The sequence below is a fragment of the Polyodon spathula genome, chromosome 2 (genome assembly GCF_017654505.1).
Source record: "Polyodon spathula isolate WHYD16114869_AA chromosome 2, ASM1765450v1, whole genome shotgun sequence".
In the NCBI taxonomy this organism is placed as follows: domain Eukaryota; kingdom Metazoa; phylum Chordata; class Actinopteri; order Acipenseriformes; family Polyodontidae; genus Polyodon; species Polyodon spathula.
This window is the reverse complement of record NC_054535.1, coordinates 65,027,206-65,099,294: the sequence shown is the minus strand read 5'-3', so window position 1 is coordinate 65,099,294 and position 72,089 is coordinate 65,027,206. Positions and strand designations below refer to the sequence as shown.

The following is a 72,089-nucleotide window of genomic DNA, read 5'->3' as shown; positions in this document are numbered from 1 at the left end:
GTCGGCATCGCCGCCCTCAGTCAGTGACCACTTCTGTTTCCTGTCTTCGGTTGCTAGGTCCGTCGGCCCTGAGCTCGTGTCGGCATCGCCGCCCTCAGTCAGTGACCACTTTCTGTATCCTGTCTTCAGTTGCTGGGTCCTTCGCCCCTGGGCTTGTGTCAGCATCGCCACCCTCAGTCAGTGATCGCTTTCCATCCTAGCTTCCATGTTCAGCTTCACTGGTCTGCTACTAGAGTGGGCCTCGCCTGCTCTTCTATCCTAGGTCCGGTCCTTTCTAGCCGGCACTCTGTCCTACTAATTGCTCCCTTCTGCTTCTTCTGCCCTATCTCTACCCCTATCTCTACCCCCAGCTCAAGCCTCGTGAATTGTCTATTTAAAGACGATGGTTTTAGGCCTGAGTTTAACGTGGTGGTTCCAGTGATAAATGATGAAATACAAAGTAAAGGGTTTGCCTGAAAAAAGGGTGGTGTGTAAGTGCATTGTAATGTCATTTTAAATCTTCACAAAACACACATTAACATTTAAAGCTAAAGTCTATTTTTTTAAAAAAGGCACATGGTTATTAGAAACTGACATTCAGCTAAAAGTGGTATATATACATGTTTAAACAAGTTTCTCTGCATTAGAGGGAATTGCTCAGCAGTGGTATAATTATCAAAAGGTATAAAAGAACAGGTTTGACCGCACACCCAAAGGATTCTTCTTTATCCTTTAAGATTTTAAATGTGAGCAGTTCATTAATAGAAAGGTGAAACACTCCATATTCCAAAACAAGATGAGTTTTGCTGTTTAAAAATCATCAGTGTAACAACGCATTTCATGTCGACACACGTTGTTATATATTAGATTTGTATTGTGTCTTTTACACTACTTTGCAAAAGTTTTAGGCAGGTGTGAAAAAATGCTGTAAAGTAAGAATGCTTTCAAAAATAGACATGTTAATAAATTATATTTATCAATTAACAAAATGCAAAGTGAGTCAACAGAAGAAAAATCTAAATCAAAGCCATATTTGATGTGACCACCCTTTGCCTTCAAAACAGCATCAGTTCTTTTAGGTACACTTAGACAAAGTCAGGGATTTTGTAGGCATAGTCAGGTGTTTGATTAAACAATTATACCAAACAGGTGCTAATGATCATCAATTCAATATTTAGGTTGAAACACAGTCATTAACTGAAACAGAAACAGCTGTGTAGGAGTAATAAAACTGGGTGAGGACCAGCCAAACTCAGCTAACAAGGTGAGGTTGCTGAAGACAGTTTACTGTCAAAAGTCATACACCATGGCAAGACTGAGCACAGCAACAAGACACAAGTAGTAATACTGCATCCGCAAGGTCTCTCCCAGGCAGAAATTTCAAGGCAGTCAGGGGTTTCCAGATGTGCTGTCCAAGCTCTTTTGAAGAAGCACAAAGAAACGGGCAACTTTGAGGACTGTAGACGCAGTGGTTGGCCAAGGAAACTTACTGGAGCAGATGAAAGACACATTATGCTTACTTCCCTTTGCAATCGGAAGATGTCCAGCAATGCCATCAGCTCAGAATTGGCAGAAAACAGTGGGACCCTGGTACACCCATCTACTGTCCGGAGAAGTCTTGTCAGAAGTGGCCTTCATGGAAGACTTGCGGCCAAAAAGCCATACCTCCAACTTGGAAACAAGGCCAAGCGACTCAACTATGCACGAAAACACAGGAACTGGGGTGCAGAAAAATGGCAGCAGGTGCTCTGGACTGATGAGTCAAAATTTGAAATATTTGGCTGTAGCAGAAGGCATTTGTTTCCCGAAGGGCTGGAGAGCAGTACACGAATCAATGTCTGCAGGCAATAGTGAATTTCTGCAAATGAAGTTGGGGATTTGATCAGAATTAATGGTCTCCTCAATGCTGAGAAGTACAGGCAGATACTTATCCATCATGCAGTACCATTAGGGAGGCAGCTGATTGGCCCCAAATTTATTCTGCTGCATGACAACGACCCCAAACATACAGTGAAAGTCATAAAGAACTATCTTCAGCGTAAAGAAGAACAAGGAGTCCTGGAAGTGATGGTATGGCCCCCAGAGAGCCCTGATCTCAACATCATCGAGTCTGTCTGGGATTACATGAAGAGAGAGAAGCAACTGAGGCTGCCTAAGTCCACAGAAGAACTGTGGTTAGTTCTCCAAGATGTTTGAGCCAACCTACCTGCCGAGTACCTTCAAAAACTGTGTGCAAGTGTACCTAGAAGAACTGATGCTGCTTTGAAGGCAAAGGGTGGTCAATTCCCACAAAATTGGTCTAGAGTTAAAGGGTATTTTACACCAGATCTCAATCAATCTATAAGATGTAGTGAATATATTGTAGATATATCCATCATTCACTTGCAATACCATACATACTACTTTTTTATAGCATGAAATATATATATATATTTATATATATATATATATATATATATATATATATATATATATATTCTCAATAACAAACATATAAAAAATACACTTTTATTAAAACAAAACAATACACACAATACAGTACACAATTCAAAATATACAATACAAAACAATATATACAAATAAAACAAAGGTGTAAGGGTGGGTATTGGAACGGAAGGATATAATTTCAGCAGGTGTGGTTTAATTCCATGCTGGAGTTTTTTTTTAAGAATATATCATTACCAATGTCATTCATATGGACAGCACTCCACCTAAAAAGCCCAACCTAATTTAATTTCAGGATGCAATGGACAGCACTCCACCTAAAAAGCCCAACCTAATTTAATTTCAGGATGCTGAATTGAATCCACTTACGAAATCCAAAATTACATTGTTCACCCAGTTACGTTTTTTTTTTTTTTTTTTTTTTTTTTTTGGTGATGCCTTTACATCTTTCCAAAGGCATGGCTGAGTAATGCACGAGAACATTATTTTTGTATTTGGAAATAGCTCATACAAATTTGTTAAATCTTTTTTCATGCAGAGTACTGCAGAGTGCTGAAGCCCATTGCCACTGCAATACATCGCCTTCAGGGTCAGAAAACCTGCTACTACAGGAATCTCATCCCCACTCTTTTTGCTGTGAGGTCAAAATTAGAAGTATTGCAGGTCACCAAACTACGCCACTGTTCCCATTTACTGCAAGCAATCATATCTGGATTTCAGAAACGATTCTGGGTCCCGCTTTAGAGGTCAGGGCCTATTGAAGCAATATCTCGCGCACTGGTTGACAGATCCTATACGCTTGGCGTATGAACAGACGAACTCCCCCTTCCTGGGGGACATTATGGCCCATTCTACCAGGGGCCAGGCAACTTCATGGGCTTTCCTTCATGGCACCTCCTTGGATGAGCTATGCAATGCTGCTACATGGGCAGGTAGTCAGATGTTTGCGCGTTTCTACTGCCTTGATGTTGCAAACCGAGCAAAACTCTCTTTGGGCTCTATGGTGTTGCATGTGACATGCCCTTAGATGTCATGAAGGCTCTGAGGCTATCGCCGTGAGGCTGTATGGTCAGTAATCTGGAGCCACGACAGCTTTTTATTTTTGTATTTGGAAATAGCTAATACAAATTTGTTAAACTTTTTTTCATGCAGAGTACTGCAGAGTGCTGAAGCCCATTGCCACTGCAATAGATCGCCTTCAGGGTCAGAAAACCTGCTACTACAGGGATCTCATCCCCACCCTTTTTGCTGTGAGGTCAAAATTAGAAGTATTGCAGGTCACCAAACTACGCCACTGTTCCCATTTACCGCAAGCAATTATATCTGGATTCCAGAAACTATTCTGCAGTTTTCTGGAACTGAAGACTGATGTTAATGAGTCAGTTTTGGCAAAAATTACACGATTCCACCAGCTAATGCTTCAGGCTACTGAAGAGCTGGTCTTGTATCAGAATCTTCTAGTGGCAGACCCTTGAAGCAGTAAAAGATGACTTCTTTGTTTTTATGAATAGCAAAGATGTTTCCCAGATAAGTACTCCCTCAACAACAAGCAACAAAGCTGAGTTGGATATCCTTCATTTTTTTGAAGACCCAAGGAAGGATATGGCATCTTTAGAGCAATACCCTTTTATAAAGAAGCTGTTTATATGCTTTAATAGCATTCTTCCTTCCTCTGCTCCTGCTGAGTGTCTCTTCCCTTTTGTTGGCTTGATTTTCAGCCCCCAAAGAAATCGACTGTCGGATGACCTCTTCCAAAAACTTTCTGGTATTGAAAATTGTTATTTATTTTAAAACTGCATCTTGACAGCAAAATAAAGGTGCTTGGAACAATTATTGTCTCTAAAGAGTCCTTTATCAAAATGCTAAAAACCACACATATTTCCTAAAGCATTCCAAAATGTTCAGGTTCAGGCCTTATTATCTAAAATATAATTTTTGGGGGGGTGATGAACTATATATACACTACCGGTCAAAACTTTTAGAACACCTCAATTTTTCCAGTTTTTATTGAAATTTACACAGTTTAATGTCTCAATGTATTCTGAAATTAAAGCATCTTTTCGCCTACTAGACAGCGTACAAAAACCCTGTGTGATGAACTGAAGATTTCAATTTCATTTTGATTCATCAGTCTATAAGACCTTCTTCCAGTCTTCAGTAGTCCACTGGCGGTGCTTCATGGCCCAGGCAAGCCTCTTTTTCTTAATTTGCCATCTTAGCAATGGCTTTCTTACTGCCACTCGACCTGTTAAAAATGCAGCTTTTCACAGTTGAAACTGAGACTTGCTTACTTCAACCAGTGTTAAGCTGTGCTTGAAGCTGTTGTCCTGTGTGCTGCCTATCACCAAGCTGTTGACACTCAGAAACTTGTCTTCTGATTCTGTTGTGGCTTTAGGTCTACCAGAGCTTTTTTCCTGTCAGTTTCCTTGAGTTTCCAAGTGCCTTTTGATGGTGTAGGAAACTGAATTCACTGGCACCTTGGCTTTCTTTGCAATTTCTCTAAAGGAAAGACCTACACTTTTAAGGATTATAATGGTCTGTCAGTCTTCCTTTGTTAATTGCCTTTTTCTCGCTATTATGAAAGCAATATACTACATCTGGCAGTACAATACTGTCCAAATAATGCTTAAGAGGGTGTAGTAACACAATCTGTTCCAACACTGCTTTTATACAGACAGAGGGTTTGAAAGTAATCAACAAAAGTTGGGACACCTGTTGGAATTGTTAGCATCAACTTTCAAGGCTTAATTTACTTCCATTGCTGCAGAACAGCTGTAAGTTGTTAACCCATTACTTGTTCCCTGAAAAATGCCTTTTTGTATAACTCTGAAATGTACATTATTTTTCAGTTTTTGGTAACCTAAACTTTTTTTTTAACCTCTGGCAGTTTACCGCTTACCTTTGTACCATTTCAGGTGCTTAAATTTCAATAAAAACTTGAAAAATGGGGGTGTTCTAAAACTTTTGACCGGTAGTGTATATATATTGTAAAAGACTCCCGCCACTCACACGGTTCATTGCCCCTTTTAATTTAGACCCAGGACACCAGAAATGGAGATTAAATGCTTACGCTCTATTTTTAATACACAAAATACAAACAAAACAAAACACCTAGCTCCTATTCAGAGCACTAACTGACACACCAGAACCTAACTAACACAGGACGGCTAAGCCGTTTACCTGTCACACACACAAATTGCCGTACTTTAGTTTTGACTGCTCGGAAACAGAGCACACCTTCTGTCTCCTTCTACTCCAGAGCAGATTAACTGCCTCTCTTAAATACCCTGCACCTGGGTTTAATTTAACAATAGCTACCAGGTGCAGGGGATAATTAATAATAAAACAATTAACAAAATGTGCATACGCACATGTTTTCTGTAGGGAGGATATTAACCCCCTCCCTGCTACAAAATAGAATTACAATATATATACATACACACACACACTGAGTGTACAAAACATAAAGAGCACCTTCCTATTATTGAGTTGCACCCCCTTTTGCCCTCAGAACAGCCTCAATTTGTCAGGTCATGAACTGTACAAGGTGTCAAAAGCGTTCCACAGGGATGCTGGCCCATGTTGACTCCAATGCTTCCCACAGTTGTGTCAAGTTAGCTGGTAATAGATCTCTACTCCGAATAGTTTGTCCCAGCTCATCCCACAGATGCTCAATTGGATTGAGATCTGGTGACTGTGCAGGCCACTGCAGTAAGCTGAATTCACTGTCATGTTCGTGGAACCATTCCTGGACAATCCTAGCATTGGGGCATGGGGCATTATCCTGCTGAAAAAATCCATTAGCACATGGATACACTGCTGCCATGAAGGGATGCACCTGACTGGCAATGATGTTCAGATATCTTGTGGCATTCCAATGTTGCTCCACTTTTATCAAGGGGCCAACGTGTACCATGAAAACACACCCCACACCATCACACCACCACCAGCCTGCAATGTTGACACAGGGCATGATGGATGCATGTACTCATGTGGTTTTCTCCATACCCTAGTCCTCCCATCAGCGTGAAACAGCAGGAACCAGGATTCACCAGAATAGGAAATGTTTTTCCAATCCTCCAGTGTCCAGTGTTTTCGTTCATTAGCCCACTGCAACCGCAGTTTCTTGTGTTTTGCTGAAAGAAGTGGAACTCTGTTAGGTTGTCGGCTGCCATGCCCCATTCGTGTCAAGCTATGATGAGTTGTGCATTCTTTTATGGGTCTTTCAGCAACAGTGTTGTACTGGATTGTCAGTTGACTAACTGTAGCCCGTCTGTTGCTTTGCACAATACATGTCAGCCTCCTTTGGCCTCTTTCATCAATGAGCCATTTTCGATCACTGGCCTGATCAAAACCCCATTCAAAGGCACTTAAATCTTTTGTCTTGCCCATTTACCCTCTGAATTGCACACATACACAATCCATGTCTCAATTGTGTCAAGTCTTAAAAATCCTTTTTAACTTGTCTCCCTTTCACCTTGTCAATCTATTTCATGGAAAGAGCAGGTGTTCCTAATGTTTTGTACACTAAGTGTATACATATGCTTGAAACAGGGAAACTATCTATACAAATTAAGCGTTTGATTCCAAGATAAGTGTGTGATACTTGACTGGCATTTCAAAACTGGCTGATAGCTTTCAGCACTGTCTTATGACCGCAGTATATAATTGCGCATCAAAATAAATCGCAAGACAAATGCATAATGTTTTCTGATACAGTATGTCAACACATACAAATTATACATGCATGTATTTCTCTTTCACTGTATTATTTGTACAAAGAAAATTAATATAAATATCTGCTGCAATTACATATTTAAAATGGCAACGCTGGTGAGAGTTTACCATGTCTTTGTAAACTGGAAATTAAACTTAACACCTATTAATAAATAATAGATAATGGGCCTGATCTTCGAAAGGTTTGCGCACAACGAAGAAGGGTATGTGCATCGCAAATGGTCGTTGTGCCGGAATTGTGCCAAGTTGCCATATTCAAAACGTCCTTTTGTGCATCACAATCCATTCTGCGCTGTGCACAAATAAAATGTATGCATCGCACAATAAGGGGGGAGTGGCCAACAATATGCGTGATCCTGGTATATTTGAATGTATGTGCCAAGCACAAAACCAGGTTTGTGACGCACAGAATAAGGATTGTAAAAGGACTGCGTTAACTCCCCGCTCACTACCATTCCAGCACTGACTAAAAACAGGCAACAATGGGAAGCATGGGTAGCATGCAACGTGTCTGTCTCCATTTGGATGTGAATGATGCAAGGCACAACCAGGAACAGCAACCCTGACATAGGCGAAGATATGCTAAATGGGTGTACCGGCCTCGGCACACATATGAGGAGCTCAGCAATGAGCAAATTGTGTCCAGGTATCGTCTCGATTCATCTATGCCACATTCTGCATGATGACCTGGCCAAAACAAACCTGCGCAGTCATGCCTTGTCTGAGCAATTGGTAGTGTCTGTCTGTATGTGTATCCTGGCTAGCAGGACCTTCCAGAAGGTAGCAGGTGATACAATGGGGATCACCCATCAGCCATGTTGCACCACCGCGACCGGTCATTAATCGCGTTGCTGTGACGTGCTGAGGAACATATTAAATTCCCCAGTACCAGAGCAAACAGGGAGGGTCTGTGTAACACGAGTGGTTTAAAATGTAGATTTGTATTTAGGCACGAGGATTGCACAGCACTTCACGTGCAGGTAAAATGTAATGATATGTAAGCACGGGAAATTCATGTGCAGTTGTACCGAGACTCCAATTGAATGATTGATTAGCAATCGAGCCTCGGTACAGCTGCATAAAAGCAACATCTTTTCACTAACTCGGGGTTGTGTGTTCGGTGAGTGGAGAATGGGTGGGGAGAAGAAGAAAACAAAAAGAGAAGTAAAAGGAAATAATTAATTTAACTCACCATGTTTGTCTGTTCGTCCGCTCTTTGTTAGAGCCACACCAGTCCCCTGCAATAGAGGGAGAGCCACACCAGTCTACATGCTGCTCCCATCTTTGTCACAAGGAGACTACACGCTGCTCCCACCTACAACACTTCCACCACCAGCAGCAGAGCAGCAAGAGCTGCCTTTGCCTCCGCCACCTCCACCACCAGAGGGTGAATACCTGCTGGTTCCACCTCCACCAACATGGGAGAACTGCTTGCCGCTCCTACCTCAGCTGCAACTGAGATCGTCACCACCCGGGGATGTCTGCCTCACTCCATCCAAGGATGCCTGCCTCGATCCTCCATAGAGTACAATGCAGCCATCATACCGGAAGTAGTGTTATATTTTCTTTGTATTTAGTATTAGAAACAATAATTTCGGTTTTATAGTTTTGAATGTACATATACCCATTTACACCTGTACACAGGTATATGTACATACCTGTTTCTTTTGAAATGTGTATTTTGTTAATTTTTTTCACTGTTTGTAGTCGTGCTGTATATGCGCTCATTTTAAAAATAAAGCTTTTTATGTTTAATTTTCCATTTAAATACTGTGCTTCTGCGATGCAAATGTTGGATATGATGTTCATGAGTAAAAAATTTCAGTATTGTCAGAGGGGCGGCACGGTGGCGTGGTGGTTTACAGTGCTGCCTCAGAGCGCCAGGGTCCTGGAGTTTGCATATGCTCCCCATGTCTGCGTGGATTTTCTCCAGGTACTCCTCTTTCCTCTCACAGTCCAAAGAAATGCTGTTCAGGTTGATTGGTTATTCTAAATTGCCCTCTGCGTGTGCATGTGTGGTGCCCCGCAATGGACTGGCATCCCATCCAGGGTGTAGTCTGCCAGGTCCCACCTGCAATGGGGTGACACCAGCATGCCCCATCCGAGGCCGTGTAGTGCTGGCCTTGCACACCCTGTTCTGTCGTCCGGTGAGGTCTGGGCTCACCTAATTACCCTGTAAAGGATTAATGGATGGATGGAATTGTATCCGATAGTAGGTCTTTAAAAAGGCGTTCTAGGTAGAATTTTTAATTAAGATTTTTTATAACTGGTAATATTATATAATGGTTCATTTTATGAAGTGAAAATACTTGCACTTTTTTTTTTTTCACTGACACATTTTTTATAACCGCACTAATAATAATAATAATAATAATAATAATAATAATAATAATAATAATAATAATAATAAATAATAATAATAATAAAATCTTTTTTTCACAATCTTTTGTTCTCTGTTTATTCAAATAAAAGTATACAGTTTTAAAAACTCTGTTTTGTACACATTTTATAGAGAAGATTGTTTTTATGGAGGACTTTATAGAACATTAATTTTGGAGCGCTTATGTGGAAGGATACATGAAATAATATGAGAACCTAAATAAATTTAGTAAAACATCGACTGTTTGGGTAATGGGGCCCGAGACACTCCACATGCCAAAACAATAGGAGTTTTGTTGTTAAAAAATCATCAGTGTAACAACGCGTTTCGACACGGAAAGTTCAGCTATAATCCCTGGTATAGCAGCTACTGGGTAAATCACTACATCTGTGGCACTATTGTATCACTGGGCCTATTGAAATAATGGTAATTTAAAAAAAATAAAAAAAAAAAAAATAAAAAACATCTGTCAGAATACCTGGCAGTCATGGAATTGTAAGGAATTTTGTAATAATTTTTGAACCTGGGAGTGGTATTTTGGGTTTTTGAATTCAGGACTGTAAGGAAATGTAATAGTCCTTGCTCATATTGTTAGAATATTTGGAATATTTGGTACTTTCAATGGAGATATATTGCACGTTAGTGGAGTATCTTGGAATGCAGGGTCTGCCTCAGTAAATTGCAGATTGACTAAAAGGAGAGCAAATTTGACCATTTATGGGCATTTGTAAAGAGGGTTCTGGTTGTGGTTGCATGGGGGGATGGGAGAATCTCAGAGATAACAAGATGCAAAGGAATGTTTTTCAAGCTTGGCAAATTGCCATGTATACAGGTATAATGAGGAGGGGGTCATAAATGGCATTAAAAGGGTGTGTTTTGGAATCTACAAAACTAGTGAAAACCTTGTTCGGGGCGCAGTTCTATCAATCTCACTGCAGTCAAGTGACGCGGTTCTGTTCAATCCAATTCTCTATTCTACACTATACTAATAAACATATATATGTGACACCACTAATACTGTTTATCAGTTTAATTTTTTCTCTACAGAATATACCACTGAATGCATCACTTTTGAACTGTTTGCACCGATGACAACCAATAAATGGGTAGAAATAGAAGCTCCATCGGCTCATATTTGCAAGTCTCCGAAAGCGAAGAAAATAAAAAGTTAAACCGTCACGCTGAGGTACAGAACTCTAACATTGATGTGCTAGATAAAAACTAGAAATGAAATGAACTTTGTATTGAAGGCAAATGCCCAGCCTACGGTTTTGTGGCTTTTATTTAAACCTTTTGATTTGGCCCTTGAGCCGGTTATTTTGTTCCTGTTTATTGTGTGCAAGACATGTTTTTATTTAACCTTTTATTTTTGCTCTGTGAGCAGTAGTGTTTTGTTTTGTACTTTTATTTTGTGTTTATTAAAATGCGCAGCCGAGCTTAAACTGCAGCTCCCTTGCCTCTGAGTCTCCTTCCCTGCTAATATTATCTGGGCTTGCAATGCTACCCTGTCACAGGCTGTTAAATGCTTTAATGACTGGCTGTCTAAAAGAAAAATACATATTGAATTTACACAACTAACAAAAGAAGAGCTAAATAATATCCTTAGAGATTTTTATGGCACAGTCTGAAACTGTAAAGGCGAGCATTGTGGAATCAGCAGCTATACTGGGCTCCCTGATGGATTGAACAGACATTTAAATGACCCTCCGTTAAGTTTATCCTGGTGTCTAATGAACGACACAGAATTCACAAGTTCAAACAACGTGTTTGTGGGTACAATTAAAAAATTTAGACAAGAAGGCCGGGATAAAACACCACATCATCGTGCAAAAACAGAAAGAGATTTTCAAATAATCAAACATTCTGAAGCCCTGAGCCCTGACACAGCTGTTGGTCTGTTGGTAAAGATTCATGTTTGAAGAGCCCAGAAAATGCTTGTGTCCAGTAGCATCACTACAGAAGTAGCTGTCAAAACTTCCAGAAAATCTTCCTGCCTTTTATCTTCACCCTAACAAAGGAGAACATCTATCTTGTTTATGTCAGTGTTAGGTCTGTGGTACAGGGACTATGTGTATTGCTCAGATCCACCCCTTTTTTTCCAGCTTCTCTCCACACCTATCGGTCTCACTTGGCCATTGAAAGGTTTTCTTTGCTTTTTCCTGAGAAAAAATGACTAGAGACCTGGGCTTGATGTCTTTTTGATGATATTGGACTGAGTCCGACATCGGACCGGAAAAGGAAAGGGAAAATTGTAATGTCGGACCTGGTTAACACAGAAACTTACCAACGCTGGATTGCAAGTGAGAGAAATTATGTCCATCAGTTGTCACAGATCGAAGAGATCCCTACAGAGTTATTGGAAACTCTGATTATTAGAAAATCGAAAGCACTGGAGCAACATCCATAGCATCGTCTAACAAAAAATAAGATCAGATGAAAGCAAACCACCTTCCTGCACTTCAGTGCCCCCTTCTGCAACAATTTACAGTCTCTAAGAATTATACAGTTAATGGCAACATTCAGATTAATGTCTATGAACACAAAATTGCAACTGAAATAAATAGTTCATAGGAACTATTTTCTGTTGCAGAAGGCTATCCTTCAAATCTCTTAATAAATCTTGGGAAAGTATTTCTCTTGTATTTATTTATATTTATGTTAGCAAATCCATTTTATAAAAGCATTAAGGTACTTGAGGGCATGGGTTACCGTGTATATTGTAAGCTGGTGCTCTGTGATCAGGTTTGGAAGTGGAGCTGTGCAGGATTGAGAGCCAATTAAAGAGTCACAGTTCTGTGTCTTCTCTCATGTAGGAAGTGTTTTGACGGGGGTATGCCTGGAGGAAAGTTGAATTCGGACGGCGCGCACTAGAGCTTTGTACACTGGGCCAGAGCAAGCCGAGAGGTCTGTGATACACCGAAGGAAAGTGAAAGAGAAGGACTAAAGAATAGGTTTACCTAGAGCTGGTCTGGTACTGTCCAAGTTGGCAACAGGTGGTAAGTTTAATAATAGACAGAGGGAACAATAGGGTCCCACAGTGAGTTATATAAAGCACAGAACAATGACTTAATCTGGGTTTCCAGGATTAGGGAAAGCACCAAGCCGCGGTTTATTTTTCACACCTTTATTTTGTAGTTTTATTTTCCCTTTTTCTTTTGAATTTTGTTTTTGAATATTATTTTGGAGTACCTGTGTGTGCCAGAAGCCTTGACTACCTTGTGGAAAAATAAAGCCCTACACCTGAGGGACGTTTCAAATATACCCCGTCTTCTATGGCTCAGTGAATTACCCATACCCTCTCACAGTACACAAATATAGATCTCATTTCAGTTTAAGGAACTTGTATTTTGCAGACTAGAGTAACATTTCTGGCAATACATTAACTTTTCCATCATACCAATGAGCCATTGTATGGAATGCGCAGAACAGACACAGTGCCTTGGCCAGACAAACCCCACAACAATCATCTTGACAGGTAGCTTTACTGTATGGGGTCAATAGTTTGAGCTGTAGTTTAAAAGAGCCATACAGTGCCATAAAAAAAAGAAGGAATCTTTTAGCAGCCCTGAAGATGTTAGGAGCTGCCTGATATCCTGCTGCAGTACGGCATTGTGATGGAGAGCGAATGAATCCGAATCAAAAATCTCCCTCTCGACCAGTGAGGGCACTGTACAACAGGAGCTGTGGGCTTCCTACTGAATGGTTGGGCAGTTCAGCCCGGGGACAGTCGGGAGCCGGCCATTCAGGAAGAGGGCGGCGTTACGGTAGATGGAGTCATCGCCCTAGTACGGTGAGCGAAGTTTCAGTCATGAATTGGAGGAGACGTGATTGAACTAGCTTTTGGAGGGGGCGGGGCTTAGGGTACTTTAGGGGGACATGACGCCGTAATCGTCTCCTTTGTTGTGATTAATGGGAGGACACAAGGACGGAATCTTGAATGAAGTCTGGGTTAATTGAGGAGTATTGTGTTTGTTTTGCCAGACGGCTGATACGAAGCTGGAGCTGCAGCGAGAAGCCCGGACCTGAACGTGCACGAGCACCAGCACTCAGAGCACCGCACCTGCACCAGAGCACCCAGTTTGGAGACGTGTTTTTGTGTTTATTATTTCGGGACTGCAACCCCTTTGTTTTGTAGCGGGTAATACCCATTGCTGGGTAGAACCAGCTTTATTATTTTGGGTCCAGTTTTCACTGGCAATACCCATTGCTGGGTAGAGCCAGCTTTATTATTTGAAACCTGGTTTAGAAAGGGCATTAAAAGAAACCTGACCGGTAGACTTTGTGTTTGTCCTTTGTTGGAGCACCTCAACTCACCTATACACCGGAGCACTACAAATCACTTTGCCACAATTGGTGTCAGAAACGGGAGCCATGGACATGGCTGCACTAACCACGCTGCTACAGGCACTGGAGCACAGATGGGCAACAGAGGAGAGACAGAGGGAGGAGAGATACACGGCGCTGATTGAGAGGGTCGAGAAACGCACCCCGAACTCCAGCAGTACCCGTGATGGCGCACGTACCCGTGGCAGACAGAGCAGGGGAAACGATTGGTGATATTTCTCCCCTGCAAGCCGACCTGTTTAATTCTCTTTTTCGTCCTAGGAAAACAAAGAAAGAGAGACGGATAGAAAAATGAGAAGGTGCATCTCTGAAACGAGGCTGGGGACTGGTGGGAGAGAACGCAGATGGTATCAAACGCCACTCAAAGGGAGTCGGAACGCAGTGTGACCGAGGGGGCGATGTTACTGGGCCATCCAGGGCAGATGCTACTCCAGCCCCTCTCAATGTACCGGACATGTGGGGCTCAAGCGCGGACCTAGTGTGGGACCAGAAAAACGACCCCACACTGGTGCACGCTTGGGAACAGGTCCGGTCTGTTAAGGTAAGGACGTTGAAGGCGCTGGGGCGCTGGTATATCCGCACTTCATTATCAATTATCAATTACTGTATAGGGTAAACCCTGCCACGGGCACAGGACAGCCTGTAATGCAATTGATGGTTCCCCCGTCGTGTCGGCCTGAGGTCATGAGGCTGGCGCATGACATCCCCTTTGCAGGACACTTGGGAGCCGACAAGACGAGGGAACACATATTGGCTCGATTTTATTGGGTAGGACTTCATAATGAAGTGTCGAAATATGTAGCCACATGCCCAGACTGCCAGCGAATAGCGCCGGGTCGAGTGCGCCCTGCTCCTTTGGTCCCACTGCCAATTATTTCCACTCCCTTTGAGCGCATTGCAATGGACATAGTTGGCCCTTTGCTACCTTCTGACTCTGGGTATACGCATATATTAGTAGTGGTGGATTATGCAACGCGATCCCCAGAGGCAGTTCCATTGAGGTCCGCTAGTGCCGCTGCAATAGCTAAAGAACTAGTACAGATTATGTCGAGAGCAGGGATCCCCAAAGAAATACTGACTGACCATGGGACTAACTTTCTGTCTCAAACGCTACAGCAGGTGTATAAAATATTAAAAATACGTCCCATAAGGACGTCCGTTTATCATCCACAATCGGACGGTTTGGTGGAACGTTTTAATCAAACATTAAAACAGATGCTGAGACGATTTGTGAATCAAGAGCAAAAATATTGGGCATCGCTTCTCCCCTACCTCCTTTTTGCAGTGAGAGAGGTGCCGCAGAGTTCAACAGGGTTCTCCCCCTTTGAGCTCCTGTACGGCCGACAACCTCGCGGTATCCTAGATCTGTTGAGAGAGGGGTGGGAGGAGCACAAAGGCTCGTCCAAAAACGTAGTGCAGCATGTGCTCCTACTCCGTGATCGCCTGGATTTGGTCAGTCGTTTGGCCCAGGACAATCTAAAATCGGCACAGCACCGACAACAGCAGCATTACAACAAAAATGCACGGATTCGGACCTTTCGGCCAGGAGACAAGGTAATGCTGCTTCTTCCCACATCGGAATCGAAGCTATATGCTAAATGGTAGGGGCCATATGAGATGATTCGGGCTATAGGGAAAGTTAATTATGAAATTCGGCAGCCCGATCGCCTTAATGAACGGGAAATTTACCATGTCAATTTATTAAAGCCCTGGCAGGCAAGGGATGCCTTATTTATAGCCCCAGGTGAGGTAGAGGATGATTTTGGACCCTGTGTAGAGGCTCCTAGCATACAGAACATTCCAATGGGGGAACAGTTACTCCCAGATCAGCAGAGAGATCTGCGTAGGTTAATTGAGGAGTTCAGGGATGTTTTTTCTGATGTGCCCGGCAGAACTAATCTCATTGAATATGACATTATCTCTCCCCCAGGTGTCACGGTTCGAGAGAGTCCTTACCGGATCCCAGAAAGTCGACGAAGTGGCGTTCATAAAGAGGTGTGGGCGATGCTCGAGCTTGGGGTGATTGAGCCTTCCAGGAGCGAGTGGTGCAGTCCGATTGTGATAGTCACCAAAAAGGACGGCACCAACCGCTTCTGCGTTGATTTCCGCAAGGTGAACGCTATTGCCAAGTTCGATGCATATCCTATGCCTCGGGTCGACGAGCTTCTACACAGACTGGGAACGGTGAGGTTCATCTCGACTTTGGACCTGACGAAGGGATACTGGCAGATCCCATTAACCCGCAGATCACGTGAGAAAACGACTTTTTCTACCCCTTATGGTTTGTTTCATTTCACAACCATGCCGTTTGGGCTACATGGTGCGCCCGCTGCCTTTCAGAGACTAATGGACCAGGTTTTACGCCCACATCATGAATACGCAGCAGCGTATATTGATGATGTGGTGAATTACAGCTCCACCTGGCGGAAGCATTTGGCTAGGGTCGCAGCCATCTTGCAGTCTCTGAGGGTAGCCCGGCTGACAGCTAACTTGGGTAAATATGCCTTTGCCAAAGAAGAAACACAATATTTGGGATTTATTATGGGACATGGGCAGGTGAAACCCATCGCCACCAAAGTCCAGGCTTTGTTGGACGCAGCAATCCCGAAAACCAAGTCCCAGGTGAGGTCTCTCTTGGGGTTAGCCGGTTATTACCATCGACTCATCCCCGAGTACGCCACAGTGGTAAACCCTCTAGTGAACCTCACTAAAAAGAGCGCACCAAATTTAATTAAATGGACAGGGGAATGTCAGGGGGCCTTTGATACCATTAAGCAACGACTCTGCCGAGCCCCCGCCCTGATCACACCAGATTTTGATAAGGAATTCCTCCTCCACACCGACGCTTCTGATGTTGGTCTGGGGGCGGTCTTGTTCCAGCAGGTCGACGGAGTAGAACACCCCATCCTCTACATAAGCAAGAAAATGCTCCCTCGGGAGCCCAACTACTCCGTCATAGAAAAGGAATGTCTGGCCATTAAATGGGCCACTCAGACCTTACGTTATTACCTCTTGGGTCATTCATTCAATCTCGTCACTGACCACGCCCCACTCAGATGGTTAAGCACGATGAAGGATAGCAACGCCCGACTAACTCGGTGGTATCTGGCGCTGCAACCCTTCATGTATTTCATGACACACGGTGCAGGGAAAGATCATCAAAATGCGGATTACTTTTCCCGGGAGGGGGGTGTAATGGGTAAGGTAGATTCAGCCAAGTGTTCCTTCGGCTCCACTCTGAGCGGTACCAAAAGTCTGAAACTGTGAACAAAAAATGTAAATACCTCTTATACACAATGAGATATAACTTGTCAAACTAAGGTAAAATTGTTGTTGTTCTTCCTCTTCCATTTACTTTTTTAAGAGTGTGTAGCGACTTTTCAAACAGGAAACCTAAATAACTGGACATCCACATGACATTGGTCAATGTCAAAATAAACAAGGGAACGCAATTTTTGTTTTAAAACAGCACATCGCAGAAAAAATAAAATAAATACTGTGGTTTGAACTTTCAACATGACTTCCTTGAAGAGCACATGGCCTTAGCCCACTGCGCAGCTGTTGAAATGTGTTGATTTTTTAAGCTTCCACCCATGCCTGACCAGCTTTTGCTGAAATCCTGAAGGTTCTGCTCGAATATAGAAATGCTGTATTTCCTGTTTGAAAATATCTTGTTTCCTGTTTGGTAGATACCATAAAATTGAATTGTACACAAGAGTGGCATGTAGCGTCCTTGTCTAAATCTCTGATCTCCTCTAAATTGTAGTTCCTTGTTTAATTAAAAACAAATAAATTAATAATTTATTAGAAATAAATAAATAAATAATTTAAAAAATGCATAGATAAATAAATATATTTATAAATTGTGTTTAACTCTGTTGATTTTTTTATTTTATTTTTTAGTATCAGTTTAGCACTCTACTGTAAATTCAACCTATTCTCATAAATTGCTTGCCTTTTATTCAAAATCAATATGCACTATAAAATGATATTCTCATAGTCAATATTAATGTCATGTAATGTCAGTGGCATAACACAAAATGCCAGGGCCCCCCTGTAAAATATGGTGGGGGAACGGGGTCGGGACTAAGTTCATGGTGTAGGCAAGGTGCCTCTTCTTATGCAACGTGCGGTGCGCACATTTATTAAACAAAAACACAAAGAAAAAGGTCAAAACATAAGGTTACACAAATCCTGAGGCTTTCTTGATCACCTTTGAGAGAGTGGCAGAGGCTGCAGGGTGGCCTAAGGAACATTGGGCCATGAAACTGGCACCCTGCCTGACAGGAGAAGCTCAGGCAGCTTATCGGGCCCTGACAGCCATGGATACAGGGGACTATGATAAATTAAAGAAGCCATTCTCCCACGCCTCGGGATCACGGAGGAAACATACCAGCGCCGTTTTCGGGAATACCAGCTGTCCAAGGGGATGTGGCCCTGAGTTGCGGGACAATATCTTTTGGACCAGTGCACCCGGTGGCTGCGGCCAGAAGAACATACACCCCACGAACTGGTGCAGAAAACAGTTATAGAACAGTTCGCGTCTATACTACCGCCTGGGAATCGAGAATGGATTAAGAGGAATCGACCTACCACTCTCGAGGATGCCATCCTCCTGGCTGAGGCATATGCAGATGCGAACGAAGGCGCCGGCTCAGACCCCACTCACATTGGCGAGATTTTCCTGTTACAATCTGACCTGTTTAACCCTAAAAAATCCGCCCGAGAAAAACAAAGAGAGAGCGCAGGGTGAGAAAATATGAGGGAACTCTAAGACGACAAGGGGAGGGGTCTGACGCAAAAGTAAACCAATCTCTTAAACGGCAGGGAAAGGGAGTAGTATTCAGTGTGACCGGGGCTGCAAGGTTACTGAGGTGGAAGGTCATGTAATAAAAGACACTCCTCTCGGTGTACCTAACCATTGGGACCGAGATATTGATTTGGGATATGAACAACAAAATGATCCCAGGTTACAATATGCTTGGAAACAGGTTAGATATATTGAGGGGAAGGATATGCAAGAAGGACCAGTGGTATTTCCGCATTTTTCTGTATCTGGGCACTTATTATATAGAATAACCCGGGCTACCGGGACGGGACAGCTCGTAAAACAGTTATTGGTTCCTGGGCTTTTTCAGTCAGAAGTCATGAGATTGGCGCATGATATTCCATTTTCAGGTCATTTAGGAACTGAAAAAACCCAGGACCAAATTCTGGCCCAGTTTTATTGGCCTGGGGTTTATGGTCTTGTGCGGAAGTATGTATCGGAGTGTCCTGAATGCCAATTAGATGCCCCTAAGTCAGTTCGCCCCGCACCTCTGGTTCCACTGCCAATTATTGGGGTACCATTTGAAAGGAATGGTGTAGATTTAGTAGGCTCTCTGGAGAGAGTAGAGTCAGGATATTGGTATATTTTGGTAATAGTGGACTACGCAACACGATATCCAGAAGCTGTTCCCTTACGCGTTATGAATGCAAAATCGGTAGCAAACGAATTAGTAAAAATATTCTCTAGGGTGGAAATCCCGAAGGAAATTCTCACTGATCAGGGCACTAATTTTATGTCGGGCTGTATTCAGCAATTATACAAATTATTGAAAATCCCTTCAATTAGAACCTCAGTTTTTCATCCTCAAAGTGATGGGCTTGTTGAACGATTTAATCAGAAAAAATATGTTGCGCCGCTTTGTAGATCAAGAAAAATGCACTTGGGCCAAACTGTTTCCCTACTTACTCTTTGCAGTTTGTGAGGTACCACAATCCTCAACGATGTTTTCCCCGTTTGAGCTCTTGTACGTTCAGTAGCCGCGGGGTATCTTAGATCTCATAAGAGAAGGCTGGGAAGAACAGTCAAAGGAATCTAAAAATGTAGTAAAATATGTGTTGCAGTTACGTGACCGCTTAGAATTAGTCGGTCGATTGGCACATGACAATCTCAAAGCGGCACAGCAGAAACAGCAACAAAGCTACAATAAAAATGCAAGAATTAGGAATTTTCAACCTGGAGACAAAGTGTTGTTATTGCTGCCCTCATCGGAATCTAAGTTGTTTGTTAAATGACAGGGTCCCTTTGAGGTTATTCAAGCAATTGGTAAAGTCAATTATGAGATCCGACAGCCTGGGCATCGGAAAGAAAATCAAACTTATCATGTTAATCTCCTCAAACCGTGGAAAGAACAGGAAGTCCATTTTATATTTCCTGTACAGGAGGGAGAGGACTTTGGACCCTCAATTGAGCCAGAGTCAGCAATTGAGGTCCCGATGGGGGAACAATTAACTCTTGATCAGCGTGAAGAGGTAAGAAATCTAATTAATATGTTCAGTGATATGTTTTCTAACGTGCCTGGAAGAACGCATTTGATCGAACATGCTAGTATCACTCCGCCAGGTCTAAGAGTTAGACAGACACCGTATCGCATTCCAGAGAGTGGGAGAGATTCTGTTCGGTGGGAGGTGGAGTGTATGTTGAAACTTGGGGTAATTGAACCTTCCCGAAGGGAGTGGTGTAGCCCAATAGTACCAATAGACAAGCCAGATGGGTCACTACGATTATATATTGATTTTAGGAGGGTGAATGCTGTCACCAAGTTTGATTCATATCCCATGCCTCGATTAGATGAACTCTTAGACAAGCTGGGATGAGATCGGTTTATTTAAACTCTGAATCTGACGAAAGGATATTGGCAGATTCCATTAACGAAAGCCTCTCGTGAGAAAACAGCATTTTCAACCCCGGAGGGTCTTTTTCAATTTTGTACTATGCCGTTCGGACTTCATGGAGCTCTTGCTACTTTTCAGAGACTAATGGACAGGGTTTTACAACCTCATTGAGAGTATGCAGCTGCGTATATCGATGATGTAGTCATTTATAGTTCTTCCTGGAGAGAACATTTGAATAGATTAGAATCCGTCTTACAGTCTCTGAGGAGGGCGGGGCTCACAACGAACATGGCAAAGTGCGCTATTGGAAAAGAAGAAACAAAATATTTAGGCTTCATAATGGGTAAGGGTAGAGTGAAACCGTTGGTTTCAAAAGTCCAGGCTTTGTTGGATTCAACGGTACCTACCACGAAAACCAAGGTGAGATCACTGTTAGGGTTGGCTTGTTATTACCGCCGCTTTATTCCACACTTTTCCACTATAGCGACCCCTCTCACTGATCTCACTAAAAAGAACGCTCCAAATAAAATTAAGTGGAGTGCAGAGTGTCAGACGGCCTTTGAATCTATTAAAACTAATTTGAGTCAGACCCCAGCATTAATAAGCCTGGATTTCAGCCGAGAGTTCGTCCTGCAGACAGATGCATCGCAGACTGGTCTGGAGGTGGTTCTGTCCCAGGAGAGAGATGGTATAGAACACCCGATATTATACATCAGTTGGAAGTTACTGCCCAGAGAACAGAGGTATTCGGTAGTGGAGAAAGAATGTCTAGCAGTGAAATGGGCAGTGGAGTCTTTAAAATACTATCTTCTGGGACGACCTTTTGTACTTATCACAGATCACGCTTCTTTAAAGTGGTTAGACACGATGAAGGATTCAAACGCTAGGATTATGCGGTGGTACCTGGTGCTCCAACCCTTCGCCTTTCAAATAAGGTATCATGCGGGTAAGTTATATCAAAATGCTGATTTTTCTTCCCGGGAGGGAGGGGAAAAGGAAGGGTTAGAGGTTTCCGAGTGTTCCTTCGGCTCCACTCTGAGGGGTGGGATATGTGATGAGTCAAAGAGGTTTCGGTCTGTGACTCAGCCTCCCGACAGTATGTAAATTCCAGCCATTGGAGTCAAGTGAAGGATATGGACACTTGTCGGTTGGGGATTGGTGTTCCACTGACTACAGAGGTCGGATGTTGCATACTAAAGGGAACGTACTACTGTGTTCGGGGTTGGTCCGAAGGGAAATAGGCAGAGTTTAGGGCGGAGGGAGAAATTACAACTGAGTAGGGGGGGTTTTGAAAAACTGGTGACTAATATTTCTTTTGTCTCTTTTTTGTTTATGTCCGGGTACGCCGGGAAGACGAATAAGGACAAGTTTTTTACTACCTGTTTTGGATTTTACCCCAGCACTCCCTCACTCACGTCGTTTTGTTTTGTTTTATTATTTATTTATTTATTTATTGTTGTGTATAGAAAATAAAAATAAATCAATTTATTTCTGTACACATAAATTACTGTCTGGACATTCCATTTAATACACTCTCGCCTCACACTTGGACTTCATTATTGAGAAGTTTGGTGATAAAACGAGTGATCAGCAGAGGATTTATCAATATGCATGTCTATAAAGAGGTATGTGAAAAATACAGCTAACAAGGGGTGAGGTTTGGCTGTAGATACAGTACTGAGTGTCCTTTTGTATTTAATGCTTTTTAAACCTGATTTACTCTGAAAATTTAAACAGCATGTGTAAAATAAACAGCATGTGTGAAAATAAATTAGACCTGACGCACCTGACAAGTGCTGAATAAATGGACCGCAAAGAGTTAAAGGGACTAGGAGCTCTTAAAATAAACAAATTCCTTGGGCCGGATGAGATCCTCCCAGAAGTACTCAAATAAATGAAAGAAGTTATTTACAAATCACTAACCAAGATCATGCAACAGTTTCTTGACACAGGGGTTGTACCGACAGAGAACAGAGCATTGCAAATGTAATACAGATCCTCAAAACGGGAAACAAAACCGAAGCAGGTAACTACAGATAAATAAGCCTGACTTCTATTATATGCAAACTTATGGAAACTATAATAAGGTCCAAAATGTAAAATTACCTATATGGTAACTGTATCCTAGAAGACAGTCAACATGGATTTAGGAAAGGGAGATCATGTCTAACTAACCTGCTTGATTTTTTTGAGGATGCAACGTCGATAATGGATAAATGCAAAGCATATGACATGGTTTATTTAGATTTCCAGAAAGCTTTTGACAAAGTCCCGCATAAAATTCTCAATTAATTCTCAAACTGAATGCAGTAGGGATTTAAGGAAATATATGCACATGCATTAGGGAGTGGTTAACATGCAGAAAACAGAAAGTTCTCATTAGAGGAGAAACCTCAAAATGGAATGAGGTAACTAGTGGAGTACAACAGGAATCAATATTAGGTCCTCTGCTATTCCTAATCTACATTAATGATTTAGATTCTGGTATAGTACGCAAATTTGTTAAATTTGCAGACGACACAAAAATAGGAGGAGTGGCAAACACTGTTGCAGCAGCAAAGGTCATTCAAAATGATCTAGACAACATTCAGAACTGGACAGACACATGATATTTAATAGAGAAAATTATATCTAATAGAGAAAAGTGTAAGGTACTGCAAGCAGGCAATAAAAAAATGTGCATTATCAGTATCATATGGTATATACTGAAATTGAAGGAGGGATCTATGAAAAAAACCTAGGAGTTTATGTTGACTCAGAAATGTCTTCATCTAGACAATGCGGAGAAGCTATAAAAAAAAGGCCAACAGGATGCTCGGATATATTGTGAAAAGTGTTGAATTTAAATCAAGGGAAGTAATGTTAAACCTGTACAATGCATTAATAAGACCTCATCTTGAATATTGTGTTCAATTCTGGTCACCTTGCTACAAAAAGGATATTGCTGCTCTAGAAAGAGTGCAAAGAAGAGCGACCAGAATTATTCCGGGTTTAAAAGGTATGTCACATGCAGACAGGCTAAAAGAACTGAATCTATTCAGTCTTGAACAAAGAAGACTACGCGGCAACCTGATTCAAGCATTCAAAATTCTAGAAAATTCAAAATTCTAAAAGGTAGACAATGTCAACCAAAGGGACTTTTTTGACCTGAAAAAGAAACAAGGACCAGGGGTCACAATTAGAGATTAGACAAAGGAGTATTCAGATGAGAAAATAGGAGGCACTTTTTTTACACACAGAATTATGAGAGTCTGGAACCAACTCCCCAGTAATGTTGTTGAATCTAACAACCTGGCATCCTTCAAGAAGCTGCTTGATGAGATTCTGGGATTCTTATGACTTATTGTAACTGAAATCATGCAGGATACTTCAGGACAAATTTCAGACAATTGGGTGAGAAACTCTGCAACATCTTGCTGCTCACTGTCGTGGAACTTTTCAGGTCCGCAACTAAAAGAGCTAACTGCACCAGGTGTTCAGACATATAAAGCTTTATTAGTTTGCGCAAACGAGAACAGCTCAGCACATCAGTGCATTCTGCCATACAGAGTTAGCATACAGTTATTATACCTTTACAGAGAGACAGGATGGTTTCCCTTTCAACCAATAAGCTGGAGCCAGCTCACTTGGGGTAATTAACAATAGGGGGGACAGGTATTTACGAGGTAGTGAGAAGTCAACTCAGTAGGTGGTAATGCAATACAAGTTTAGGTGGAAAGTCATGTTCCTTTTGTCCCACCACCCACAGTTTGGTTCCCAGCTACACATCTGCAGTTGAATACATTTACTTTATTTCTATAAACTTAATAGATCACATACTCAAAAGATTTTAAAACATATAACTCAGTGAATAAATGTAGTACAGGGTAGCAACAAACAGGTACAGGAACGGTTCTATGCAATTATTCCCCTACATTCCCTCCTTTTGTAATATAATTACAACTCAGATAATTGCAATCCTGTAAAGGGATTCTTCCTCATCTTCGTTATTGTATTCACCTTCTCTGGTAAGCAAGGGCATATTAAAAGCTAAATCAGTAGCTCTAGTGCACAGTTTCTTTAGGCAGAGTATACAAACATATATAGACTCCATCTGTCCTGTTTCCCTGACACCAACAAAGGGTGTGTTGGAGAAACAGGCAGTTCATGGGACAGTGTGACTTAATGGCGTGTTTCGATTCGGCCCATCAACCAATTGCTTACACCACTGTACAGATATACTCAGAGTATCATTCGAATAACAATCAGCATGGTTGATGGTACAGCCGGAGGTGCTGCGATCAGTTCCTGTATGGCTTATTCATGGCTCCTCTAAAAATGTTCATGGATACATTTTGGCTCTTGTTGTGGAGATCCACCATCTCGTTTATACAGCTCTGTTGTGTCATTTCCGTGCTGGAGGCCATAACTATAGTCACTGCAGGTGCAAAGGTGTTTGTTGACACTTCTACTGGGTACAAGGGGAATGGTTCTCCTGCTGAGTGTGTCATTAGAGAACAAACATAGCAAAGTTCTGTGATATTCAAAGTGTTCCTGGTAGTGTGGCGCAACAGAGACCACCAGGCATTACTATATGGTCTACATCGTGTTCAGCACTCCACTGGTACAGTGTGTTCCTTTTTGCTTTAATACTGGGAGACACAAGGAGCAGCAGGGTGAGGAGACACACGCTCAGGAGCATGGTGACTAGTCCCAGGAGAAACTTGAGTGGAGACATCTTGTTCTGGATTGCGCGGTACCTTCCTGCAGTGACTGACTTGGACCAACGTGGACCTCTCAGCTACCTTTATTGCGGTGGGAGTTGTTAGCAATACTTAGAATGGTCCAGTCCAGTGCTGCTGGTGCCAATACTTCCTTCGAAGGTCCTTGATCATCACCCAATCGCCGGGGTGGACGCTGTGTCCAGGTTCTTCTGTTGGGTCGGGCAGGGCAGCTCTTACCCTAGAAAAGAGATTCTTAAGCACATCGTTAAGAGCGACACAGTATGCCATGAGCTCATCATCACAGTTTTGGAGCATTAACTGGTGTCTGGTGTGGGGCAACTGATTAGGCATACACATAACATGACCAGTCAAAACCTCATGGGGACTCAAACCATGTGCAGCATGAGGGCGTCCCCTCATGTACATCAGAGCTAAAGGTAGTACCATTCCTCAGGCCAGCCCAGTTTCAGCACACAATTTTGTCAATTTGTTTTTCAAATACTTTCTTTCTTGCCAAGGGGTTAGTTCAATGAAATCCATCATTATATGATCAAATGGCTGATTAGGTTTGGGATGGGCGGACATGGGAACACATGTACCCCTTCCCATGTTGTTCTGCATACATATAACACATTTGGAGCAATATTGTTCAGCAAAAGCAGTAAAACCAAAACAAAACCAAAATTGATAAACAAAACCAAAACTGATAGACATAATCTACTACCTCTCCTTTGGACACATGGTTAAGACCGTGTGCCCACTTACACATAAAGGGATAGCAAGATTGGAGTAGTATGGGCTTGCCGTTAGGGTCTAACCACAGACCAGAAGACAACTGGCCGCCACCTTGTTTCCATTTAAGTTTCTCCTTGTCATTGGTGGAGGCCTGTAAATCAGAATATCTTGGAGAGAAAAGGGTTGGTCAGTAATAACAGCAGTAAACAATGAGGCAGCAAGGGTAGTCCCCTGTGTAGCTGCAGCTTTAGCTGCTGCATCTGCATGTGCATTACGTAGGGAAACAATATCAGTGGAGTTAGTGTGCAATGAGCATTTAACTAATGTGACCTTGGTCAGGTAGTCCCAGGCAGGGGCTTCTAAAAGGACCTATTTTAGTGCCATAAAGGAATATAGCTTGCACTCTTTCAGACCCCAGCAACTTTCCTGCAGTTGATAGTTTGTGACCCAAATAAGTTACTTCCCGTTTGCACCGAGCTCCCGGGGCCTGAACGGTGGCTCCTTTTAGTACCAGTTCTTCTGACAGTGGTTTTATGCCGTCAGTAGAATCCCATCCAAAGGGGTATTGTTTTCGTTTGGGTCGGTGCATGTTTTTGGGTGTCACCACCAGAAGTTCAAAATTCAAGGTTGCGTTGGCCATGCGAGAAAAGCGGCGAGCGGTGCATACGAGGTGCTGGCATAAAGTCTGTTTGTGAGCCGCATACTTCTCGTGCAAGCCGTTCCAATTGTGTGGTTAGGATTCCTGGCAAAAGGTCCCATGCATACAGCCAATCGGTTTCTCCATGATATAGTAATGGCACTTCAATGATAATGCCTTCCTGACTACATTCTATCGTGATGTGTAGAGCCGTTAACAGATCCCTCCCATACAAATTTACTGAGTACAAATGTGAACATATAAACGCATGGTCAACAGACATATCATTACACTGCACCCTAGCTCTGGTAGTAACCTGTTCCTTATTGGTTTGACCGGAGGCCCCAACAGTTAGTACAGTGTTTCCTGATAACTGCAGGTGTCCTGCCTCATTATGTTTAATTACTGATCTAGCTGCTCCGGTGTCTACTAAAAATATAATCTCTTTCCCTTCTACTGTTAATGTTATAGTTGGGCTAGTATGTGTATCAAATTGTAAAGGGCATAATTTAATTGGTTTGTTATTAACTTCTTTCTCTACAGTTCCCTCCTTATTTCCAGCTGTCCATATGCAAAGGACCATATGGACAGCTGGAAATAATTAATCAAAACGCATGGCTGAAGACGTGGTGCACACAGGAAGACTTCACCTATCTTGATCATTGGACCACATTCTACAACGAGGACTAGCTGTATAGACGGGACGGACTGCACTTAAATAACAAGGGAACCAGTCTACTTGGAGAAAAGATCCTCGAGCAGGTTCACAAGCATTTAAACTAGAAAGGAAGGGGGGAGAAATCAACAAAAAAACAGAAGGGAGACCACATCAAAAAAAGGACAACAACTCAGGTAAGACAACCATTAAATGTATTTATCTAAATGCTAGAAGTATCAGAAACAAAATTCTAGAACTTGAAGCTACTGCACTAAGAAGTAACTATGATGTGATAGGTGTTACTGAAACTTGGTTGTCTGAGAGTGATGGGGACGAATATAATATTTGTGAGTATACACTGTATAGGAAAGACAGGCAGGACAGAAGAGGAGGAGGGTAGTGCTATACATAAGAAACAGTCTTGAAGCCCAGGTGTTAAACCTGGACAAAGAAAATAAAGCCGAATCAACATGGGTCAGAATAACAGACAAAAATTCAAAGGGCATAATAATAGGAGCATGCTATAGACCACCAGATTCAGATGGTGAGCAAAATAATCTGTTATACAATGACATTAGAAATATGTATAGCAAAGGAGAAGCCATACTAATGGGGGATTTCAACTTCCCCCAAATAAAATGGGAAAACCCGGTGGGTAGCACGAAGGATGAAATAGAAATGGTGGAAATGACAAATGACTGCTTCCTAACACAATTTGTCAAGGCACCGACTAGAGGGGAGGCATGCCTTGATTTAGTCTTTTCAAATAACGAAGACAGAATAACTAAAACAGAGGTCAGAGAACCACTGGCAAACTCATACCACAACATGGTCTCATTTGAAGTGTTTTTTAAAATCCCAAAAGTAAAGACTAAAGCTAAGGTTTACAATTTTATAAAAGCAAACTATGAAGGTATGAAACAGAGACTAACATAAGTAGATTGGAGTAAAATAGAGAAAACACCCACAGAAAAAGGATGGTTGTTCTTTAAAAATGTAGTACTAGAGGCGCAAAACAATTACATCCCTAAAGTCATCATTATTTGTTTTCCATTCAAAGAAAATGTTATCTCCCTGCTCAGCTCAGGCATGAACTAAACAATCATTAATAAACAAATTCTGAGTTTTTGTTTCATTATTATTTGTTTTTTATTCAAAGAAAATGTTATCTCCCTGCTCAGCTCAGGCATGAACTAAACAATCATTAATAAACAAATTCTCAAAATTCCTTTTTTTTTTTTTTTTCTTTTTTTTTTTTTTTTTTTTTTTTCTCGGACGTCCTGTGGTCCCAGACCACAACTATGTTCCAAACCTTCGGACATCCTGTGGTCCCAGACCACAACTAGGTTCCAAACCTAGTATGAAGTACTCCGTCTTTTTGGCCCCAGACCAAGGTTTAAGTATCAGTATCGTCTGACTCACCTCTCAGTTGCTCTCAGGATCCTTTATCCACCTTGGTGGAGCCCTCAGCCAGACTCAGAGTGGACCCTGCCCCTTCCCAGAACGCGGTGTCCTGATTCCAGTAATTAAGTTGGAACCCCGTCGACAGTTGAATCTTTGTCCCAGGACTATTTCCACCAGACGGAGTTTAGGATCCTGCCGACAACGCCAAAATGTCGTGGAACTTTTCAGGTCTGCAACTAAAAGAGCCAACTGCACCAGGTGTTCAGAGATACAAAGCTTTATTAGTTTGCGCAAACGAGAACAGCTCAGCACATCAGTGCATTCTGCCATACAGAGTTAGCATACAGTTATTATACCTTTACAGAGAGACAGGGTGGTTTCCCGTTCAACCAATAAGCTGGAGCCAGCTCAGTTGGGGTAATTAACAACAGGGGGGGGGACAGGTATTTACGAGGTAGTGAGAAGTCAACTCAGTAGGTGGTAATGCAATAAAAGTTTAGGTGGAATGTCATGTTCCTTTTGTCCCACCACCCACAGTTTGGTTCCCAGCTACACATCTGCAGTTTAATATATTTACTTTATTTCTATAAACTTAATAGATCACAAACTCAAAAGATTTTAAAACATATAACTCAGTGAATAAATGTAGTACAAGGTAGCAACAAATAGGTACAGGAACGGTTCTATGCAATTATTCCCCTACACTCACCTCTATTGAAGGTTTCTCCTAAGAAGTGACAAATATCCACATAAGTTAGAGATGCAGTGGCTGACAAGTGATCAGTAGTGAACAAAGCTCCTGATAACCTCTTGTTGACTGTGTTTTAGTGAATCCTTCAGAGGTTGCAAGTGAAGAAGGCACTGCAATGTTGCATTTGCATAGGATGAGGTGAAATTCAGGTTGCTCAAGCCTCTGAATGGATGTGTAACTGCAAGTGTTCTCATAGAAGATGAATGCTTTTTCTGTTCCTGAACATTAGTGATGGCTCGGTGAATGAAATGCACTCAATATTTTACTGTGTCCCTTGTGCGTGTTGGTCTCCTTCAAGCTTATCAACTTAGGGCAATAAATCCCTTTGAGCCTATTGTACTCTGCAACTGCAGTTTCAGGTGCCTTAATGCAGGTGGGGAAAAAAAGTTGATAAGTGGCAATGTCAATGTTCTTGCAAAGCACCAGTTTGCAGCCAATTTTGACTCGTATGGTAGTTTCCAGCTGTACGACTGCAGTCAGCCTTGCAGGTGTTCATTTTTGTCAGCACATTTCTCTGGAAGTTATAAGGGCAGATCACAGTCCATAAGATGAATGTCCTCTCCAAGCAGACAATCAAACTCAGGAGTGTGGATCTGGTTACAGGCATCTACAGCAGGCATGATGCAGGTTGATCTTGCATCTTTGTCATCTAGGTCTTTCATGTGTTTGATAATTAGTTTTTTGTTTCCATAGGTATCAAGCATAAAGTCAACAATCCGCGATCAGCTTGGTTGGTGGCTCCAATTCAGGCACGGTTAAGGAGGTTACCAAAAATTCTGTCATGTTTCTGGCGCATATTAAGTGTGAGTTCATCATATGGAAACAAATTCCACAGATCCACAGATCCACAGATCACATGGTTCCAGTCAGTTTGTGCAATTCCTCTTGAGTAATTGGCACATAAGGTGGATTCTGATGCACAGGTGGAAGCTGTAGCAAATCCCCCAAAAGTAAGATGTTGATTTTTTAACAACAACCATCATCTGTGTTAGCAGTCTGGAAAATCTCACATAGACAAAGATGGATGTACAATAGGTGACATTGGAAATCATGGACAACTCATCAATGATGAAGAGGGTCACATCTCTCTTGTCTGTATGAAGGTATTGCAGTACCTCAGAGGTTACGATACACCAGTGTTTTTCCATGCTCCACTGGAAGCATTAGTAGTCTGTGAATGGTTATCCCATTGATATATTATAAGCTGCAATTCCAGTGGGTGCTGTGATTGCCACTTTTCCCAGGCTTTGTTTCACCCATGCTGTGACAGTTTGAATGAGAAAAGTCTTCCTTGTGCCTCCAGTGCTACTCACAGACATGCAGAGGATGGGGGCATTTGTTTCAGTTTGCTGTTGTAAAGTTTTGACAGTGTGGTTAAACACTCTATGCTGATCTTTATAAGGTGCTTGAGCATGTCTTCTACATTTTGTAGAAGAGGTTGTGCCACCACATCTCTGAATTCAGCCATTGTCTCTGCAGCCCAAAAAGGATCAAAGTGAACTTGATTTTCAGGTCCTTCTGTTTCAAGCTCATTGTCCCCTTCAGCCTCTATTCCCTTTTGTTTCTGTTGACCTCAACAGCATTCTGGGGGAATTGTATGCCAGTGCAAGAAGTTAAATTTCCATTCAATCTCCATTTTTTTTTTTTTATGCTGAGCTGGACTACATAGATTTTTAATAGTAAGTTTCATACTGCAGTATTGCAAAGCACTTTATAAGTCAATAAAAACATCATTTATTAAAACGATTTAAAAACATGAACACAAAAAAGTAAAATTAATCAAAACAATAATGAACATCAATATTAGTAGAAAAATAATGCGAGTCTAAAAAGTGAGTTTTTAATCTTGACTCAGCGTCTCTAGTATCAGAAGGTAGTTTATTCCACAATCTGGGAGCATTGTAACAGAAAGCTATTTTTCCTTTCCTTTTTGTCTAAAACAGAAGTTTAGCAAGTTTAAGACCAGCAATGCTGTCTTCCTGTCAGACAATACTTTCAGAAAAACCAGTAAAGACAAGGCCATACGCCACCCCCACTTTTCCAAACCTTGATTTGAAGCACCTGTGGGAATATGAAGCACTTTCACCAGACACTGCAGATTGGTAAGCAAGGTCTGGTTTGATCGTCAGTTTAACGTGGCGCAAGTGTATTCGGTAACTGACAAAAAAATATTAAGATCTGAAAATAACAGCGAGAGGAAGAATTTGAACTATAAATCTCCCTCCTGACCAGAAAGGGTGCTGTGTAAGGTTGGTGGTACGCTTTTCCATAGAGATGGTAGGTGGGAACCGGGAATCAGTTATTATGGAGGAAGCGCGTAGCTGCAAGTGCTCTAAGCAACTCCATTGTGATCAGCTGCAGGGCCTGCAGTGATTGGATACCCCATGGCGCCGGACTGGTCACAGGGAGGAGTTTAGTAGTATAAAGGGGACGCAGTTAAGTGAGTACAACCCCTTATGCGGAAATGTGTTTTGAATCCAGAACCTGTTGTTTGTTGCAATATTTGCAGAGGACCAAGGAGCTAGGGAGCTGCCGCCACCGAGCCAGCATCATAACCCTGAGCGCTACTTAGCCCTGCACACACACACGCACAATTCAGCACAGGACCAGTGGGATCAAGGCTTCAGCCTTCGATCAAGCCCAGCCCTGTGTAAAGGTGGCTCATCGGTCGGGGATCTCTTCCTATCCTAACTTCAAGTGCAGGCTCCTCCAAGCCCGCTTCTATGTCCGGGCCATCGGCTCGCCTTCTATCCTAAATCTATGATCTCTCTGTCTGCCTTTGTCCCACTAACAAGCTCGTTTCTGCTTCCTCTGTTCTATCCTTACAGCTTCAACAAACGCCTGTGAATCTAAACAACAAGAAATTTGTCATTAGTTATTTCACACTCATACTAAGTTGCTCTTAATGAGTTTTACAGAGCAACTTCTTATTATTAGGTATGTATTGTATGGCTTGCTATAATATATTGACCAGTTACAATGAGTAAACAAACCTTTACTTTTCTTTTTAACATCACTGCTTTTTTTTGTAACAGTACAAAATATTTTTTCTGTCCAGAGGGTTAACTGTTTAAGTGAGTGAATAGGGTTTTATAATTAGGGCTTCTGTTTTTTGGTTTTTAATAATTTCACTTTTCTGTGCTTATTTTTAGCTATTTTTGACTTTTATATAAATTGCTTTTTTTTCAGGGCTTTTGCTTTTTAATACTGTATGAAATTATTGTTTTTGGTTACTTTCTAAAATTCTTGGGTGTTTTTTTTCAATCTCAATACATGCAGTAACTTAACAGTACTTGTACACTTAAATTGTACCTACTTTCCTTTGTCTTCCACAACAAAATCCTTATGGTCATGGGCACATAATTCTGGGGGTTTTGTGTGTAGGCATTTTTTTTTTTTTTACATTTCTCCACAATTTGCAATGCTGTTTTATTCTACCTAACTGTAATATAGCTTTAAATCCCGTGAACAAGCCTTCTAATTTCAATCTTGTTTTAAATCTCGCAAGCAGAGTCCCCAATAGAAATGTAGGAATGTGCTGCCACTCAGTAGTTGCGTGGATTTAAATTATTGAGAACTAATCATCGATAGATTCAGGAAGGAGGGACACTTGCATTTTTTTTAAATGGGAAAGGGTTGAAGTCAGCATGTTTTTCCCATGTTTATTGGCTATATACCGATTACATTTATTTTGTATCAAGTGTGTAATTGATTTTTGCCTTAATTTATAGTTCACCAGAGAGTTAAGTAAAATACAAAAGAAAATTGCATTGATTACTTCAATCACAATTTTTAATTAGCCAAGTTGCAGTTGCCCTACAAATACTGTATAAGCATGTTAACATAATCTGTGTTGACATATGATATCACCATTACAGGATATCTGATATATATATATAGCTGATATTTATTTCTACATCCAAGATTATTAATTATTGAAACTTTTTTTTATTTTTATTACTGCAGTAAAATCTTTATATAAAGTAAACATGTATATTCTTTGGTTTAATTGATATTATAATGTCTAAAAGACACTTTTTGTTTAGTTGGAGAAATTGAACTAATTTTTAAATTGATTTAATTAAATTAACATTTCAAATGTGTCTTAATATATTTACACTATCGTCAACACCATGCGTCTGTTAGAATAAACTTTTGATATGTTATTTCAACAGTTTAACTTTAAATGGCATTATAAGATGTATTCTAATTAAATCACTTCAGTATAACAGTTGCTCCTAGAAAAGGTAATATAACTTTACTCCACTGATAAATCTTTTGAATGGAAAGTCCAGTTATTTATATCTAAATACAGGCTTCTGTTAACATATTAGAATGGTATAGTGTAATAGTGACTGAAGTCTGACCTTCACTGTTCACACAAAAAGCAGGTTTTAAGACAACCTTTGCTTTTTGACAATTTTAGGGTTGATTAGTATGAAACACTATTGTAGATATTTTTCAGTACTCATTATTTCAAACCAATATCTAACTTAACATATTAACACGTCCTACACTTTCCATTCCCATCTCTTCCTGTCAGGTTATATATATAGAAAATCATTATTTGTAAGATAAACTGCTATCTTCTGTTACCCAAAAGGTATTTCTGTTCATTAATAGTAACAAGATCGCTCATTATAGAGAGGTGCTTGGCTGTTAAATCGCTGACCATCAAAAATCCCTGCTTCATTGGCCAAAAGCAATTAGTCATTTTCAATACTGCCTGTACCACAAGCAGGTGAGAATCAAGGTTACAACATTAGTTTGTATTCCTTTAGCAAGTTTACTGTTAGAGTTAAAGTTTATACTATTTTTTTTATTTTATTGTCTTGCTTTTTTTTAAATACAACATTCTAATAGCTCTATTATTAAATCAAAGAGTTGCCCACTTCTGATAAGGGTCTGCCAAGAGCTGGTCAGCCCAACCTTTCTCTGCATGCTTTTTCACAGACTGTACATAACAGCTACTTAATATTTTCTACTGAGTATACAGGTCTATTTGAAACAGATTACATACAGTCTCACTATGATTATTGACAAAGAGTTTATCATATTATTTCAATCAATACAGGCTAGTTTAAATCATCCAATTTATGTCTAATAACTCAGCACATTCCCAACAGGATTCAAACTCTGCACCAGGCTCAGGTCGGACTAGTTCTGCGAACACCACAACAGGCCTGTGCAGATCTGCTAAAAAAACATTTTCTAAAACACATTACAGTCATTACAATATTTGTTGCAGTTTCACAAATGTTTAATTAGTTTCCCAAAGATCATCCTGCTTCCAGTAGCTGTGACAATCTTGGGTCAGTTTCTGCTCTCAGTGAGTCAGTTTCTGCTCACAGATGTGGGTGACAGTCTTTAAAACCCTGATACCTGCAAAACCTCAGATCTTGTTAGCTGGGCTCCCATCTCTACATTCTCATTCCCATTGTCAGTGGGCAAACACATTTGAACTGAATCTGAATCTGAACTGATTTTTTTTAGATGCATGCAAGTGAAAACTCGAAAAAACTTAACTTTAACTTGAGTAAAATGTTTTAGAAAAGGGGGCAAAGAAGAAACACCTCACCGTTTTGGTTTTTGTTTATTGCAGTCCTCATAAAAGAAAATACTAGGATCACAAGAAACAAAATGTTGGTCACTATGCTTAACATGTACCTTGCAAGTTAGGCCCGTGTTTGAAAGGCGTGAAGCACACCTGCATCTGTATCCCGATTCTGACTCACTCACCAGATCTGAAGCTGCATTTTGATCCTGTTTTTTTTATGTTGTTAATCTCTACTGTTCAACACATTACTTGTCATTTTAGAAAATGTTGCGCAAATTCTGGCAAGGTGGTAAGACGCGTTTTGATAATTATTTCTAACATTTATCAACTATTTAATTTATGGCCAAGACTGGCATGGGTTTTTGCCTTCATATTCATGTGCATCAGTGTTCATTTAGAATATTTCAGATAGTATCTCCACCACACCAAAGAAAATAATAATGTCTTCATAATAATGAGAATTACTCCATACTGCTGTTTTAACATTGCACTGCTAAAGTCTTCTCTCATTGATCAATGAATGAACACTGACACAAAGTGAAATGGGCAGAGATCTGTGACTCATGCCAAAATAAAATCTGATCAGAATGAAAGCTCAGCCAATCAACATTCAGCGATTATACTGACATTAATAGTGTCCAATAGCAGCTAACAGAAACAGAAGCAGTATGAGGAAACAGGATGCAAGCAGCACAAAACTGTGCTAAATGAAAGCGCATTTGAGAAATGTTGTACTAGTGGAGTATGTCAGTGGATGGATGCATCCGCGTTGGATGAAAAGCAGATTAAATAAGTACTGGTTCCCAGTACCGGCATCAAATAAGTCCCCTGTCACAGGAAATAAGTTAGCCGTGAAATAAGTTAGCGTTTGCCTTTTTGAGCCTTTTTAGACATGCACGAATCTTAGATCTTAAAGGCAAGGTTAAACCGCCGACTTTGTCTGTGTAATTTTATTCAGAACAGACTGTTATTGCGTTGTTTCCAGTGTGGCAAGTAAATTGTTTTACTCTTAAAATGTTGTCAGGATCTTTATTAAAAGCTGCATTATATGTGGTAAAAATTTAAAACACGTCGCTGTAATATTAATAACATGTTTTTCATATTATTATTTAATAATATGTTAACTTTAGGCTACGTGTATATGGTTTATGACATAATCTGAAATAACTTTTCATTTGTCGTGCGATTTATTTTTTATGTGCAATTATATTGGTGTGTAATAACAGTTTCTAATATGACATATTATCTATTATTTAACAATAGGTGTTGTTTAATTCCCAGTTTACAAAGATGTGGCCAACTCTCAGCAGAGTTTTTTTTTTTTATTTGTAATCGCCATGGATATTTAGTTTTTCTTCGTACAAATAATACAGCGAAAGAGAAATAAATACATGTATAATTTGGATGTGTTGACATACTGTATCAGAAATCATTGTGCATTTATCTTGCGATTTATTCTGATATGCAAATAGCCTATATATTGCGGTCATAAGTTTTGAAATGCCAGTCAAGTGTCAGACACATATCTCGCAATCAGACGCTTAATATTTGGTTAATGATATATTCCTAAAAAACCTCCAGCATGGAATTAAACCACACCTTATGTAATCCTTCGCTTCTCATACTGGTTTGTTTTAATAAAAGTATTTGTTATTGAGAAATGTATATAGACATAAATATTACTGTATGGTATGCAATGAATGATATATGATATCTACATTATATTCATGATATCTTTATATTTGATAAATGAGTGTAAAACATAATAATTAGAAAATAACTTTAAGGGCACGTTCTCACATGGAGTTACACATAATAATCAGCAAGTAAAAAGTATAACCTGTGATATGACGATTGATCTTTCCTGAAATACAACGACTCATGAGTGGGGACTTTTATTGTAGAAGTGAGGATCAGAGATTTGCACAGGGTACTACATTAAATTGGAGAGCTATCTGAATTATTAGTACAGTATTTGGTGCTGTGCGAGTATGTCCACCATGTCAGTTAGGATTACAGATGTTCATTTAATAATATAACTACAATTTTGGACGGTATGTATAGGAAGCCAATCGTTTTGTGCATTTCTCAAATTATATATACACCTTAAAACACCATCTTCCACTAAAAACGTGTACGTTTTCTATACTAACAGCTTTAGATATCCCACGTAGACTTGATTACAACGTCAAAAACACTATTCTCTACATGAAGAAAAGTGTTTGAACCCAATCAATTTATTGAAAAGGTTCAAAGTCACCGAGCAGTTTACCATGAAAATAATATAACTGTTAAAGTGAGCGTACATAAACACTTATTAAACACTTATTTGCTTACCCCACAGTATATGACATTTTTTAAAGGAAATACACATTTGGCAAGTAGTGATTTTAACTATGCATAAACATAAATTTTACCGACAAAGTAATGTCTTTAAAATATTTATTCATGTTAAAAAAATAACAATACAGCAAGTAAATTTCTTGAAGATAAAATGTCTTTATAATACAAATGAAACGTAAATATACATTACGATAAATGTCACCTTTAAAAAAAAAAAAAAAAAAAAAAAAAAAAAAAAAAAGAAGCTGTCCGCAATACACTTAGATGAATAAGATGACAACATATTTAAACAATAATTACTGTCTGCAATGCAAAACCTGTTTTCGTTTCTCAAAAAAATACAAATGGCATCCTGTAATCTTCGATGAATCACCAGCGAACCTTGCCTTTAAATTTTAAAATTCGCACATGCTAGAAAGGCTCAAAAAGGCTTATTTCACAGCTAACTTTCACAGGGTACCAGTGAGTACCGGCAGAATTTCACCCCTGATTTTGAGCACATATTTTGAAGATGTTATCAACTAGGTATATTTTAGTAGCTTTCTAAAAAAATATCTAAAATAGCAAGTTTCTAAAGCCCTTTTTGAGTACTCTGCAATTTCTAGTAAAATGAGAAAATATTAACTAAAATACATGTTAAGATTATGAAAAGATCAGATAGCATAAGCCATTTAAGCCAACCAATTATTTACACCATAGTACATCATGATGTTATATAAATTATAAAAAGAAACATGGTGTACCTTAGTAAAATGTATGCTTAAGATAAAAAGAAAACTGCTACTTCTAATAAAATCAGGCAGTCTGAGCAGGAAGACTATATATTAACACAGCTTTATAATCGTATATTTAAATTTGAATTAAATAATTTAATTTGTTTATTTTTCATGCACTAAATAAAATGTATTGCTATGACTCAGAATCAGGTGTTTAACTGGTTGAACAAGAGTCAGTGCTAGGCAAAGCCTAGCATGGCACCCTTATATCAGTCAGGTAATGATTATTAGGCTTCCAAGCCAAAGGGAAGCCTAATGTTATTGTTAAAGTTTTTTTTTTTCTTCCCAAAACTTTAAACTGCTGCTGCTTCAAAGCTGTGAGACTGATCAGGTTCTGACTTGAAAGGTAAGAAGCTGGATGCATAGGCTGTCAGATGCTGAAAAAAATTTACTACTGTCTCCTTGCAATTGGCGCCGTGACACATTTTTCGATAAAACTTTTCGAAATCATCTTCTTGGGAACCGGTGAAGTGATTGATCTGAAACTTGGCATATATCATCAGCATCCAAACCCGTATCAAGTTTGCTAGCAATGTTCTGCTGGAAAATAAATGTTTGGGCAAAAGCATTAATGTTCCTTTGATATTGCAAATGATACTTTTCTTGATAACAACTATTTTACTATAGGGAGATAACCAACCATTTAAAAACGGATAGGTTGTGGGCAGTGGCGTAGGCAAGATTTTATTTCCGGGGGCAAATATTTCACTGGCTGAGGGGCAGATACTAATGTCAGAATAAGCTAAGCACACACCGAAAGGATGTAGCTTTTTAATTTATGTTTATGGATCACAATTTAACAATAATCTGTACTGTCAAATGATCTAACACGTTGGGAAACAAAAGTATATCCATGTTGAAAACAGCTATTTCCATGACAATATTATATAAAAATAATAATAAAAAAACACTCCCAATTCATCCTATGTTTTGAAAATACAAAATTGTACAAAAACAACAAAAGAGTAATACAGATGTTGTCACTCGAGTACTGTCATTGCACTGTAATTAAACATGCTTTTAGAATACTTGCACAAGTCTCAATGCATACATTATTTTCTTAAGTGTAAACACATATTATTAAACCCGAAGGCCGCAAAGGCTGTTTGCATGCACAACATATACACAAACACGCAATACAGTAGGCCCTACTTCACAAGTTTATAATTTTTATTAATGCATTTCTCAGTTGTAGTTAAAGAGACACAAATGGTTTATCATGGATCAACTGAATAACCCTACACACCTGTCTGTTAAATGCATTGGTGATGATGGGAGTCTGTTCAACTGAACTGTCAAGCCTGCCCCGGTTTTATGCCAAATAGTGTCTTCAGAAGAAAAGAGTTTCAGGCACGCAGTGGCCTGGTCACCCCAGTAATAATGATGTATGGGTAAGGAGGAAGATTTTAATGTGATGGCAGACATTAAAACATTAAACATTAAAAAAAGATATACAGTTGTAATCAAAAGTTTACATACCCCAATGGAAATTTAAAACTTCTAGAAATTTCTCAAAAACAATTACTTATAGGAAAAATATTTGGTACCAAAAGTTTTGCTTTTGTGGATGAAGAAAGAAGTTACAAGAAATAGATGTCTACAATTATTTAGTTCAGCAATTTTACTTTGCTCTCTAAAAACTCTAAAATGCTAATTCAAGAGTATTCATACCCTGACAAGGAAAATTAAATGAATAGCTAGTTGAGGCACGCTTAGCAATAATAACCTCTGTTAAACAATTAGGATATTTGTCAATGAGCTTTTGGCAGGATTCTTTAGTGATTTTGAACCAATTCTTCAACGCAAGATTATTCCAGTTCATTCAAATTCCGAGGACTTCTCTGGTGCACAGCCTTCTTCAACCCATACCAAATCAATTGGCTTTAGATCGGGACTTTGAGTAGGTCATTCCAGAACCGTGAATTAATTCTTTAACCATTCTGAAGTAGATTTTGATGTGTGCTTTGGATCGTTGCCGTGTTGGAACGTCCATTTACACTTTAAACCAAGCTTTGTAGCGGAGGGCTTCAGGTGATTAGCCAATATCTTTTGGTATGCTATGGAATCCATTTTACCATATATCGGAACCAAAGTTCCTGTGCCATTTGAGGAAAAACAACCCCATAGAAGGATATTACCACCTCCATGCTTGACAGTAAGTATGGTGTTCTTTTCTTTATACGCCTCACTAGACTTTCTCCAAACGTAAAGACTATGGGCGTGACCAAATGTTGTTTTGCAAACTTTAAGCGATTGTCCTTATGATATTTTCATAAGTGTGACTTTTTCTTTGGCCTGCGACCATTGAGACCATCACCATGCAATACTTGACCTATGGTTGAAAGGGAAACCCCAGTCTCACTTGCAGCAAATTCACTCTGAATATATTTGGCAGTCAATCTCGGATTGTTATTCACCTTCCTCACAATTCTTCTACTTGTTCTTGGTGAAAGAATCTTCTTTCTTCCAGACTGAGGGAGCGTTGTGACAGTACCATGAGTCTTGTACTTCTTGATAATAGAAACAGTTGTTGAAATTGGGATATTCAAATGCTTGGAAATCTTCTTGTATCCTTCTCCAGCTGTATGACAATAAATCATTTTCTGCCTAAGGTCTTCAGATAGCTCTTTTTCCCATATTGACTTATTGGTAATGACAGCAATCACCCTATGCCTAACCCTTTTATACTCTCTAAGAATGTTCACCTACAATTCAGCATTTTCTAGACTTTTCTAGAATTAGGTTCTGCATTATCGTATTGAAATTTCTAGCACCTTGTATACAATACTATCAAAGCATCAAACGGTATGAATACCTTTCAATTTGCATTTTCTGAGTTTTACAAAAAAATTGCTGAAATAAATACTTGTAGACATCTATTTTTTGTAACTTTTTTCCTCATCCAAAAAAGCAAAACTTTCGAGAAATGTCTAGAAATTACATATTTCCATTGGGGTATGTAAACTTTTGACTACAATTGTATTTTACCACTTAAATCAGCTCATATCTTGGTCCCATTTAAATAGTATTACATGTCTATTTACAGGTTAGTAATATTGCCAGTGATAGTCAAAATTCTGATTTTGTTTTTTTTGCATTGATTTGATTCGGCACTTCAGAGATCACAATTTAAAACAAAGACTTAACATTGGTATTTACTGTCAAAATATTGTAAATTCCCATAACGTTAAATTATTAAATTGTCTTATTCTTGTTGAAAATTGGTATCTTATTGGCTTATTTCTTTAAACTTTGTGTCTCCATAAGGATGACATAAGTCAGTCATAAAGCCATTTTCTCTACAGAATGGCATAACAGATAGAACGAACACAATTTACTATCAATAACTGCATACCATGCGGAAGAGCATGTTTGGATAGGATTCTTCAGTGTGGTGCCAGTTACCATGGTGCTAAACATCACTGGAGCAGCGCTTCGCACATAATGCAGATTCCTTGCTTTTATTTAAAAAATGTTGCCACCCCCCCTAAATCTGATGCCTAAGGTGGCTGCCTAGTTTGCCTGAGCCTTCCTCCAGGCCTGGGCAGAAGGATGTAATAACGATTTATACATGTGCAAAGCACTTAACCAAAATCAACACACATTTGAAACTTTTTGGTGTATACATAATGTAAGCTAGAAATGTTTTCTGACACTGATTGAATACGAAATTAGGTTGCCGATTGCACCACTAGTATGGTACAGGACATTATATTCATTTATTTTTTTCCAGTAAATTATAATACAAATTTTTTATTTTTTTTCATAGAAGCAATAAACCTCACATGGTCATAACTAGACCTGCCTAACAATATGTACTGTACGTGCAGTGCATATTTTAAATATGGTTACCATACATCCGTTTTTTCCTGGACATGTCCTCTTTTTTGGGCTTCCGATTTCTATCTGGGCGGATTTTCAAAAGATGAACAAATGTCCGGCATTTCGCCTGCTCGCCCCTTTGCTGCTGCTGATGCTTGCAGAATTGCAATTTCCAGAGTGTCGTAATAGCGTGCGATTGCATTGTTTTACTGGGGCCAGTTGTACTGGTTCCCGGATTTGATCTTGCTCCTGGGTTGTACTAAAAGCATCATGTTTAATCCTGAGCTCAGTTTGAGCCCAAAATCTGATCCAAATTTGATTTTGCTTCAGACCAGGATCATAATCAGATCAAAATTTGATCAAACATTTTTAAATGGAGGAGCTTAAACTACAGCGGCTCATTCATAGACTGAAAGACGAGAGTGAGTATTTTGTGATCAGCAAAAGCCTCTTTGGGTTTATTGCTTTATAGCGTGCTCTGCAATCCTTTTTTGTATGCACTGAATTAATTTGCCTCATGTCCACCAAAACAACAAAAATAAACCACTTGTTTGGTACAACTATAATATAACACACGTTGTTAAACAAGCCAAACATGAATGTGTCAAAACATGTAACCAATTAAAAAAAAAAAAAAAAAGATCGGACTTCATATTTTTTATCTTTCTGTTTTTTGTCTATAACTAGAAAAAAATGAATATAAATACAAATGATGTAAGCCTATATATTATACACTGTAGCCTGCATGGGAAGGCAGCAGCAGGGCTGGTAGGTGACGTAATCACATACAAAGACATAAGCCCGATATCGGCTCTTTTCTACAGCTATGCTTTAGTGTGAGAGGCCCCAGGTTCTCGCCCGCCCTCCGCCTGTGTGTGGATTGCCTCTCCCTGTGTGATGCGCCTGCCTGCGGGAACCGAGATCACTACAATATATATTCTTATAACCTTGCATTGCCATGTAACACTTGTAAGTCGCCTTGGATAAAGGTGTCTGTCAAATAAATAAATAAACAGGAATTATTTAATTCAGTTGCCCTACACCAATAAATCAAATAGATTTGCATAACAAAATGACTACCCGTACGTACTGTGTTGACAAATTGCACTTTTACCAACAGAGGTTTGAGGTCTTCCAATTTTTATGTTAAAATGTGCTCTTTATTATTCCTGAACGCTAGAGCAAGTGTGGCTTAATGTAGATTTTAATGGGAGGTATGAGAATTCCCCTTAAAATATATTTCTGGAAACGCAGAGATTTAAATTTAAATTGAGATACAATTACATAAGATAAATACAGTTTGCTATTAAAATGCTACTAGTACTGTATTGGTATTTAAGAAAACTATTAAAAAAAAAAAAAATGACTGAAAGTTTCAGTTTCCGTCACTTAAAATATGTAGATGTTGCTTGAACGTCAAACTGAAGCAGAGCACAAACGATAATGTAATCAACACCGAGCTGCAGCGAGTTCCAAAACATTATTTGTTATTTAGGTAAGTGCTTTGATCAGTTCAGCAATCTCAAGAAATGTGTGGAAGATTGCAAAAGTGATGAAGAGTTCAAGAACTTGCTAGCAAAAACTACATTGAATCCAAAACACTGAATGTCACTCAGCACTGTTACAGATTGTACAGTTCTTTTCTGATCCCTCTCACAATGCAAATGTAGAGCAAGTTTTTTCACTGATGCAAAGCCAGTGGACAAAGGAAAGGGACAGCTTGACTGGCCAGTCACTGAAAGGGATCCTGCTCGTACAGCACAACTTCAGGCAAGCATTTTGAGCTATGTCAACCACTGTTGAGAAAGATACGGTCTGCAGAGAAATATGCATGGGCACAAAAACAAGCACAGTAGGAAAGGGTTGTTTGGTGCACAGATTTGACAGTTATCTTGCAAAGACTTTTTTGATTGCTAAGCAATAGAGTACTGACTGTAAAAAGTTACATGTATGTTTGATGCAGGCCATTATAATTGAAAAAAAAATATATATATATTTTCAGAAATAAACTTTACAGTTTAGTTTAAATTTAGTTTTTCCATGTTGCACAACGAAAAACTAATCTTAAATAAAAATTGGTCCTGCCAGTCAGCAACCTCCCCCCCCTACCCCCCCCGGGTAGTGTTCTGTTTTTGAGGATCTGAATTATGGTAACCCTATTTTCAAATATGCAATAATAAAACATTGGTAAAGAAATGACCAGTAGTATATCTCCTATACATTATTTTACAATATCACATACAGATAAAATCAAAAAGTCACTACCTCAAATTTTGATCATTGCAAACACACATAAAGCAATCAGTGGTATTTTAGCTTGTTAATAATTTATCAGTAAAAGTAGAGAATCATACCTTTAGGAACAAACTGTTCAGTTACTCCTAATCAGTTCCACTCAGTACAGTACATATTTAGTTGATGTGGATTTGTTGCTTATTTACACTGTGCAATTTTGGCTTTCGTAATCAGTGATTATCTCCTTTGGGAAAAAAGAAAACCTGTTCATACCTTGAATCAACCTTTAATTACCCATTGTGGTAGAGCTGAGGGTTTATTTCATGATAAAGTTGCAAAGAGCACTGAACAAAGCTGAATCCACATTGACTGAGTGAAGACAGTAATTACAAGTCAGAGTGAGGTGGACGTGTTAGTGCCTGGGCTGCCCTCTTCCTACTCTCTGGGGCGGACCTCGTCCACGCTGGCCAGGGACAGTCAGTTGTGGGTTTCCAGGTAAGGGCCCGGGCGGTCTGGGTCCTGGTGGCCTTGTCACTGCAATGCGGGGGTTTTGTACTGCCAGTGACATCTCCTTCTCGGGGTTCACACGGCTTCCATTGCGAGATGCCCCTCCTTGTTTGTCAGCTCCTTTTGGAGCTTTTGGTGGGTCATTCTTGTTGGTGCTTGCCTTGTTCTCTTAAAAGAAGGGAAAAACAGAGGATGGCAATTTAGAATCCAATGACTGTATGTGGAACTATGCAGAAAGCGTATCTCTAAAATTGATTTAAACATTGATTGGAAACTCATAAAAAATAAATCATAAAAAAGTGTATCAGTGCATCAAATTCAAATGAATTTATATTTAACCAAAAACATTTGAAATGTACATTTCAAGGGGGTTCTGGCAAGATGCAGCCTGTGTCTCAGAGAAAGATTTCTCTGTGGATAGGGTGGTGAGAAGGAAGCTGTGGCAACAAGCCTTTCACCTCTGCAAGCCTGGGAAGTCAGTTGCTGTAAGTCACACATGAAGGTGGTTTGGTCTCAACTTATAGACAAGTGGTTTTACATCACAAATCCCACCCCATAATTCTGCATAAAGAGGTGGTCATTCAGTATATTATACTCCAGTTGAGCACTCACACGCTTTTCAGTTCAAAGATCTTACTGACTCATTTCCAAAGTATATATCCAAAGAATCCCATTTACCTGGTGCAGTATTGTTACCATCCTCAGACTTGATGGGCAGCAGGTCTTCTAAATCTTTCATTATCGAATTTGTGCTATCTTGGTTGTTCCTTCGGTTCTTCTCTTCATCTCGTTGCTGTTAAAGGGACACATTTCAGCATTTTAACAGTTTGTATGTTAGTGGTATTTTTACAACTATATACAGAATAAACCATGAGATCAAAGTAATGCTAAATGTTAAACCCTTGATATTGTTCAGAAGGCTAGAGATTGCTGATAGTTAATATTCAGATGTAGGTTCACTTATGGGTAACTGGTATTAGATGGATGGAATGGCATCAATAGTATTTTAAATGCCGAGTTGCAATTGACACTTTACTGCTGGTGTTGCCCATCTCTTTTCCAGTATAATCTATGGACAAGCCAGTTATGAGACGGGTATTTGGATCTCTTGACTAAATCGATAATGTTGACTGGACACATCTTCCCAGATACGGATAGTGGCACAATGTACTGCACTGAAAAGCTACAGCAGTATTTGTTACCTGTTATAAATGTTTACCACAGTAAATCTGCACTGTAATTTAGCAGTTGTCCCATGCTTTTGCCATGGTTATACTATGTGTTTTTTTAATATACTTTACAAAACCTGTTTGGGCTTTACAATGATTACCTTTGCTTTGCCATACTTTCGCTAGATGCTTTATTACACTTTCCAACACTTTTACTATGGGAGCCTTTTACAAGGACAATACAATCATTGTGTATTGTTTCTGCTTTGGACCTTACCAACCCACTACACGTACCATTTGCATTTTTTTTTTAAGTTCCAGATTTGAATTTTCATACGCTTTGGAAACAGCATTTAAATAATAAATCGCCAACCTGTGGATTAGATAACAAATGCTTTTTTAGTGCACATTTTCACAAGTTTAACAAACAAGGAAACTGTAATTTGATTAAAATAAATTGTGACTTAACAAAGCCTTCTAGAATAGAAGGATAAAAGCAATGTTTTTTTTTTCTTTCTCTTGCATGTTGTTCTAATAACACTATGAACACAATTTTTGTTCCTGGGTAGTAAGTGTTATTTCCTAATTGCTTATGCCTCAAAAGTATAGAAAATGGCTATTATTCCCCACAAACTTTGCTTTTGTGACCAGGACAGTGATATTTCAAAATATAAATACAGTATAATCGTAAATCTCGAAAAACTACTCACTTCTAAATCTTTTGTAGTCATTTTTGTATTACTTTAGTATAAATACATGTTAATTTGGATTCATATGTTGTTTTTTTCTGACTTTATGTGAACGAAAAGACACACATTTGCCTGTTTTCCCATTGGAAATAGTGATATTTCACTGTCCTGGTCACAAAAGCAAAGTTTCTGGGGAATAATAGCATTTTCTATACTTTTGAGGCATAAGCAATTAGGAAATAACACTTACTACCCAGGAACAAAAAAATAAATAAAAAATTTGTTACACGGTATAATCAGTGTAATCCTATAGGTTTGGACAGCTTGAATTTATAAAGCCAATTAATTACAGAACAGTATTAAATAATTAAACATACATATCCCACTACAGATTATAAACACATTAGTATTTATATAGTTTTTAAACATTTGGTTTATCAATGTTTCAGAGTCCAGACATTTCACACTTGTGAACATTTTGAGGTTCTGCTGTAAAAATCACAGCCTGCAGTGGCTCTCAAAAGTATTCACCCCCCTTGGACTTTTCCATGTTTTATTGTGTTACAACATGGAATCAAATGGACTTAAATTAGGAGTTTTTGCCAATGATCAACACAAAAAAGTCCATAATGTCCAAGTGAAAAATAAAATCTACAAATTGTTCTAAATTAATTACAAATACAAAACAGAAAATTAATTGATTGCATAAGTATTCACCCCCTTGAGTCAGTATTTGGTAGAGGCACCTTTGGCAGCAATTACAGCCATGAGTCTATTTGGATAAGTCTCTACCAGCTTTGTACAAATGGACACTTCAATTTTTGCCCATTCTTCTTTGTTAAATTGCTCAAGCTCCGTCAAGTTGGATGGGGACCTTTGGTGAACAGCAATTTTCAACTCTTTCCATATATTCTCAATTGGATTGAGGTCCGGGCTTTGACGGGGCCACTCCAGGACATTGACCTTTTTATTTTTAAGTCACTCCAATGTGGTTTTGGCTGTATGTTTGATGTCATTGTCCTGCTGGAAGATTAATCTTCTCCCGAGTCCCAGGATTTCTCTGTACTTTACTGCATCCATTTTGCCCTCTATCTTCACAAGCTTTCCAGGCCCTGGCGTAGATAAGCATCCCCATAGCATGATGCTGCCAACACTATGCTTCATGGTAGGGATGGTGTTCTCAGGATGATGTGCAGTGTTAGGCTTGCGCCAAACATAGTGCTTAGCGTTGTGGGCAAAAAGTTCTCTTTTGGTCTCATGAGATCATAGAATCTTCTTCCACTTGGTCTCAGAGTCTCCCACATGCCTTCTGGCAAACTCTAGCCGAGATTTGATTGAGCTTTTTTCAACAATGGCTTTCTTTTTGACACTCTCCCATAAAGTCCAGTTTTGTGAAGCACCCTGGCTATTGTTGTCATATGCACAGTGTCTCCCAGCTCAGCTATGGAAGACTAACTCTTTTAGAGCTGCCACAGGCCTCTTGGTGGTCTCCCTGACTAGTGCCCTTCTCGCCAGGATACTCAGTTTTTAAGGACGGCCTGTTCTAGACAGATTCACAGTTGTGCCATATTCTCTCCATTTCTTAATAATGGACTTTACTGTGCTCCGGGGGATATTGAATGCCTTGGAAATGTTCTTATATTCTACCCCTAATTGGTGCTTTTGAAGAACCTTATTCTGGATTTGCTTTAAATGTTCCTTCGTCTTCATGATGCAGTTTTTGTTAGGAAATTTACTAACCAACTGTGGGACCTCCCAGAGACAGATGTATTTAACCTGAAATCATGTGAAACACCTTAATTGCACACAGGTGGACTCCACTCAACTAATTATGTGACTTCTAAAGACAAGTGGTTGCACCAGAGCTTATTTAGGTGTGTCATAGCAAAGTGGGTGAATACTTATGCAATCTTATTTTAATCAATGACAAAAACTCCACAACACAATAACACAATAAAATGTGGAAAAGTCCAAGGGGGTGAATACTTTTGAGAGCCACTGTATGCTGTATGTTAGTATTGTCCAGATGGGGACTGAAAAGTTACTAGTTAAACAATATTTTAATATGTATATTTCTAATACTTACACCATCAGCAGAACAGCAGGGATAATCAGTCCTGGGTTGGCTACGTAGCTGAAGATATTTCCAACAAAGGCTGGAAAATCTAATTCAATTGTCTCCATAATAATATCAAACATTTTCGATTTCCCACTGTTCACAAACAAACCAATTAGTTATCATTAGTGTTCAGAGTTCCATATTGACTCAGGGTAGTCAAATTAAAAAATGAATTCCTTATCTCAGTAATGCCTAATTTTACTTTACTCATGTAGAACATGTACAATATTATATTAATTATACAATTGTGTGTAATTGGTAGGTGAAATCAACATCAATAAATCAGACTTTTCTCAATGACATTTCTTAATTGTGGCTTCAATACTGAGACTTAATTGTAATTGTAGCTAACAAAATAATCCCATCAATCTTACCCATTTTAAATTTTGGTCTTAAATGTGCAGAAACGTGTTATAGTAAACATTAAAACAGACATCTGACGCTAAAATGGCTGCTCTAGTGCACTGTGGTTTTAGATCTGTCTTCTAAATCATTACAGGAAGAGTGATTATATATATATATATATATATATATATATATATATATATATATATATATATATATATATATATATATATATATATAAAAACAAGTGCTCTGACTTTTCTGTTCCGTACCACATTGTGGATCGTTATTGCTGTGTTACCTGTTTGACAATGTGGTCATTAATTCTTACACTATCAGTGCAGTACAGCGACCACTTTGAAAAGAACTTTGAAACAAGTTATGTGTAAAAAGATGTAATGGATGTTAACAGTGAAAAGAAAAAAATACAGATATGTTATTTAAACATTTGTAGCAACACGTGGGGACATGTAACGATATATTTTTCGGAACCCTGTTCCTTACTGTTTCAGCTTGCCTGCCTTGTCTTCCAATATGTTAGCGCTTTACTTTTTTGGTCATTTTACCCTAAGCGGTTTCTTCTGGGTCAAGTTACTACTGTATGTTACTGATTGAAAACATGACAGTCAAAAGGGGATACAGCTGATTGGTTATTGACAGGAAAGAAGCCAGTGCAGGGATGAGGACAATTTCACCCTCCAGATGGAATGATCTAGTGTAATACTAGATTGCTTTAAAATGAAAATACATGCGGTTCCTTTCATGCTTTAAAATGGTATGTTTGAGACCTATGTACTGTAATAAATGGCCATGCATGGCAGAAAAAAATTTATTTAACTATTTTATTGTAACCTTGGGGAGTGGATCAGCAAGGGCTCCGCCCCACTGTTCTGCCCTCACATGTATTGTTGGAACCTGCTTTTCTTCTCCCCAACCCCTCAGGTCCCAGTGCTCCTATAGAACAGTCTTCCCAGGATCCTCAACCTATTTAGTTCTCTCAACCTCAGCAATTCTCTCCCAGTCTTTTTTGTCACCTGGGACATGCTATAAGAAGACATACAAGCACTTTCCTCCCCTAAAGCTTCTTTCTCCACACAGCCCTTGGTTCTGTCCCGTGAACTAGCTGCAATTACTTTATGATTTTCTCTCAATTGTCTGCGCTTATTGATTCCAGAAAAAAAACAAAAAAAACAAAAACCTATTTTGCAAACTCTTGCAAACATGATAAAAGAAAAATGGGGGGGTAAACCACACACACATTTAAACAACAACGTGTAATGGTAATGAGGCTATATTCTCATATAATGGAATTTATAACATTGTTTGAAGCACTTCAAATCTGAAAAGAAACAATCATATATACCAAAAATTCTTGCCAGTGTTGTGTGCATGCCATGTAGCTCTTCACCTGTGTGCCTGCCTCATGTGTGCTACAGAACATTTATAGTAACATACTTACCTGAAGGGTCCACAGTCAAATGAAGGTGGTAAGGTCATGATGGTGTAGACTACTGGTAACAAACTTAGGAACAAGATCAGCAACAGGAGTCCCATGTAAAAATTATTGGACTTGGATGCTTTGAAAATGCGTTCATGAGGAACATTAGAACTCATTACAGCCCAGGACTGGTAGTACATGGAAGTCAGCAGACGCAGGACATTAATTCCAACTAGTCCTGGAGCATAGAAGGCGCCCATCCTAAAATGCAGATTAAAATTAGAAATCAAGTACTTCTCATTTTAAAGAACATTGGTTAGGCTTGAAAGCTTAGAAGTCAGCAAATATAAAATAAAGAAAAACATGGAAATTGTGTCGATAAGAGAAAGGTAGAATCTGACAGATATAACAGCATGTAGAAAACAGAAAGAAAGGCTGCAGAGGTGTGTTAGTAATAATCAATTTAGAGTAAGTAGAATATTATTTCTGATACATTGATGTTTTTGGTTTATTCTGCTATTGTGCTATCAGTTGCTCTTTTTATTTTTAAATTCAGTTTTCTATGATAGGACACAGCAATTCATACCAGATCATTCCTTGATTGAAGACAAGTCCCAGCACATTACCACTTATATCAAACTCTCCATAAGATGGCTGTGCATAATAAAAAAAAAAAAATATATATATATATATATATATATATATATATATATATATATATATATATATAATTATATATATATATATTATTTGATTAGTGCTAATGCATCAAGAAGTCATTATGAAGTTCAACTTAAGCTTGAACAGCAGCTGCTGAATAATGGCTAATTAAAAGGATTACATACTGTTTAATAAAGTTTATTTTCACAAAAATGCAAGATTTTCTAAATCTAAAAGTTTAATAGCTATTTGAAACCTATATTAGGTGAAGACTTAAAGCAATTTGTTTTTCTACTTGTTGCATCTTTTCATAGTGTTAGAGTTTATGGTTGAATGCTTTAAGATATGATAACAGACAGTTTTAAAAACATAGGTATTCTTACAAATCCAGATTCCAGGTCCCAACACCAGCAATAATTAAGGAATCGCACAATCACAGCTCGAAGGAAATCTCCAACCAAAATAGTAATATATGTAACTTGTATGTCAGAAACAGTAAGCTTCACAAACTCCTGCAAAACAATAACAACATAATAAATGTAATTTAAAAAAAAAACTATTCATTTTACAACAATTTACTTTTTAGAATTTGGTTAGTTCTGAGAATAACTAAAATCAGAAATTTGGATATACAGTTATCAATTTGTAATACAACAGCCACCAGAGATGCCACTTTCGACACTTTAAAAAATTAATCCTGTTAGTACCTGTTTCATTCACCCAGTCACAAGGTGTAAAGAATTTAAAAGCTGTGCTTATGTTTCTCAGTTTAGACAGTGTTTTTAAAAATGCTCTTGAATCTATCAAGTTCCTGATTAGAAAACAATTCAGTACCATCAGCCAATCAACAGTAGATGCCTGCTGGAACCTCGAAGCACCGACTGTCAATTACATGCCCCAGTCAGGGTCAACTATCATGCGGTAGGACCTTCATTGACAGGCACAATCGCTTAAATCGTATATATCATGGGCGATAATTTAAATGGCAAATGGTTAACAACACAACTTACTATTAAATTTAAAAATACTTTCAATGTTCAAGGGCGGAAAATTGTGTTTTTAATTAATTCTCCTTTATACATGTTTTTCTTAACAATAGTTTTGCTGCACCACTTGTGCATTACTGCCAAAAACCAACTTGACATATTTGATTGTGTTATAATATTTTTTTACCCATACATTCTATTTTTATTTAGAAAATCTAGGGGCAGCTCTGTATGTCAGCATTTCTTATGCACAATCTTTCTTTTTGTTTTCTTTAAAAAGCCCCAATGTACTATTTATTTGTTTGGTATACAAGCATTAGATAAGAAACTACAGAGTCCACAATGCACCTGAAGGGACTCAACTTCCTCTATGTGGAGCAGTATAGGGAAAGGTAGGCAAAGTTCAATTCAGAGTTCTTGTTTAAAATATGTAAGCAATACCTCTGATACAACCACTAATATTTTATTTATTTTTTATTTTTTAAAGTACATCTTTTCACATTTATTTTTACACTAAATTTGCTTCTGTAAATTACCTTGAGATTAAGTTTGTTGGTAAAAGTGAAACTTAACTCACAGTTGGTGTGTGCTTAAGATTGTGCTTTATTTTAATTAGCCTTGCATTGTTCCAAATGCTTTGAATTCACTACCTTACACATGTGTATTGCTTAGTAATAAAGTATTTTTTTTTAAAATTATTATTAATATTCAATATTCCAACATTTACTTTGCTTGACAAGGCCCCACTCATCATTTAAATGGTGCTATTCAGTTTCCTGCAGGTAGTTTACACATTAAAAAATAACAATAACAACCTTGGCAGCCTTACTAATGACACTTTGGAGTAAATGGCAATGTGAATTTCCCCCAGATTGTATTCTGAATTGTAATAACAATAACCAGTAAGTGCAGAATTACAATTCCAACAGTGGTTTCCCAGCATGGTCCTCTGATTACATCGGCAGGGTCTATGGGTGGTGGGGTGGCAGATGTGTTCCCTGTGAAATTGGCGTAGTGCATCTGTGTTGCCCATATTGTGGCATTCTTTATAGACTCCTCCACTGCAAGCTGAAATAAAACAAACAAACAAAAAAAAAAAATATGTGACTGTAAATGTCAATTTGAATGAGGACAACTAATCTATCTTATGGCAGTCATTTTAAGTGTCATTCCTTACAATAGCAAAGTTTTTAGTATTTTGAATTGATTGTTTATTCCACAAAATATGACTTTCAAAGTACTGTAATTCTACATAGCTATATATTTCAGGCTGAGTGGAAACATTTTTGGCAGTTTTTTTTAAACCACATGCTTTACTTAGTCACAAAAATGTATATATTTTTTTTTTTTTTTAAATAACAAGAAAAAGGTGATTTTCACTTTACCTTTTGATTCACCTCATCAAACAGTGCAAAAAGGAAAGTATATAAGTTTCCGAGGAATAAGGCAAAAATTCTCCCCAGCTGCCACTTTAGTGCGATACGTGGGTGGTATTCCTCTAGTTCAGCAATGCTCTCAAAGAGTGGAGGGCAGACCAGTCCTAGCAAGGACATCACTATCTCAACCTAGAGGGCAACACATCAACATACAAGTAAAGCAGCCGGTTATCCCAAAGAACAGAACAAATACTTTCCCCTTCAGCTTTTTCTTCGCAGTTGGTTTGTTTGTCAAGTGTTTGCTCAATTGTTTTGAATGTAAACATTGTGATCATTTAGATGAACATCCAGAAATGCATATCCAGAAATGCTTAGTTTACAACCATAAAGCTTTGTTTCCACTCCCTGCCGCTACAAGCTTCAGCTGTCTATGGCTAGTCATCAAAACTTTCCAAACCTGGCAAACCTTGGCAATTCTTGCTGTGTGTCAAAAGTCACTGGGGGATTGTGGGATTGTATTTTGTTTTGCTTTACTTTAAAGAAACCGCCAGTAACGCTGCGTTTATAACAAAGCAGTCCGAGCAATTGAAGCTGAAATGGAAGAATAGTCATTGTTATTTTCATTATGGCACTACCTACAATTTTAGACAGCCTTCTGAAGACCCAATTGAATGAAGCCTCCAAAAGAAGACAGATGGTTCGTAAATCTTCATCAATACTTTTTCATTTAATTTCAGTTTGTGTTCTCTTTTAAAAACAAAGGCATCACACTCCTACATGCAAAATAACGATACAATAATAACCTATGCACACCTACTGGCATGTAGGAAAACTTTTTTATTTGTTTTCTTGGGCTAATGTTGCATAGTTTTTAAATATCAAGTTCCACATGTTTCATCATAGCTGTAAACAAAGAGCTTACACACCTCCTAGCTACATTGCCTATAAGTCTACACCCCCTTTCAAAATTTTTACCTTTTGATGCCTTATAACCTGGAATTAAAATGCATTAAAATATGCTTTTTTTCATTTATCTACACATCCTACCCCACAACTTCAAAGTGAAAAAAATATTCTAGAAAATGAATTAAAAATAAAAACTGAAATAGCTTGGTTGGATAAGTGTCCACCACTTGCAAAAGCAGTCGTAAATTAGCTCAGGTGTAACCAATCGCCTTCAAAATCACACAGCAAGTTAAGTGGCCTCCACATGTGTTAAATTATAGCGATTCACATGATTTCAGGATACATTCAGCAGTTCCTGTAGGTTCCCTCTGCTGGGTAGTGCATTTCAAAGAAAAGACTCAACCATGAGCACCAAGGCGCTTTCAAAAGAACTCTGGGAGACAATTGTTGAAAGGCACAGATCAGGGGATGGGTATAAAAAAATATCAAAGGCCTTGAATATCCCTTGTAGCATGGTCAAGGCAATCATTAAGACGTGGAAGGTGTATGGGACCACCAAGACCCTTCCTAGATCAGGCCGTCCGTCCAAACTGGATGACCGAGCAAGAAGGAGACTGATCAGAGAGGCTACCAAGAGGCCAATGGCAACTTTGCAAGAGCTATAGGTTTTTATGGCCAAGGGTAGTGTGCAACAATACCCCAAGTGTGCATGTGACAATAATATCCCAAGCAAATGGGATATTATTATTTCCACAAATCTGGCCTGTATGGTAGGGTGGCAAGAAGGAAGGCATTACTCAAGAAAGCCCACCTTGAATCCTGTTTGAAGTATGCAAAAAAACACTCAGGAGATTCTGTGGCCACGTGGCAAAAAGTTTTGTGGTCTGACGAAGCTAAAATGGAACTTTTTAGCCTAAATGCAAAGCATTATGTTTGGTGCAAACCCAACTCATCACCCAAAGAACACCATCCGTACTGTGAAGCACGTGGTGGCAACATCATGTTCTGGGGACGTTTCTCATCAGCAGGGACTGGGGCACTTGTCAGGATAGGGGAAAATGAATGGAGCTAAGTACAGAGAAGTCCTTAAGGAAAACATGCTGCCCTCTGCAAGAAAGCTGAAACTGGGACAGAAGTTAACCTTTCAGCATGACAACAACTGAAAGCATGCAGCCAAAGACTATCCCAACAGACTCACAGCTGTAATTGCTGCCAAAGGTGCTTCCACCAAGTATTAACTCAGGGAGGGTGGAGACTTATCCAATTATGATCTTTCAGGTTTGTATTTTTATATATATATATATATATATATATATATATATATATATATATATATATATATATATATATATATATATATTGACAACAAAACTTTTTTCCCCTTAACAATGTGGAGTATGGTGTGTAAATAAGTGGAAAAAAAATCCTCATTTAAATGCATGAAACTGAGGCAATGACAAAACAAAACATGAAACAAGATCAAGGGGGTGTAGACTTTCTATAGGCACTTTACATGATGACGCACTTCCTTTATAGCCCGTTTGGCTAAATTGGACATCAAATCCTGAGCAGAGAGCCATGCTCAGCCGCTTGAGTGGGCCACGGACACATCCAGTTTTGTTGTGGTGGGCAGCTGCCGGGTGGTAGAAACAGGGCATAAGTGTTTGAGTTTAAAGGTGTTGCTGAATGCTAGATGAAGGTAGATGTAACCTTAAACTTAATATGCAACTAGCTCCTGGCTTTTCACATCATCTGATGGTAAATTAAAACTTTTTTGAAGGTTGATCACCTTCCCTCCAAATCCCTTTATCCTTTTACCCTATTTATTTTAGACTACTAAAATAAAATTGAATTGGAAGATTTGTGTGACAAGAAGTACACTGTGTTGTCAATTTCAACTAATGTATAAAGAGAAAACACCTTACCTCATTTTTCTCATACCATCCCAGATCATTCCTGGTAGCAAAGTCCTGTGACCGTTTTACCACAAAGTAAATAAGATAACCACTTCCACCTAAACTGCAAATAATAAGGAAGTTTGCCAAGACACGAAGGAATCTTCTTAAATGGATATTTTCATCCTTCTGGTTTTCCTCTTCATCCACAATACCTTCCTACCAAATTAAGTTAATTACCAAAATGGTTTATATAGGGCTTCTGAACATTAAAATCAAAGAAGATTGCTAAAAAAGGACTTTTAAGATAATTACTTTAAAGCTGGTAGTAATGGAAGCAAATTTGTTGTCAGCTGTTTCTGAATTACCAATCAGGTAATCCCAACTGGTAAACATTTTCCAGCAGAAAAGGAAGTCAGAGTCTTCACCATCCCCTCCACTTTCATTGGCATTTGAAGCCATTCTGAAAGACAGAACAACAGACAGTGGAAATATTTAATATTATAAACCTTTGAACTTCCATCCACCAATCAGGAAGTACACTCCAAGTCACTACCACACAAAAATGACCACATAACATCCAACTCAAAATGAAAGAGAAGTAAAACATTGAAAATGTAAATAAATCTGGAATGTAAAAATGTTTAATATAAATAAGTGTTATGTTCACTGGTTTCTAAATGCAATAAACTCTGATTACCTTAGTATTTGACCCTGTTTGTAATATAGCCAGTGGCTCAGCTATTTAAAACCTTCACCACATGGTCTACTAACTAATGCACTCTAATCAGGGATGTATTCCTTAAGAAGCAATGTTGTCGTTAGAATGTAGTGATACACGGTTCAATTTTGTGCTTCTGGGTTAAGCTTGCTAAAAGTTGCTTTATAATATACACAATCAATCAATAGTTGTTTTATTGTTCGACACATCTGAGGTCAAGTAATTTCCCAGTCAACCCTTGTAAATGATATTGTATCCAATAGTTAGGTATCATTGTGTTAATGCTCCATTAGAGAGAAAAAGCACATACATGTAAAAACATCACTCACGTTCGTATAACGACCATCAGACTGTACCCAAAAGTGCCAATCCCGACCATCAAGTATGCCAAAGGTAATCTGAATTTCAGTAAGCCAATTGTCCGTTGATTATTGTAATAACCGTAAAAAAGGACTGAGTACTTACAATAACCCTGTGAAAAAAAATGTCATTAATATACAATGTCAAAAACTTAAACCCTCAATCCTAATGTAAGTAAAACTAGAGAAAATTCTAGCAGAAAATCTGTTCAATCAGAATCACTTTCAATGGTACCTGCATGACATTACAGAACTTGCCATGCAATTATTGTGTGTTGTATACAGGCTTATCTGCTGAGCATTACGAGGAAATTCACTCCAAAGTGTGGTTAGCACCATTTTTTATGAAAGGAGAAAAACGCCCTAAAGTTACAAATCTTGTATTTCCTAAAATACAAACCCAAACTAAAAGAATATGAAGATCCTAATTGCTTAAATTATCTCCAATTTTCATTAGCTTTTCTACTGCTGAACCTACATACATCAAAGTCCCAGAGTGTTGAGAAGTCCATAGCTTTAGCCTGTTCAGCTCTTGGGACAGTTTTGCGGGGAATACTTCCATAAGGTAGCCCCATTAGAACCTGGAATTAAAGATAAAGTTATACATGGGCTAAACCAAATCTGTATTATAATTGGCTGCCACATTACATTTGTTAAATTACTCTAACAGTACCTCAGGTATTACAACCAGCCCAAATGTGATGCCAAAAAGAACCAAATTCATTCCATACATCCATCTGAGAAATATGAAATAGGAGGCTACAGAGGATCCAAAGTGACCTGTGGATAAAATAAAAAGCATATAACTGCTTCATAAACCCACTCAAAAGCATATTGGGACAAAGTAGCGGCTGCTGTTGTGTTACTTGGTCATGGTTCTGCAGCAACAGCCAGTACTAATATTGATTTTGCTATAGGTTTGTCATGGCTGCTCAGAGAAACCTTGGATTTTGTATTTGTTATTACTTGTACTGTACCTTGGGTCAGGTACAAATATTCAAAAGGCAGGTTATCAATTTGTCCACTGAAAAGAGATCTTTATCTACACACTAATACCACTGTAAAACAGTAAGGACAGTAAATGTTGCATGCTCCAGTGCTTCCACCTCACGTTTGTTTTTAACTGAGCTTTTTTAAGATGTAAGATTATTTGGGTACATATATATACATAACATATTCTAATTCTCTCTATAAGAGTGACATAGCATTGTTTCTTTGGAAGGTGTTTTAATATTAGCAAAACCCTACTTACTTTCAACTTCCTTTATCTTCCTCTCCCAAGGGATACAGGAAGTCTTAAAATTGTCAAAATCTCTTTGAAACTTGATCCATTTCTATTAAAAGAAAAGAAGAATTGTAGCATAGCAGTATTATTATTATAGAACGAGTATTGACTACAGTATACTGTATATTAGAAAATGGATCAGTGATTTCCTTTAACCTAATTGGTCAATAGGAGGTCCTTAATTTCTGGTAAAGGACCTTGAATGTTATCATTCAACCTATGTTTAATCACGGTTCCCGATCAATTGGCCAGAAATTACAGTATTCATATGATTAAACTTTATTCTGCTTGATGAAAGAAAATATCGTTCTAGTACATGCCCTATGAATGTTGCATGTCTGCTTCCTCGTTGTCTGTATGTTCAATATATCTATTTAAATTTAGTATAGAAAATAAAGTTAAAAAAAATTGAGGATAGTGTTTGCTTTCAGCGGCAATACAGTAGCCAATGACAACTAGTCTATGGTTTGAATGACAAGTTGAAGAAATCAAACAACTGGATGCAGTCTGATTACTTTCAGCAACTTTATTTCAGCATATCACTCTAACAAACAAAGCCAAGAAGGAGGCTTTGAACACAATTTATGAACTCACTGTAAACAACTTATTGAACAAACAGCACGATCAGCATTTACATATGTAGACAACTAGATAGTTTTCATTATTAAAACGTTTTTAGTTTTTTTTTTTTTTTTTTCTGCAAACACATTTTTGGACCCAACGGTAACTTAACTACTGAAACTTACACAAATACACAAACCTGCACTCAAATCCTAAATCCTAAATACAAAGTTAGCTGCACTAGTATTCTTTTACAAGCAGTTCACAAACCATGTTTGCTTTTTTGTATGAGGTACCTGAACAGAAGAACAGATTTTTTAATATTGACATTTTAATATTTAATATTGAATTGTGACATAGTCTACTGTTTGGATAATGAAGCCTGAAGGCAAATGCAAACCGCATTACTCTACGAATATTGACAAAATCATTTGTATTCATTAGCAAAAAAACAAAACAAAACAAAAAAAAAAAATACTGCTGCATAAAATCACAACAAAAACAAACAGGAAACCTTTGGCTCGGAACATTTAAACTCACGAGGTGGGCCTTACCAGGCAGTAAAACCCTCTTCTTCAGGTTCTATTGCTTAATAAGAAGTGTGATGTGATCAGAAATGACTTGCCTTCCTCATCATTACTTTATAGGCAAACAGTCTTCTTCCTTTTCCTTTGCCCAAAGCCCCTTCGAATTTTTCCACAAAACTTTGAGCTTCTCTAAAGGGAGGATTGTGTAGAGAAAAGGAATCTTCAATAAATAAAACATTTTTTAATTACAATACATACAGTGGATCTCAAAAGTATTGACACCCCCTTGGACTTTTTCACATTTTATTGTGTTACAACATGGAATCAATGGATTTAATTAGGAGTTTTTGCCACTGATCAACACAAAGTCCATAATGTCAAAGTCAAAAATTAAATCTCCAAATTGTTCTATATTAATTACAAATATAAAACACAAAATAATTGATTGCATCAGTATTCACCCCGTTTGCTATGACACACCTAAATAAGCTCCAGTGCAACCAATTGTCCTTAGAAGTCGCATAATTAGTTGAATGGAGTCCACCTGTGTGCAATTAAGTTGTTTCACATGATTTAAGGTTAAATACACCTGTCTTTGGGAGGTCCCACAGTTGGTTAGTACATTTTCTAACAAAAACTGCATGAAGACGAAGGAACATTCAAAGCAAATCCGGAATAAGGTTCTTCAAAAGCACCAATCAGGGGTAGGCTATAAGAACATTTCCAAGGCATTAAATATCCTCCAGAGCACAGTAAAGTCCATTATTAAGAAATGGAGAGAACTGTGAATCTGTCTAGAACAGGCCGTCCTCAAAAACTGAATATCCGTGCAAGGGCACTAGTCAGGGAGGCCACCAAGAGGCCTATGGCAACTCTAAAGGAGTTACAATCTTCCATGGCTGAGCTGGGAGACACTGTGCATACGACAACAATAGCCCAGGTACTTCACAAAACTGGTCTTTATGGGAGAGTGGCAAAAAGAAAGCCATTGTTGAAAAAAACTCACATCAAATCTCGGCTAGAGTTTGCCAGAAGGCATGTGGGAGACTCTGAGACCAAGTGGAAGACGATTCTATGGTCATATGAGACCAAAATAGAGCTTTTTGGCCTCAACTTCTAGCAGGACAATGACCCCAAACATACAGCCAAAGCCACACTGGAGTGGCTTCAAAACAAAACTGTAAATGTCCTGGACTGGCCCAGTCAAAGCCTGGACCTCAATCCAATTGAGAATATGTGGAAAGAGTTGAAAATTGATGTTCACCAACTTGAAGGAGCTTGAGCAATTTTGCGAAGAAGAAAGGGCAAAAATTGTAGTGTCCAGATGTACAAAGCTGGTAAAGACTTATCCAAATAGACTTATGGCTGTAATTGCTGCCAAAGCTGCCTCTACCAAATATTGACTCAAGGAGGTAAATACTTATGCAATCAATTATTTTCTGTCTTGTATTTGTAACTAATTTAGAACAATTTGTAGATTTTATTTTTCACTTTGACATTATGGACTTTTTTGTGTTGATCAATGGCAAAAACTCCTAATTAAATCCATTTTGATTTCATGTTGTAACACAATAAAATGTGGTAAAGTCCAAGGGGGGTGAATACTTTTGAGAGCCACTGTACACAACCACTTATTACACACACTACCTGCTGAACATGAGCAACCAACAAATAAGCACAGTCATTTGTCCAATTTGACATTTGACAATGTGACCTTTAATTTGATTTTGGCCAAGCTGGTTTTTTGACTAATTTGACCAGTAAATATAAACATAAAACAGAGCATTTGATCACCAAGATGTCTTTGATTTTGACAAATTACCCAACCTAACAACTGTACAGAAAGGTCCAGCTCTACTGTGAAATATTAATAATCTTTTTGGAAATAAATTTCAATCAGTGAAAATAACTTTGTATTCTAACAGTAGATTGTGATAAATTGAATGGACATGTCTTTCCATTAATAAATTGCAATTATTATACAACCACTTTTAGATGGTTTATAAATTTATTTATTTATTTATTTATTTATTTATTTTTTAATTCGTAGGCCTAAAACAACCACAAGCAATAGCCTGTTACATTCAAACAGTGATTTGCTGTAAACTACTAGATGCAATTCCCCAGACATTCTCACTGTATTACTTTAGTGCCGCCAGTCTCCTCTTCATGCGCCAAGGTTTATTCCTCATGTTGGACACAAGTTTCTTTTTCTCTTCAACCTCCTCCATGAGCTTGGCCATTTCTCCCTCAGACATAGAGTCGTCATCTGACGAGGAAGAGGAGGAAGAGGAGGAGCTGGAACCAAGGAGATAAAACAGTCAGGTAACAGCATCTTAAACATTAAACAATTAAGGAAAAGCAATCACACTATCATGGTTGTGGTATTATCCATACCACCATTAATTTAAATGCCTCAGTGACAAACTACAAAAGAACAAAAGAGCTAATGGGCTGGTATAGAAGTTACTAGTTTGTCTGCATTTTGCTTTCCAAAACCATAAAGACCCACCGCCAAACCCAGGTCACATACAAGGTCTTTCAATGGAGGCATGTCTCCTACAGTACATACCTACTGTCTTTCCTTTTTTTCTTCTTTTTATCCTTGCTGTCATCTTTATCTTTATCCTTCCCTTTACCCTTCTTATCAGCTTGTTTCTCTTTATTATTCGGCTCCTCTTTCTGCTTTTGGTTTCCACCCTTTTTGTTGGTCTTCCTGTTTGGCTGCTCGTCCTCACTCTCTTCATCGCTGTCTTGTGCTTTAGCCGGCTTTTTCCTGTTCCCTCGTCTCGGTTTAGGGGCTTCATCCTCTTCTTCATCCTCACTGTCATCTTCCACTGCAGTCCTTCTACCATTTCGAGCCTGAGGTTGGGACCTGTTGTTATTTCTGTTCTTCCTGACACCCGCAGGGGAGGGTTTATGGTTTTGTTGTCTTCTATTTGTTTTTCCACGTCTCCCTGCATCATCTGAGTAGGAATAAAACCCATGAAGAAAAAATCTGACAAAATAAATACTGGGTAAAGGTTATATAATTACAATGTTCACTGGCTAAAACACTGAAACATCGTGCAACTTTGCAACACTGATGTGTTTCCCCACAGTCAACCTTGAGGAGTCTTTTCAGAAGCATGTTTTTCTGGAATTATCTAAGCATAAACCACAAATTGAGAATCATACAGAACACCCATAATACGATATAAACGAGGTACGAAATGAAATATTGGGAAAATGTAGACAATATAAATTATGCCTTTAAAATAGAAAGGATGTAAACTAATGATGTGTTACTGTAAGCCAAACAAATTTGACAACTGTGGGAAAAACTGTTTTGGGCATGGAATATATTTGTAAGCCAACAGCAGGTTTAGTGGTTCATGTACTTGTGGTATAATTAAATATCATTTAGCTTATTTACTTCATTTTAGTTGGCACTTAGATTGTAAATGCAAATTAAACCAGTCATGTTGTTGAAAGGACAAACTATCCCTAGATATACACTGTAACCTTGCACAAATAATTGATAATATATAATTGAGATATATATATATATATATATATATATATATATATATATATATATATATATATATATATATATATTTTTAATTTGGAAGTAATCATTACACATGAAAAGCATGTTAATCTACAGATTATTATGAATGATTGGGAATGGAAATAACATGCAAACGTATAGTACTTTGATAACATTTTATTTATTTGTTTAATAATCACTCCAAAAAGCTTTGCATTTCTTACCATCACTGTTGTGCTCCACCTGCTCATCAATCTCAATTCCCACTATGAAAAAAAAACAACAATTACATAAAAAATTGATTTTATTACATAAGTCTATATTCCATTTGTCACTTTAATATATAAACGATTCTCTCGCAGATGTTTTCAATATTGTTTTACTGTTTCAAAAATGTAATTATTATTTTGCTTTGGATTTTAAAACTTGCAATTAAATTAGATAATGCTTCTAGTAAATCAATGTAAGAGGTAACTGATTGTGAAAAAAAAAAAAAAGATATACTCATCATAAGGGCATTCTTGAACCTTAAATTATATTGTTAGTATAACTAAATAAACAATTATATTATAACTAAATAAACAATTAATCTTTTTAAAAATGTTAAGGCTCGTATGAAAAATAAACACAAACTACAACCAAGGATATTTCCTATCAGGAATTGTCCTACCTTATTTTTTTAAAGATAAACAGTAAAACAATATTTATTTTCAGCTGTTAATAAAATAGATTTAACATTTTGAAACATGTTACCTGTGGTCTTTTTAAAATGCAAGTATCGAACTCAGAACAATTTTTATATATTTAAGATTAAAAAAAAAAAAAAATACTCATCATTACAAGCAATAAAAATAAAGTTTTTTTGTTTTGTTTTTAGATCAGTAGGTGCAGGTTTGGATAACTCTGTTCAATAATCCAAACCTTCATCTACTGTACTGTACCCTTGTATCCTTGGGTAAAGCAAATAATTGACTGTACTTACCATCTTCCATTTTAATTTCTAACTGAGTTTTGTTGTGTCTTGGCATGTTTGGGATAGAAAAGTCAATTTGTTTTGGTCTCTATTCACTATGGCTTTCAAGCACTGACAAATAACCACCTTTGGTACAGGACAAGATGAGTCTGTGGTACGATCTGCTGTGTTACTGTTGCAGCCCACCTGTCTCCATGACAACTGCAAATGATATTCCACAACAGGTGAAGCCCTAAGAGGGTGAAGTTTAAGACTAAAAGCAATACATACAACTCAATCCAAATAAATATAAATATATATTTTCACCACTCACTCTGCATCGGGTTTACTGCAGCACTCCAAGAACAAAAAATAAACTAGTGACAAAATACCTGATTAAACAGTACAGCATGTATCATTCATCAATTATCTGCAGGTACTTTGCAATCCCCAGAATAATTTTCAGTGGGTTTATAATATTAGAATATATATATATATATATATATATATATATATATATATATATATATATATATATATATATATATATAGATAGAGAGAGAGAGAGAGAGAGAGAGAGAGAGAGAGAGAGAGAGAGAGAGAGAGAGAGTAATATATACTTTGGTGCGTGTTGTGTAACCATCAAACACAAGTGGGAATGTGGCTGGAGCCATTAATTGAATAATGTTTAAATGACTAGTTAAGGTTCACAGGTTCACAGTTTTGAGAATTTATGTCAATGTGCTGTGTGAAGGTTAGTGTTTGTGTGATGTGCTGTAAAGAGAGAAATTATCATTGGTGTTCAGGTGAGTTTTGTGAAGCCATGTTGTGTATTGAAAACAGCAGCTCAGCCTGAAATCACGGTATATTAAGTGTATGTATTGTTTTCTTTAACAGTTTGTTTTGGCCACCATGCCTGTTTAATTTGTTCCTGTTTTTTTATTTATTTTTTTATTAACCTGCAGGTTTCTTGTGTCGGAGTCTCCTTCCTAGTAGAAACAGCTGACGTCATCCTGTCACAAGGTAATTCAACAAAAATGTTTAGCAATGCATCTCGAAAACCTCAACTTCTTTCTATCACTTTATTTTTATATTTGCATTCCGATAAGAAAAAAAAAAAAAAACAGCTCTGGTCTTTGTAAGATGCTGCAGCTTTTTTCACCAGTTCTAAAATGTTTTTCATGTGTTGATTGAAAAGATCAATTTGAAATGGAAAGACATTTCCACAAACCTTCTGTCTGTTCACTCTGCTTAGTTTAATACACAGAGAATCTGCTTAAACTGAAATACAACAATCAACACAAGTGCATGGTTAATGCTCTATCAGTGTATTTGTTTTCCCCCCTCCCCTGAAGAAAACCTGTTGCTGACTCTCCTGCCCCCCCAATTGAAGACGTTAGCAGTGTCATGCTGTCTAGGTGTTCACATCCCCCCAATAGGGCCTCTGTTTAAATGATCCACCATAATGTTTCCATGCAAAGTACAGCAATACAAATATACCACAATGCTAATTTAACCATACCAAAATATGGGAAATATGACTGGTGTGTACATGTGTTAGAAGTCATGTGTCCAAGGCTACTGATCTTGACACTTCTCTGCTTTAAACAGTTGTTTGGTGACTTGACACCCAACATTATACTGTTGAGTAAGAATTTAAAAAATTGATGAGGATTTAAGTTACCTTTTGTATAACCTGTAGCCTTTCAGACCAAATAAGACAGTCAAAGCTTATGGATCTTCCTAACATTCATTCAATTCACCCAAGGCTGATCCGATAAAATCAATACACAAACAGGTGAAAATATTATGACACCATTATTGGTTGGCCTTGGTCACAACATTGAATAAGAGAAGGGAATAAAAGCACATCTTCCTTGCACTCACATCAACAGCTGTATTGCTTGTTTCTTGGACATGAACTCGAGTGGTATTTCCTGGTATTTAAAAGGGACTGTACGTCAGCGTTGATGCAATATTTTAATTGTTACCTTGAATTCAAAAACTCTTATAAATGAAAAATGCCCAATACTGGTAGTCTGAAAACATTACTATTTTTTCAGTAAACATAACCTCACATTTAAACAACAGTAAAACTTGTTATACATAAGTTGCTTGCACTTGCCATTTAAATACTAGTAAAATGAACTATTTGGTCATCAAAACAGACAGATGTCCTTCCAACTCATCAGAGATCTAAACGCTTGCTGATTAATTACATAGGACTCAAATTACGGAACATAAATACTTCATGTGCACGGTACATCAATTTTACATAGCTTATTATTAATTGAACCAACTGGGCTCAACATCCTGCACTATACAAATCGAAATACCGTACCGGAAGAATTGTTTGTTGTTTATTGTTTTCTTTATAAATGCATTTTCCAAACCATACAACATTTAAAAGATAATAATTCCTGATACTAAACACAGAATATGACTTTTTAAACAAGGAGTATATGCATTTATTGTAATAATACAGCTTTATAATAATTTGAAAGTTTGATTAGCCTTACATTGACACTTCAACACACAAATCTTAATTCATGCAAGCGAACTGAAAATTGATCATTGGAGGAAGTGTCAGAATAAGTGAAAATACTCTCCCACGTGGATTATTAACAGCATTGTACTTGTTCATTGGTAATTTACCCTATTCACATTGTATTCGTTAGATACACAAAGCATTTCCTTTAGAGTTATAAATCAATCAACCTATTACTTATTTTTTAAAGGTTGTAAACATACCATGGTCAGTGTAGTATAGCCAGGGGCTGTACCCGGGGTCCTTTACCCATTCCATGGCGCTATGTTTAGATTTTTAACTAGCCCCTTGGGCCACTGAGCTAGCGTTTTTACTGGCCCAATATATTCATCCATTTTTTCATGATGGTTTTTATTTTCAGTATGTTTCTAACTTTGTATGGTAACTAAAGAGAGCTCAATATATGTTACTTCAGCCATTTAACATGCACACACGTGTGCTTGTCGGAAAATGAAAATACTGTATTCAAGATTTGAAAATGTAAGTGTACAAATGATACTCATTTTTTCACAAGCAAACCCACAACCAAGCTGTTGCCCTATGGTCACAGCAACGCTAAAACGGAATTATAATAATCCTAATTAGGGATGGGTCACTGTATTCAAATACACGATTACAAGAAAAACAAATTGAATAGCATATTATATATTCGATTACACAAAAAAACAACCTTATACATTAGCTGCTAGTAGAAGCAAACATGTCTATTTTTTTTTTTTATTTAATTTTTTTTAAACTAGCTGTTATTTGCATATTAAGCCTAAGGACCCTAATTAATTATGCAATGATTGTAATAGCAACATTCTGCAGTAATTGTATTCTGTTTGAAAATCTTGACAATTTTATTGCCTTGTTTTTAGCTAATGTTAAGATCCATGCATGAGTTCCGTTGTAATGATTGTACACAGCAGCTTCTGCAGCTGTTGCTAACCAGTCGTGTAACAGCTTCCGGGAGCATGGCACCGGCCAAATTTGAATATGTGAACTGAAATAAAACAACATATATAACAAGTGCTAAAAGAAGTAATCCAAACTTGGGTAACATCGAAATTAGAAAGGTAATTTAACATTATAATGAATATAAAGACATACTAGATGTTAAGCAGAACAACACAGTGACTAATAAGAAAAGGCAAGATACTTAGAGTTGGAAAGCAGTTCTTTTTTTAACTCTGGACTGTAGTTCAATGTAAAACATCTACTGTTGACTTTCTGTGAATGGATGGAGTAACGGCAACATTTGTACTGACCATTAAAAGTACAACCAGGTATCCTTGTTTTGAATTATTTCCACTGAAACAAACCTGAAAACATGAGGTAGTAATAATAATAATAATAATAATAATAATAATAATAATAATAATAATAATTAAAAATAGAAGCTCACCATGTTTTGTCTCTATAGTCCATTTTGTTTGTCTTTTTGTTTTGGCGACGAGTGCCGTATCCTGTGTTTTTGTTTGTTACAGGCTTTTTATTTACTCTTCTGTTCTTTCATTAAATGCTGAGCGCAAGCAAGCGCTCAGCTTCCCCAAAACTCCATGTCTTTTTTTATTTCCTGGTTCCTGTTTCTGGTCTGACGTCCCCCACTCCAGCCGTCTTTGTGACACTTGGTGTCATCATGTGATTACCAGCGCCTCCTAGACGCAGACCAGAGCAGGAACCGCAGTTTCTTGTTTAAAAAAAACAAACAAAAGAAAAACAAAAAACAAACAAAAAAAAATGTCAGAAGACGCCGTCAGGTTGAGGGACTGAATCCAGGACAATGCTGGGCTGGAGGCCCAGTCCATGCCCATAGCCATCCGGGTCCTGTGGCTGATGGACAGGGAACGATGGGATGCTTACAAGAGGGAACACACCCCAAACTCCCTGGAGGAAGGGGTGGAGTTGGTTCTCTGCTACCTGGAGGCCGCTATAAATAGAACAGCAGCCCAGGTAGCAGGGTCTCCAGCACCCAGGCGGGAGGACCGCGAGAGTCCAGCGCCCAGATGGGAGCACCATGAGAGTCTAGCGCCCAGACGGGGGGACCGCGGTGATCCAAACCCAGAGAGGGAGCTGTTCCCACTTCCACCAGCAGAGGGTGAGTGCCTGCTTGTATCACTTCCCCTACTGTCGCCACCTGGAGGAGAGGAGCAGATGCTTCCTCTGCCTCCATCACCTTCCCCTGTAAGTGAGGGATAGCCGCACCAGTCTCCTGCAAGTGAGGGAGAGGCGCACCAGTCCCCTGTAATAAGGATAGACTACACGCCGCTCTCACCTTTGTCGCCAGGAGACTACACGCCTCTGCCACCTCCATCGGCAGGAGCAGAGCAGCAGGAGCTGCCCCTGCCTCCGCCACCTTCACCGGCAGGAGTAGAGCAGCTGACGCTACCCTGCCACCTCCACCGGCAGGAGCAGAGCAGCAGGAGCTGCCTCTGCCTCCACCAACTCCACCAGCAGAGGGTGAATGCCTGCTGGGACCCTGTCCACCAGCAGAGGGTGAATGCCCGCTGGGTCCCTGTCCCCCAGCAGAGGGTGAATGCCATGACCATCAGGGGGAGAGGAGCAAGAGCTGCCTCTCCTTGCACCAGAAGGACCAGGTATATATGCAGGTGGTCTTCGGCAGCCCTTGCATAGGCTGCTGAGGGAAGCACGGGGAAGAACTGCCCAGCCACAGTGGCCGAGAAGAGGGCCACACCCGCACCCCAGCTTGTCCTAACTCCCTGCCTTGCTTCACCCAAGGATGCCTGCTCCGCATCGTCTGGGGTTGCCAGCCTCTCTGCATTGCCTGGGGTCGCTGGAATTACTTCTCCAGGGGTCGCAGTCAGCTCTGCTTGACCGCAGGGGTCAGTGTGGCGGAAGCCCCACCAGAGGGAGCTGCCAGCTATGAAAAAAGGGGGAGAGGTCAGGAGACCACCTTTTCCCACAGCACTTTCGCTGCAGGAGTTCTGGGGGCTGAAGTCCCCCCAGAGGGAGCTGCCGGCTATAAAGGAGGGAGAGGTCATGAGACCACCTTCCCCTGAAGCTTTTCCGCTGCTGGACTTGCCCCAGCTGAAGGAGTCAGTCTGGGAGCTGTCAGCACGTCTGCTGACAGCCGCACCACTAGCAGCATTTCTACTGCCAGTGGTACAGCGGGAGGAGAGATTCGCCCCACTGTCAGTATGTCTGCTGACAGCATGGCCTGTAGCAGCCTGGCTACTGGCAACATTGCCACCCATCAACCCCTTAAAGTCCCTGTTCTTGGCCCAGGACTTTGAGCGAGACTTTTGGGATTTTAAGGGAGGAGGTGGCCATTGAGGCCATGTGTGCTTTGCACCAGGTCGGGGTATATGTGGCAAAGTGCCCGCCCCTGTGTGTATTTTGTGTTGTATGTTGTGTATTAATGTTGGTGTATAGTCCTTGGTACATGGGATATAAACAGGTCTGTGTAACACGAGTGTTTAAAATGTATATTTGTATTTAGGCACGAGGATTGCACAGCACTTCATGTGCAAGTAAAATGTAATAATATGTGAGCATGGGGAATTACACTTTATTAATTCACGTGCAGTTGTACCGAGACTCCAATTGAATGATTGATTAGCAATCGAGTCTCGGTACAGCTGCATAAAAGCAGCATGTTTTCACTCACTCGGGTTGTGTGTTCAATAAGTGGAGAACGGGATTGGAGACGGAGATAAGAATAATAATAATAATAATAGTAGTTAAAAATAGAAGCTCACCTTTTTTTGTCTGTACAGTCCATTTTGTTTGTCTTTTTGTTTTGGCGACGAGCACCGTGTTTTGTGTTTTTGTTTGTTACAGCCTTTTTATTTACTGTTAAGTTCTTTCATTAAATGCTGAGAACTCCATCTCTTTGTTTATTTCCTGGGTCCTGTTTCTGGTCTGACGTCCACCACTCCAGCAGTCTTTGTGACACACTACTACAGAGAGAAAGACAGACAGGGAATGGGAGAGGCGTCATCACAGGCGCAGACAAGTATGCTTTGGGAAGACACATGGACAACATGCAGGTAAGGCACAGGTAGATCAGGGCACACAAGGACAGACATTTAGCCCATACATACAAGAATGATGATAAACAAGACCAATAATGGCAACGAGTGCAAGGGATAATGAGAATGCAGGGAATGCATGGGAAGTGACAGTTGATGGGGCAGGCATTGCAGATCCAGGGCTGGAATGTTGCAGCATTTTTTTTTGGTTGTGCATTGTCAATGTTTTTTGTTGCAGATGTCACTTTTGAGCTGATAAGGGAATGGTCACAATCCCTTTGAAGTTGTCCAAAGAACATTTCAATGTAAAGTGGAGCAATGAAGAAAAGAAGCCAAGTTAGAAGCAACAACTGTGTGAATGTTGGGCCCCAGCACCTTTCCAATTGTGCCTATTTGCTTGATGCTTGACAAGCTTACCCCAATTGCTTCTCCTAACTTGGGCTTTTGGGTTTGATATCAACACTTTAAACGGCTGTTGCATTTTTCTAACTTGTTTTTTTTTTTTTAACATTGACAATGTTTTTGTTATAGATGTCACTTCTTCATCAAATAATGAATAAAGTGAGAAGCTATTCGAGAATGTGTATGGTAAAGAGACAGACAGACAAGACAAGAGAGTAATAAGTAGAGTAATATAAAAGAAATGAGAAAATATTTTAAAGTAAAATTATGGTAGAAGGGACTTTTGTACAGTATTGAAAGTGTAAACATTGTATTCTTTTAGTTGCAAATGTACATCCATCAGTGGTGAAAACAATATGTCTATTTTGGTGGGAATTGATATTTACATAGGTACAAAACAACAATGTTATGAATGGTTAAAAGGGTACATATGCATATCAGTGCTAAAGGGTAATATACTAACACATTTTAATGCTTAAAAAAACATTATTCTCCTTGTAATAGATGTGTTATGAACTTAGGCCAATGTAAGGCATTTGTAAAGCATTAGATCTCTTTCTTGGCCATGGTTTGACTTCAATGAGTGCATCATTTGTATGCACCATTTTCCAGTAGCACCCACAGCAAAAAGAGACACATAGTGTCCTGAAGTAACATCCTGTCCTTGGTGTATGATAATGGAAGAGAATTGGTCATTCTTGTTGTCCACAGTAATTTTGCTCTTCTTCACAGCAGTAAACTTAGCATTGTTTCAAGGTTTACAATTTTAGAAAGGCAAACTGTGAAGGTATGAAACAGATTAACAGAAGTAGATTGGAGTAAAATAGAGAAAACATCCACAGAAAAAGGATGGCTGTTTTTAAAAAATGTAGTACTAGAGGCACAAAACAATTACATCCCTAAACTAGACACATCTAACTCTAAAACTAAATTGCCAAAATTAAAAAAAAATATTCTGTGAAAAAAGCACTT

At 38.7% G+C, this 72,089-nt stretch overlaps 1 protein-coding gene across 1 annotated transcript; it reads right to left on the bottom strand.

Moving 5' to 3' along the window:
- Positions 1-44,485: 44,485 nt before the first annotated feature.
- On the bottom strand, positions 44,486-64,344 carry LOC121326841 (transmembrane channel-like protein 2-A). The gene is made up of 21 exons (XM_041270418.1): positions 64,224-64,344; positions 63,466-63,507; positions 62,282-62,675; positions 61,855-62,007; positions 59,808-59,898; positions 58,589-58,670; positions 58,010-58,116; positions 57,819-57,917; positions 57,307-57,449; positions 56,572-56,719; positions 56,287-56,475; positions 53,465-53,644; positions 52,998-53,147; positions 51,477-51,605; positions 51,020-51,087; positions 50,455-50,694; positions 48,618-48,743; positions 48,272-48,274; positions 46,137-46,215; positions 45,352-45,466; positions 44,486-44,841 (listed from the first exon to the last, which is right to left on the bottom strand). Exons 1-21 carry the CDS (start codon positions 64,267-64,269, stop codon positions 44,579-44,581), a joined length of 2,847 nt encoding a protein of 948 aa, XP_041126352.1. The 5' UTR covers positions 64,270-64,344; the 3' UTR covers positions 44,486-44,578.
- Positions 64,345-72,089: the final 7,745 nt, after the last annotated feature.

Coding starts and splice junctions, on each gene's coding strand:
- LOC121326841 (XM_041270418.1), bottom strand. CDS start 64,269: ATGCCAAGACACAACAAAACTCAGTTAGAAATTAAAATGGAAGATG. Junction 59,899..61,854: donor AGGAGACTGGCGGCACTAAA/GTAATACAGTGA, acceptor TCCTCCCTTTAG/AGAAGCTCAAAGTTTTGTGG. Junction 56,476..56,571: donor CCATTACTACCAGCTTTAAA/GTAATTATCTTA, acceptor TTAATTTGGTAG/GAAGGTATTGTGGATGAAGA.